General features: G+C 32.7%; 10 protein-coding genes, 1 long non-coding RNA gene and 3 pseudogenes across 11 annotated transcripts; 8 read left to right on the top strand and 6 right to left on the bottom strand.

The window, feature by feature from the left end:
* Window positions 1-962: 962 nt before the first annotated feature.
* Window positions 963-1,834, bottom strand: LOC100500182 (uncharacterized). The gene has a single exon (NM_001251165.2). The coding sequence runs from the start codon at window positions 1,722-1,724 to the stop codon at window positions 1,245-1,247; it is 480 nt and encodes a 159-aa protein (NP_001238094.1). The 5' UTR covers window positions 1,725-1,834; the 3' UTR covers window positions 963-1,244.
* A 3,308-nt stretch (window positions 1,835-5,142) lies between these two features.
* On the top strand, window positions 5,143-6,060 carry LOC100791255 (pectinesterase inhibitor 3). The gene has a single exon (XM_006588522.4). The coding sequence runs from the start codon at window positions 5,149-5,151 to the stop codon at window positions 5,698-5,700; it is 552 nt and encodes a 183-aa protein (XP_006588585.1). The 5' UTR covers window positions 5,143-5,148; the 3' UTR covers window positions 5,701-6,060.
* A 3,398-nt stretch (window positions 6,061-9,458) lies between these two features.
* Window positions 9,459-12,456, bottom strand: LOC100790729 (probable pectinesterase/pectinesterase inhibitor 41). The gene is made up of 2 exons (XM_003536833.4): window positions 11,256-12,456; window positions 9,459-10,416 (listed from the first exon to the last, which is right to left on the bottom strand). Exons 1-2 carry the CDS (start codon window positions 12,241-12,243, stop codon window positions 9,725-9,727), a joined length of 1,680 nt encoding a protein of 559 aa, XP_003536881.1. The 5' UTR covers window positions 12,244-12,456; the 3' UTR covers window positions 9,459-9,724.
* Window positions 12,457-15,346: 2,890 nt separating this feature from the next.
* On the bottom strand, window positions 15,347-17,187 carry LOC100790206 (probable pectinesterase/pectinesterase inhibitor 20; annotated as a pseudogene).
* Window positions 17,188-18,430: 1,243 nt separating this feature from the next.
* On the top strand, window positions 18,431-22,959 carry LOC100789666 (pectinesterase-like; annotated as a pseudogene).
* A 7,840-nt stretch (window positions 22,960-30,799) lies between these two features.
* Window positions 30,800-33,586, top strand: LOC100789144 (endoglucanase 17). The gene is made up of 8 exons (XM_003536830.5): window positions 30,800-31,127; window positions 31,212-31,418; window positions 31,562-31,762; window positions 31,862-31,954; window positions 32,054-32,215; window positions 32,330-32,441; window positions 32,547-32,710; window positions 33,020-33,586. Exons 1-8 carry the CDS (start codon window positions 30,882-30,884, stop codon window positions 33,350-33,352), a joined length of 1,518 nt encoding a protein of 505 aa, XP_003536878.1. The 5' UTR covers window positions 30,800-30,881; the 3' UTR covers window positions 33,353-33,586.
* A 378-nt stretch (window positions 33,587-33,964) lies between these two features.
* LOC102665079 (exopolygalacturonase clone GBGE184-like) lies at window positions 33,965-38,806 on the top strand (annotated as a pseudogene).
* A 161-nt stretch (window positions 38,807-38,967) lies between these two features.
* Window positions 38,968-42,076, top strand: LOC106794947 (uncharacterized). The gene is made up of 2 exons (XR_005886900.1): window positions 38,968-39,443; window positions 40,865-42,076. It is a non-coding gene; the product is annotated as an uncharacterized lncRNA (long non-coding RNA).
* A 1,291-nt stretch (window positions 42,077-43,367) lies between these two features.
* LOC100785053 (protein SEED AND ROOT HAIR PROTECTIVE PROTEIN) lies at window positions 43,368-44,236 on the bottom strand. Its single transcript, XM_003535994.5, has 2 exons — window positions 44,004-44,236; window positions 43,368-43,890 (listed from the first exon to the last, which is right to left on the bottom strand). The coding sequence occupies exons 1-2, from the start codon at window positions 44,179-44,181 to the stop codon at window positions 43,556-43,558; spliced, it is 513 nt and encodes a 170-aa protein (XP_003536042.1). The 5' UTR covers window positions 44,182-44,236; the 3' UTR covers window positions 43,368-43,555.
* Window positions 44,237-46,232: 1,996 nt separating this feature from the next.
* LOC100527907 (uncharacterized) lies at window positions 46,233-47,415 on the bottom strand. Its single transcript, NM_001248548.1, is given in 2 exon segments — window positions 46,233-46,701; window positions 47,087-47,415. Coding segments are annotated over 2 exon segments (615 nt in total). The 5' UTR covers window positions 47,367-47,415; the 3' UTR covers window positions 46,233-46,366.
* A 4,864-nt stretch (window positions 47,416-52,279) lies between these two features.
* Window positions 52,280-53,738, top strand: LOC100780763 (ethylene-responsive transcription factor RAP2-2-like). Its single transcript, NM_001254517.2, has 2 exons — window positions 52,280-52,605; window positions 52,687-53,738. The coding sequence occupies exons 1-2, from the start codon at window positions 52,434-52,436 to the stop codon at window positions 53,427-53,429; spliced, it is 915 nt and encodes a 304-aa protein (NP_001241446.1). The 5' UTR covers window positions 52,280-52,433; the 3' UTR covers window positions 53,430-53,738.
* A 2,304-nt stretch (window positions 53,739-56,042) lies between these two features.
* Window positions 56,043-57,899, top strand: LOC100499920 (uncharacterized). The gene is made up of 5 exons (NM_001251062.2): window positions 56,043-56,217; window positions 56,324-56,446; window positions 57,014-57,327; window positions 57,481-57,545; window positions 57,651-57,899. The coding sequence occupies exons 1-5, from the start codon at window positions 56,106-56,108 to the stop codon at window positions 57,673-57,675; spliced, it is 639 nt and encodes a 212-aa protein (NP_001237991.1). The 5' UTR covers window positions 56,043-56,105; the 3' UTR covers window positions 57,676-57,899.
* Window positions 57,900-59,976: 2,077 nt separating this feature from the next.
* On the top strand, window positions 59,977-61,741 carry LOC100499883 (uncharacterized). Its single transcript, NM_001250452.2, has 5 exons — window positions 59,977-60,113; window positions 60,271-60,393; window positions 61,004-61,317; window positions 61,468-61,532; window positions 61,613-61,741. Exons 1-5 carry the CDS (start codon window positions 60,002-60,004, stop codon window positions 61,635-61,637), a joined length of 639 nt encoding a protein of 212 aa, NP_001237381.1. The 5' UTR covers window positions 59,977-60,001; the 3' UTR covers window positions 61,638-61,741.
* Window positions 61,742-63,933: 2,192 nt separating this feature from the next.
* LOC100819617 (fumarate hydratase 1, mitochondrial) lies at window positions 63,934-69,508 on the bottom strand. Its single transcript, XM_003535975.5, has 17 exons — window positions 69,128-69,508; window positions 68,928-69,045; window positions 68,699-68,848; window positions 68,226-68,336; window positions 67,971-68,054; window positions 67,270-67,368; window positions 67,100-67,150; window positions 66,962-67,011; window positions 66,408-66,489; window positions 66,177-66,271; window positions 66,008-66,074; window positions 65,823-65,873; window positions 65,569-65,664; window positions 64,806-64,904; window positions 64,678-64,707; window positions 64,532-64,597; window positions 63,934-64,249 (listed from the first exon to the last, which is right to left on the bottom strand). The coding sequence occupies exons 1-17, from the start codon at window positions 69,466-69,468 to the stop codon at window positions 64,163-64,165; spliced, it is 1,677 nt and encodes a 558-aa protein (XP_003536023.2). The 5' UTR covers window positions 69,469-69,508; the 3' UTR covers window positions 63,934-64,162.
* Window positions 69,509-70,112: the final 604 nt, after the last annotated feature.

Below are 70,112 nucleotides of genomic sequence, written 5' to 3'. Positions count from 1 at the left end.
AAATTTTAAAAAAAAATATCTTAGAGTTTGTTTTAAGCCTTATTTATTATTGGACCAGTCCTCTGTTCATCTAACTCCCAACCCCATCAAACAGTCTATGCTACAACTACAAGTGGGACTCATACATAGATGCTACTGGCCGCAAAGTCCGCAGAAGCGATTCCAACTGAGAATAGGAGCTCGTCCTCATCGCGATTCGCGAGTGATTGTCACAAAGTCACAATGTTTAAAACAAAACGCATTATGATGACCTTAAAACTCGTAAGATTCTATCGCAACCGTGCAAGTATAAAAAAATCAAAATGTTTTGAATTGTCTAATTAAGGAAGAAGGCCCCAACAAGGAAGTCGTACTATTGAAGGACAAGCATCATATGCAGTTTTTTTTTTTTTTTTTTAAAGTATCATATGCAGTTACTTAAGAATTAAGATGTTGGTATTTTTTGCAGACTGATAGGATCGAGAAAATAATCAACAACAGAAAAAAAAAAAAAGAGGAAGGAGCCCAGAATTGGTTTTGGGTGAAAATTGATACCAATTTTCTCTGGGTGTTATCATCTATATATCCTCTCTGAAAAATCTCAAACTAAGATCTACCAAACTAATGTCGACTTTAGATCACCACACGACTCAATGCCCTCAAACGAAACGTAGATTGACAATTGCACTTCCGTCCGGTGTTTGATAATCGAACTATTGTTAGTCATACGATGCATCAACCACATTGATCCAAGTCTTAAAAATGTCAAAATGGGATAGAGTTCACAATCAAAACAAAGAACTACACTCTACATTGAACATGCCTTATAAACTAAAATTTTAAAGATATGAACTATTGTTTGATATCGATATTATGATATCATATACTATAGCAAATTATTGTATTATATCATTACTTCTAGAATAAAAAAAAAAAGAAGAAGACAAAAATAAAAATAGCGATATATCCAACGAAATGACGGATATGGGCAAGACAATAATAGTGTACTGCCAGAAACAAGTGACATTTGTTTGGATTCTCAGGCAAAACGGTACCACAAAGGGCGGAAACCCCTATGCTGAAAATCATTTGAGGGAGGGAAACAAACAATGCCCCGATAATAAAAAGTAGGACTAATTATTAACTTAAAAAGCATAAAAAAGAAAAAAGAAAAAAGAAGAAGATGATAGATACTAGATAGATCTACAGTTTGCAACCGAACCCAATAATCCGTTGGGCAATTGAATCACAAAAAAAAAGTGTAATTAAATTGAGGAAACGGAAACGTCACCGTTTAAGGGTAGTGTTTTGCAATCGAAACCACAACCACACTGGGGGCTCTCGAGGAAATTCTCGACGCCAAAATCAGCGGAAGCGATTCCGACAGAGAAGTAAATATCGTTCCCCTGACGAGAGACCTCGACGATGTTGAGCCAAAGGAGCAAGATTTTGACGGTGACACCTTTGAGATTATAGAGCCTGCCCTTGGAGATAACACCCGTGATGGTGGATTTGTACTTGAGCGTGTAGGACTCTATGTCGAAGCTGCACGCTCCTTGGAAATACACTGCGAACTCGCCGCTGTCTCTGTTGAGCGAATACCCTATGGCTCCCTTGGGAAGAAGACCCACCGGGAACCCGTACTCCATCAGAACATCGTACGCCGATAGCTTCTGCGGTTGGCTTAACGCGCATGATGCCGTCAAAGACACCATCAGGATCCATAGGAATCTAATTGAAGACATCACCGCCTCTCTCTTTCTCTCTCGCAGAGGATTTTGTCTTCTTTTTGGAAGTCAGATATATGCTATGCTAGATATACAAGACTAAGCTTTCATTAGGAAAATAAAAGTTCAAAGTAGAAAAATTAATAATTAAGAATTTTAATGCCAGACTGTCTTTAGAATTTTTTATTATTTCATTCATATGGTATCTGTCTTTTTAGTTTATAGTTTATTTTTTTTAAGGAAATTAATGATTAATTATTAAAATGTTAATTTTTGCTGAAATTTTTGTTTTGATCAAGAAGTTGAATCATTTGAGAGGGAGCTGACTCATTTCTTCTTCCGCCCCTCTACGGATATTTTTCTGGCAATTAGTTAATATTATTCCAAGAATGCGAGGAACTCGTGCGGTATGTGAGACAACTTTGTCTGTCAACTCGAGGACGCACTCATAACTTTTAAGACCCTTAACTAAGTCTTACCCCATTTCGGTAGTTTTTATATAAGAAAGGCAATTGTTTATATTTTCACATCCTATAAATTATTTTTCATCAAGGTCTATAAGAAAATATGCTATTGTTATTTTTAGAAGAATAATTGTATATCTTCTTATATTATTTTTTTTATCGATCTAAATTTGGAAAGCATTAAATACTTTTTTTTAATATAATTTTAACGTATTCCCTCTTTGTGCAATCTCAATATCTTTTGTTAATCTAAATGAAGACAATATTAAATACTTTTCATGTTTTCAAAATATTTTAATTTACAAACATTTTTATATCCAAATTTAAATATTTTATTTGTATTTAATAATCTTTTGGTCACTTCATAAAATCTGGATAATTATTTTTCAGATTTAACTACTCTAGAGAGAGTGAGATTTACATTTTATAGAATCACTTTTTTTAACAATTCAAGTTTTAATAATTTAATTATTGGTTATAAACTTGTAATTATGTATATTTTTTTATTGGATAATACATTAGTATCATTGGCGGACCTACATGCGAGTAAGAGTGTGCACTTACACTCCCTCATTTTTTAAAATTCATCAAATTTGTAAATAAAATCTTATATTTTTATATTCTATTTTATCTATATTTATATAAGGGAACCAATTGATTTTATTTTTATTAATTTATATTCACTGACTTAGGATCTTGGGTCCGTTACTAATTAGTACCGAGTATTAAGCTTCATTAACGATTACTTTTTGTCAAAAATTTGATGTAACAGATTTAATAGAATTTTTCTTTTCAATCCTATTTTTTATCTATAAGATTAAGATTTTTTAAAAAAAGATTTGAGTCTAATTTCACTCTATAATCATATATAAAGTGTATATTTATTTTAAGGGAATCAAATACCTATTTTTTCCCTTAAAAAAATGAGCTGTTGAAGATTCAACATAGATAAAATCATTGTACTATCATTTCAACATTCCCAATTATTTACAATATTGCAGGTGCGTGGGGGAGGAGAGACAGGGAAAAGAGAAATGGAACCATGATTTTATACTAAAACTTGGGCCGGACCTGTAACAAAATAAACTGCAATCTATATATAAACGGACCTTACCATTCTTCTTTTTTTTTTTTTTGCATTTTTAGAAATCCAATTTATAGTCTGTTGTTAAAGCCGAGCAGCCCCTTTGGTGAACGCTGGTTATACTTATATAGTGCTGTTCCCTTTTCGTTAATTTTAGAGGTTTGGTAATAAAATGAATTAATTTTGTGAAAAGTAAAATTAATTTGAAGAGAAGTGAAAAATGTCAATTTTTCCTATGGAAAAAAAATTAATTCTGAGTACAAGATCATAAAATATAGTTATATTCATACGTAAAAAAAATTATATATTATCTAAAGAAATTAACTATTCTCATCTTACTTAAAATATTATTTCTAAATACAAATTATTATTTTTAATCATAATTCTTTCAAAATCCATTCTTCCAACTTTAAATTGATTCTATTAAAGAAATTAACTATTCTCATCCAAGTTGCATTTTATGTTGTTGGAGGAAGGTTGTGATTTGCATGGGCTTTGTTGTTTCTTACAGAAAGCCATTCATCCAACTGATACAAGAATGTGGGCTGGTTGATGAATATTGTTCCAGACTTGATCATTTCTGTTGCGCCATATGGTCTGCAAGCTATAAATCGTTGAACCATGAAAACAGCAAAGTTGGATTTCGAGCCAAATAAAGATAAACGTAAGGCAGGCAAACGAGAAGAAATAAATGCATGATGGTAGTAAATAGTAAAGCTAAGTTGAAATTTCATCTTCCTCTTCATTTCCCTCCCATGCTATACACACCACTCAAAAAAATGTTCTAATTATATATTTATATTTATTCGTAAAAAGTCACTCTCTCTTCTCTCTCGCATTTTCAACCGTCTTCTGATACTGCACCGATTTGGTGCCCGAGGAAGTCGTTGGAGCTCGTTGGCATGATAGTGGAGTTAGAACGAGACCCGGTTTCGGACCCGGGTCGTGGACCCACGATATCACGGGTCGAGAATCGAGACTGTTGAATTATCGGATTCCTTCGTATTAAGAGAGATATTTTGAAGCCTTAGCGGTTGGTTTTTTTAGTGGCGTTTTTTTCTTGATTGATATATCCACTCTTCTTTTGCACTATAACAAAGGAAGAAATAATATGATTATGTTTATATTTTGTCAAAATGATTGTCATAAGAAGCAGTTGGATATATAAATTTTAGTATTTTGCCTATCATTAATAGACGAGCGTTTACTAATTTTACTAATGATGGGTTAAGTTTAGTGGAATTCTCTTCTTCTAATAAGTTTTTTCACCTCCTAAAATCTTATTTAAGAGAAAGGAGTCTAACTGTTTGTTTAATTTAAAAATGAGATTTTTGCATTTGCATGAATGATCATATATACAAATATGAAAATTCATGATTAGCATTTTCAATTCGAATACGGGTCATGCGGGCTCCATGAGTGGATGCCACTACCCGAGTGATAGCGATATCGCCACGGATGCACAGAATTTAGAAAACGACATGAAATTTCGCGTGTGTACGGAATTTGTTAGTTACATGGAATACGGATACTGTTACCTCTTGAAAAATTGAGGTACGGTTGTCTTCATATGTTTTTTTAAGAATGTTTGTGAATGCCAGAGTATTAAATGGACCCAACACAATCTAAACTCTAAAGCCCGTTACTACACCGCAGAATGTGCGTTTGTCTAGCCAAAAATAGAGAACCCATGAGCAACGAAAACAATTGAGTGTTGGTTATGCATCCCAAAATTAACATTCTGATTATAGCAATAAAGCGTTACACGAACACGTAAGCATAAGAAATTGAGGCCTTGCGCATCTCTGCCTCCGGCTCTTGTTCCCCACGGCAGCTTATAAGACAGAAAACAGAACATTGTAAATGTGAATCAGAAAACCAAAGCAAAACAAAAATGGAAAGCAAAAGAAACTTGTTGTGGGTGATGGGCATATGCATGTGGTTGGTTCTAGCACATCACCGAAGCGGTGCGGCGGAAGAAAAAATAGGCAAGGAGCTAATTAAGAGCATATGCAAAAACAGGGGAAACAATGAATTGTGCATGCAGGTGCTTTCCTCGGACCCAGACAGTGATCACGCGGACCTAGAGGAGCTGGCAATGATATCTCTGAAGGCTGCGGCGTCAAATGCGAGCAGCATTCTAAATGATTGTAAGAGAATGATCGACGACCAGAATTTGGAACCTAAGGTTCAACAGGGTTTGGCTGATTGCAAGGAGAATCTGTTGGACGCAGAGAGTCAAATTCAGGATGCTATTGCGTCCATATTGTCCAATGACAAGCTTGATGCTCAGGTATGGCTCAAGGCTGCATTGGCTGCTATTGATACATGTGACGATTCTATCCCCGGCGATGATGATATTCTCTCTAGAAAGAGTGTGGCGTTTCGCCAATTGTGCAACATTGCCGTCGCCATCAACAAGGCCATGTTGGCCACTCATACCTAAATTCTAACATGTTTCTATCTTTTTTCTTTTTTTCTTTTCTTCACAACTACGCAATTCCCAGGGATTTCATCAACAATGTGGTTTTCAGTTTTTTTAGTCAGGTGAGAGAGAATAAACTAGCATTTTGTTGAATTGGATTGAAACATTCATGCAAGTGATGCAACCACGAATATGTTGTTGTATTTGAATAATGAATGCACAGCTAGCAATGTGTTAGGGCAGAGTTTTCCTTTCCTTATTTTTAATTTCCAGAAGTTGTAAAATAGAAAATCTTATAAAGAAGTTGGTCAGAGGTTTATTTTGTTCAACCTTGCACCTTTGAAATTCTTGTAAAACTGAGTTGATAAAGTTTATTGAAACTATTAGCCTTTTCTAGTTTCCTCTTTTTAATTTCTTGAATTGCTTTTGCTTTTTTAGATTTAGTGTTAAACCAATTTTCATTATTATCTGAAGTAAATGTGATGAAATTATGATTAAACTAATTAACTGTGAATATATGTAAGTATTTTTATATATAGGTCCAAAAAACCGATCGATCTAATTGTCAAAATATTGACTGTAATTTTCTTTTCAATGGAAGATAGTGATCGAGTTTATAAATTTAGAGTATAATTGGATAAATAATTTAATCATTTATAAACTGTTTCTATAATTAAAAATAACTTAATGTTGTTGGAGGGGTTAATGCAAAATCTCCCTGAGATTAATTGTTGTTGGAGTAATTGGCTATGCAAGTTTGAGAAGTGATTATGGGAGTCATGATGGTGCCTATGAGCTGGACGCCTCACAAACGGGACGGCGTAGGAGGTATGTGTTGACTAAGGTCAAGGAAATGACGGCTTGTGAAAGGGATCTTATGAAGGAGACGCTGCCGTTTTGGGGAGGGAAGAGGGAGTTGCAGAAGGATGGGTCGAATAATGAGGGGAGGAGGAGAAAGGTTGATATTGTTGGGAGGGAATTACGTAACTTGTTTGCCATTGGGAGGACTTGGTTAGATTGCTCATGAGTATGTTTCATGGAAATTGAGTTCCATCACTTGCAATTTATAGAGGAAATTAATGGAGACATTTTTTAAGGATAAAACCTACCTACAAGTTAAGATACCGTCTGTAGTCTGTACTGTTCATCCATTTGGATTCAAGTTTACATAAAAAATCCACCTAATTTTTTAATGCAAACTTTTATCACCTAGATTATTGATTTTTAACCGAGAACAACACAAACAGTAATTCATTTACGTTTTACATGTTCGTAGTATTGAATTAAAGTTTTGAAAGTATTTTTTTATAAATTTTAATACACAATAACAAATTCTAATGCACTAAATGAATATAGTATCTTTTTTGCTTCTAAAATAAATAAATAAATAAAAACTTTTAAACTCTAATAACTTGAATCTAAACATGCAGTGTTGTTGGAATTATCGGATGCTATTTGAGTGAAATCGCAATGCAAAGTTGCAAACCAGACTAATCTTTGTAAAATGTAAATTGGGAAAAGGATTATCCTTCTCAAGTTCATTTGTACAGTTATGACATTTTTTTTTGAAGAGGTTGTACAATTATGATATTAAAAATGTTTTTTTATAATCCTAAATTGTTATTTAACTCTTAGTGAGAGAGATAAAAAAAATAAAAAATATATATGTATAATCAAGGAAACACCCAAAAAAAATTTAGGATACATGCCTCTCTCACAAATTTAGAATGAAGGAAAGGGGTTAACTTATTATTGACTCTGAACCAAATGGATCGAAATTATTAGCTTCTTTTTTTTTTTTTTTGTAAAAAATGAAAAAGAATTCTTTAAATTGTCATATTTTAATAATTCAATTGCATTTTTTTCCAAACACAAACATAACGTAATATTAAAAGAAATCATCTAATTAATCAAGATAAAGTAAGAATTATATATAGTAGTCCAAAGACAACAATTTAAAAAGAAGAATAGCATAAAGTGTAAGAATAAGAAGTTAAAAGTTAAATGACATAATATTAAACTGTTAGATAATATTCATTAGCTAAATATATAACAGACAAAGTATAACAAAGTATAAACGTAATATAATAGCTAAATAATAGATGTAGTATGTAATAGTACCTCTACCTAATATACAATAGGCAAAGTATAAACGCAATAATCTAATATAATTGTTTCAGGAGGCTAGAGCAGCTGTTTTGGTGTATGAGACGTGAAGGGGAAAGTTACCTGACTTCATTATCTCTCACATTAAAACTAAAAATAGTAAAAGTTAAGAGTTTCTTACGTGTAGCCTGAAGATTTACTTTTATTTTTATATAAAAGAAGTTTAAAATTTATATAAGTAATTAATGGAATGATTTACGGGCCAATGACAAGCAGATTTTTTTCAGATCGAGATACATGCGGACTTACTTATGCTTAATTACGAGTTAAAGAGTTTTAACTATCAGTTAATTTTTAACTTTCAGTTCATTTTTTAAAATATAACTTAAAAAGAACTTATTTTAGCAAGTAACATTAAAATGTTCGTTTAAACAAGTTAAAATAAACTATAGGAGTTGTAGCCTCTTTTTTTTGGGGATAAATCGTAGTCTATTTTTGTAAGCTAAACAACTCACCTATAATTTATTTAACAAAAGAACTTTTTGATTTCAATTGTGTGTAAAATTTGCTCAAATGACCAATGGATTGGACACACCCGTCATCTCTGATAAAAAAAAAACAAATAAAAAAGATAGTTGATCGAAGATTTAATAGATAATTTGTTTTCTTTTTATTTAATTTCATAGTGAGGGTAAATTGTTAATACTATTTTTTAAAATTATTTTATAGGTACTGAACTATTTGAAAAGTTCTACTTTTTAGTTTAAGGACCCAGTTAAAAGAAAACAAAAATTAGGGACTTATTTAAAAGTTTGCAAATAGTTCAGGAACTTACAAAGTAATTTAAGATGTTTTTTTTTTAATTTATAGAAAAAATAATTTTAATTTCTTAAGAAATGTCTTAAGGACAAATTGTTAACACTCTCCTTTGTTTTATAAAAATTATAGAAAAAATAATTTTAATTTCTTAGTATCATAGTTTTTAATACAAATTTTTGACACAATTTTTTTTATTGATTTGAGATTTATTTGTGATTCAATAATTAATATTGCTGTCAGTTTTTTGTTTAGTATATATGTCTTAGTCATAAGTCCTTGACTCAATAAATTTTAGCTAAATAGAAGAACATTTGGAATAGTATGTTAAGAATACGTTACTAGTAGTTGTAGTTGTCTTTTAAACAAACCTTACATATATCTATTTTTCATCTTTTTGCATATTATATATATATATATATATATATATATATGTATTTCCTATATATATATATATATATATATATATGTATTTCCTATGATACATTTCTCTTAAAAATTTAGAGTGTTCCTTTATTTTACTAGTCTTGTATAACTTTCTTTGAGCTAGGGTGGTGCTTAATCTCCGTGTGCTTGATATTGAATGAAGCGTTTTTTTTTTGTTGGGTGGCGGCGCCGTGGTTGCAACTGTGGTGTTTGGGCGTGACGGGTGGTGTTGGATGGTTGGGTGCGATGGTCATATAGAGATTTGTGAGAGAGGCAACTTTTTGAAAGGAAAAAAAAATAAGAAGGGAATATTAAGAATTTGGGGGTATACCAAACAAAAAATGGACAGCGTTGACTAATTGATCACTGTATGTTGTTGGGAGTGATTGATCGAGTCTTGTAATTTCTGGGCCAGCAAATTTTAGGGCCGAAACAAATCATATCATATGTAGTATTTTCAAGAATAAAAAGTTCATGTTGAAGCCATAATATTTTGGTTACAACTTACAAGCCATATTTAATATGTGATAGTATTTACTATATATTGAAACAATTTAGGTTTGGCGTTGCACTATTGCAAGGATTGGGTATAATTGCAGTGATCGCCTGCTTATTTTACCAATAAGAAAAAATAATATGACAGAGGAAATTACAAGTTAAAATAAGAACATAGTGACGAATGAGTGAGTTAATGCATCTATATCAAGTTACTGGCGTAAGGCACTCCGGTCTGGGGCAGCCAGTTATCTCCAAGCAAGAAATTAGCGACGGTAAAATTAGCAGCAACAGTGGCATTAATGACGTGGTAACCCGGCCACGTGACTCTATTGGCAGTGGTAGATCCAGGTCCAGTGTTGTTAAACTCTGCATAGTAAAGAGTGCTCAGAGCAAAATCACCGTCCCATTCGCGCCACCCAGCAGAATTGATGACAGTGTCCATAAAGCTCTGCATGTAAACTGTCCTGGAGTAATTTTTCCAAGGCCTTCCCAGATAAGTTTCAGCGGCATCGATGTTCGCTGCCAAATCATCGGCTGGTCGAATCGTGCAGTTGTGGATTGAAGTGCCGGTGTTTTGGTTAGGGTCGGTTCGGCCTTGTGCGGTGATGGAGTTGAATTGGCCACTCATTGGGAGACGAGGATAGAGGTTGCAGTTTTGGAACACAACCGCGGCGTTTCCGAATATGAAATCGACGGTTCCGTAGATGTCGCATTCTCTGTAGAATTGTCGCAGCGAATGAGTGTACAGTGTGTCTTGGTACCCTTCGAAGCTGCAGCTGTAAAACGTGGACAAGTCTGCGCCGTTGCGGAGTGCTACAGCTTGGTGCTTCTCTGCTCCGGCAGTGTTGCGGATGGTCATATTCACACCCACGAATCTCGCTCCAACCACCGCTGCAACATGCATGATATCATAACATCATACTAGTCAGTCATAAATTCATAATGGTCAATCATAATGTTTTTTTTCCAACTAAAAGATTGTTGATCATAATGTTTTTTCGTAAACTATAAGTTACTATATACATTTTTATAATTTATTTTCAATCTGTATTTTGTAAAAAGTGAAGCGAAAAAAGTTACAGCAACAGTAACGTTATTATGAAGCCACTTTTATTTATTACATTTTTAAATTTATTTTCAATACCAAAACACGAATGAAAATAGACATTCACTTTAACTTTTTAAGCTATAAAGAGTAAACAAATATATAGTTTTATATTCATAATATTAGCATTCAGCAGAGACAATATTATCATTTTTAAAATATAATAGTATTTATTTTAATTTTATTATTAAAAATAATGCAAGAATAATAGTTGTTGTTCAACAATCATTTTTTATACATCTTTTATTTTTTTATTTTTTATATCAAATCATGTTATTTATAATCTAAAATAACAATCATATTACCTATAAATGAAAATGTTTAATGGACATAACATGTTATCTAACACCTAAAATATCATAAAAATAGATATAATAGAGTTTATGAAATAATTGGAAAAAAAATAATTGATGGTGTATTTATTATTCGCTTTTCTACCTGTTAAAACTTAAAATTTTCCTTTTATCTTTTTCTATGTCTAAGGGTCTATTCATGTATTGGCTTTCATCTATAATTTTTCTTCTTTTTAACTTGTTTTTATATGATTTTTTGGTAAAGAGATGTACTAGTTCTACTAATAATACACCACTTTTTATGCTGATTATGGAGTAGTAGTAGTACGTACCAAATGTCGCTGACTTAAAGGTTGTCCAGCCATCAACAACACTGCGATTTCCAGTAATAATTGTCTTGTTGATGCCATCTCCCACCATCATCAGGTACGTCTTTTTCTTATCAATAGAAACATTTTCCTCGTAAACACCGGCGGTCACATAGATCAGGAAGTACCCCGCCGTGGATGAAGTCTTGTTCGGCGCCGCGGCCACGGCGTCGCTGATGGTGGTGAAGTTCCCGTTTCCATCTTTGCTCACCGTCACAATGTCTTTCACCTTAACCTCGTCACCCACCGTCGCCTGCAGGAGCTTTCTCCGACTCACCGACTCGTAGATCGCGCGCGTTCTGCTCGACATCTTGAGCGGCAAACGCCCGTTTCGAAACCCGCGATGTTTGGCGCTTGGCTGAAACGCGGTGACATTAGCATTTTCTGGGACCCACCCCTTTGTGAAGAGTGCCAGAGAGACACTGTATAGCTTAGTGTCGTTGGAGAGCGGAACGGAGAGTCCGTTCTTGAGGCGCCAAGCGGAGGCGGTGGCTTGAAGGCCTTCCAAGCATGTTTGTTGGTTTGTTAGAATGGCACTTAAAAGAGTTTGAATGTCATCAGCCTGTGAAGTGGGTAAAAATTTGGTTGTTCTGTTCACCGTTTCTAAGGAACTGGAGAGAAAGTCTATGTTGAGTTCGGCGAGGCTTTGGCAATCTTCGAGCGCGTGGATTGCGGGGGTGGAAAGAGAAGAACGGCGTTGGAGTTGGAGGTATCTGTTAACTAAGTTCAAGAAATTGGTGGCCTGTGAAAGGGACTTTCTTACCGAGAACCTGCCATATTCGTAAACGTTGCCGTTTTGGGGAGGTAGCACGGAGTTGCAATAAGAAGGGTCTGGAGTGGATTTGCATATGGTTCCGGGAGAAACGGAAGTGTTGGGAGTGATGTCAGCCAAAGCTAACAATGAGGGTAGGAAGATGAGGATGATGACAAAGGTTAACTTGTTGTTGGCCATTGGTACTGATTGATATATAGCAAGAGTTTATTACTATTAGATTGGAAGAGCTTATGAGTGTGATGGAAATTGGGTTTCATCACTTGCAATTTATAGTGGAAATGGAGAGGTTCTTTTAATTGAAAAATATTCTGTAATGCGTTTACGTTTTACATGTGTAGTAGTATATTGTTGGCGTAGTAGTGGCTGCTACGTGAAACTGCAATGCAAACCATGGACCAGTCTTTGCAAATTGTAATGAGAAAAGGATTATGCATTTGCACAATTATGAATATATTTGTGATATACCATTTCTATGTTTCCATCTTCACTCACTTATCTATTCTTTAATAAAAAAAACTTTTTCCTTTCTCAAGCGGAGTTGTCTTCAACCTAATCTCCCACAAATCCAATTAGTTTTTGCCAAATACAGAAGGAGTCTAGCATGTTATACAAAAATAATGTTGACTTTTATATGTGACATTTGACAAAGTCAATGGATGATTCGATGGAACGCACACTTTATAAATTAATCATCGGAAATTTACATTCTTTTTAACAATATTGAGTCGATTTGCTTATTTGTTAAAAAATATTTATTTTAATATAATAAATATATATATATATATATTTTTTTAGTATAGTTGTTTAAATTATTTCTACTTAAAAAAGTAGTTTTTTGTTTGTTTTAATAAATAAATCTTAGTTGTTTCTAAAAAAATACTTATATGAAAAATACTTATTTTAAAGTTATTTAAGTTTAAACAAACTCACTCAATATTTACGTTGGAGGAGAGAAAATAAAGTTAAAAAAAATGTTTTTAAAATTATTTTTTCTCTTTTTTCATATTGTTTCAATTAAATAAAAATTTATCATCATATATTTTTTTCCTTTCTATTTTCTTTTTTATCTAAACATATCATTATGTATGATCAAACAATTTAATTAAAAATTTATTCTGAAAATTCTTACTGAATGAATATTCATACCATAAGTTTGAACATAAAAAGTCATTATAATAAGTTTAATGGAACTCATTGTCCGGGGCAGAGCGCCAAAAGAAAATTAGGGGACGAAATATAATCTTTACAACAAAAATTTACACGAACTAATTTATATTATATAAGAAAAAATCCAAAATATATTAAAATCAATTTCGATGAATATCTTGTACAACTTAATATTTTTATTATATTATATTATTTGTATGGAATATTTATCAACTTTATCAATAATTAATATTTATTAAAAAATCTAACTAGTCATCTTTAATGGAATCTTTTCTTTCAATTACATTTAATTTGTTTTTTCAAAATTTATATAATGATGTTTAGATTCATAAATTCAAAGTTGGACTCATATATTTGATGCCAAAAATAGATTGGAGCCTAACAATGATAACAACAATGAAAAAATATATAAGAGAAATTAAAATATATATATATATATATATATATATATATATATATATATGTGAATAATAGTAATAAAAATGAATAATAGTTATTAGTATGTCTCAAAATTTAAGTTAATTATCAATTTCTTATAAAGTGTAAGTTTATCTCCTAGAAAAAAAATAATTATAAATAACATTTAATTTCTCAAATTAATTATAAATAACATTTAATTTCTCAAATCAATTGTAACCAATGCAAATATTTATAAATTTAAATTACAAGAATACATTAATTAAGGAAAAGATATGAACAAAGAAAATAAATTACTTCAAATATTTCATTTTAAAAAAGAAAAAAATGTAATTATTTGAATTATGAAAACTATAAAAAAATTAATATTTATAAAAAAATAAAATATTTGTCTAAAAAGAGAGGAAAATGTCATTATTTTTTAAATCAATACTATAACAAAGGAATAAAATATTTTATAAAAAATAAATAATTAATACTATTATTTATATAGTAAAAATATTCAAATAAAATAATTATTTTAATAATATATATATATATATATATATATATATATATATATATATATATTAAAAAACAAATTTCTGAAAAGATCAGGGGGCCAAGGTCCCCCTTGCTCAATACCTACGTCCGCCCCTGCTCATTGTGATTAATCATTTAAACATTATAGGATTCAAACATAAAATAGAAAAAGACGGAAGGCAGTCACAACGGACATAAAGCGTTTGGTAAAGACTTGCCTATCTTTTGGTAACAAGGCATTTGGAATTATGCACTTATAGTCAATGATGCCTAACTCGTTGCATGACTCATAACGTATATTTTGGTTTAACATTGAAATTAGGCAATTGTGTATTTGAGTTTAGATATATAAAATAATTATGATTCCGTTGAATCTAAAAAAATAGAAAATAGGAAGAAAAATCTGTTGGCATAAGAAGAAAAAAAAAGGAAAAACAAGGATGGCCAGATGGGTTGCGGTGCAAATGTAATTAGGGAAAGGAAAAATGTGATGAGAGAAGGAGAAGGGGGTCTAAGGAAATGGCTTAAGGGCAGTTAGGTATTTTCATACATTTTTAAAAAATGATAGGGGTTGAGAAGAGTAAACTAATAAAATTGGAGCTGATAATAGCAATTTCCTAATTCTAGATGAATAATCCTTAGCTCCAATGTGATTCTAGGCCCAATGTGAGTTCGATGTCCATTATAATTTGGGAGTGTGTAGTATTGAAAATATATAAATAGTACGTGAACATTAAATTACTCTTTGTATCTTTTAATATTGTTGTCATTACTAGAATTTTAGAATTTCTTGCCAATTTTATCGTGAATATTTTTTGCGAGTATTTTGAGCTAAATTTGTTACGTACCAATCTATTGAATGATTTATGTTTTCACTTCTATCTAAATTGACAGAGAATTTTGCTAGAAAGTTTTACTTTTTTATGAATTCTCTTGATATAAATCTATAGGTAATTTTTAAATATTTTTTAAAATTCACAAATATTTTTTTCACAGTTTTTCCTACAAATTCATATATTTATCTACATTCTCTCCAACTTAGTCACCAAGATCACCTTGTTAACAACTAAACCTATATTATAAAACACTCATATTCTTCTTGTTTCAATCACATACCAGAGTTCACATAACATTTCTACTTGTTTTTTTATAGATATTATCAACATTTGCATACTCACAACTCAACGACTTTAATAGTCACATTTTGTATGAAAGTGCTTGTGTTTTGATTTGGGTCAGTTCGACCCTGAGTTGTGATCGTGTTGAATTATCCACCGAGAGTCGATATTAGATGTTACAGTTTTGTAGAACAACAGCATTATCAAATATGTAGTCAACTGTGTCATATATATTACATTCTCGGTAAAACTGCCTCAGAGAATGTGTATATAACGTATCTTGATAACCTTCAAAGCTGCAACTGTAGAAGGTGGACATATCGATTCCACTTCTTTGTGCAATTGCTTGCTCCAGCAATGTTGCGGAATGTTATGTTAGCGTCTACAAACCCTTGAGCAACCACATCTACAAATCCACATGAAGCATAATTAGATGTAGGAACATTTAAAAATCAGGAAAAATTTAATAGAGATTCTAAAATCAATTTAATGTACAAGGACTAATAAGATTGTAACTTTTTATATTTAAAATTATACTTTATATTGAGTAAAATATGTTCTCAGTTTTCACATATTTCAAAATGTTGGTTTTAACACGTATATAAATTTAATACATTTTTAGTCTTGACATTTTAATTAAAAAGCTATATATTGTGATAAAAGACTAAAACCACATTGCTTTTAGTAGATGTAAGGACTAAAAACATTAAGTTTTTTTTAACAATTAAAATTAAATTTATTAAAAAAAATATTCTATCATGGTTTATACATATGTGATACAACTAAAAAAGGGTTAAGATGGAGTGAGCGGGACTCAAGCTTGTCCCTCTTGGCATGCATCAAATTTATCAAATGTTTGATCAAGGATGGATCCATTCATGGAAAAAATTAAATTTTAACAATAGTAGGATGGTCAAAAGTAGAACCGATTCTATTTAAATAGTTATGTAAAAAATGTATATGTGAGTGTACGTGTGTGCACATGTGCATTAAATTATCCCCACAACATGAAATTTTTAATCAGATTCATGATTGCGTTTGATACACCATAAGGACATCACATTAGTCCTAAATTATGTGAGTGTCCCTTAACGATAAAAATAAGGAAGTAGCCATTATCAACAACTGTGTTATTTGGTGCAACAACAATTGCACCGTTGATAGTGGTGAAGTTTCGACTTTCATCCTGACTAACAACCGCAAAGTCACTTACCACAACACTTAAATCTGTTTTTAGTAGATTCCTCCTGTGATGTCTAGCAGAATCATAAACAGCACGCACTCGGTTGGACATGATCACTGGTAAGTGGTCATTTTTTAAATTTAAATGCCTCCCATTTTGGGGCAATGGTGTCATGATTTTTATCTCAGGCACCCAACCCTTTATGAACAAAGCCAATGTGACATTGTGAAGCTTCAAGTCATCAGAGAAAGATGAGGACAACTCATTCTTCGCTCTTGCGTCTGAACTCTGTAACCCATTTAAACATGTTTGTTGGTTAGTCAAAACGGCACTGAGATAGGTTTCAAAATCTTTAGCTTCAGAAGTGTGAAGAAAACCACTAACTTGGTTAGCAGTGGCATAGATGTTTGATAAGTATTCTAGACTTTGTTCAACAACGAATTGCCAATCTTCAAGAGCACCAAGTGAGTATTGAGACAAAGACAAGCTACCTTGAAGATATGAGTCCACTAAGTTCAAGAACTTACGAGCTTGGGACAAGGACTTTCGAAAAGAAATACGACCATAGTCGAAGATGTTTCCATTTTGATTAGCAAGCATGGTTTTGCAATAAGTAGGGTCTAGGGTGGACTCACAAATAGTTTCGGGTGGAACAATGGAGGATAAACTGGTATATGCTATGGACAATGAGGCCAAGACCGAGAAGGAAAGCATTTAGGAAACAAACAACTTAAGGTCAAAGATATACTTGACAGTCATTGGTTTTTTTTTTTTATGAAGGATTTAGGGTTGTTGTTACTACGGATGAACAAATAAGGTGCATGACTAGTTTGTCTTATATAGCGGACGAAGATTTTGTGTTATTATAAGGATTAGTGGGAATGAACTATGGGAGCTTTGTCAGTTAGAAGTCAACATCCAAAAGGAATTTGTCTTGGTGTGTTTGAAGTTGTTGCCATGGCTACCACGAATGCAGTCCCAACCGGCCATTTTGAAATTTTTTATTAGGAGCTTAGGAGGAACATACATTAAGTTTACTATAAACGTCCATGTATGCAAATATTCCTTGGGATTATATTTATTCGTTTGAATTGATATTAAGGTTTGTTTTGGTACATGGTTTATTACCTTGTGACATATATTTAATTTAATTTTAGTTTGTCAACGCGGGATTGGTATCCAACAAAAAAACATGTATGTATATATTGCTGGTCATGCTTCTATTTCTTATATTAATAATATTTCTCTTGGATATTGTATTGGCTCAGGAGGCCCTGCCCCGCTATTGAGGAAATTAAGATATATTCAGAATATTATCAAGTCAGACGTAACACATAGTCACATAACTGAAATTGAAGATCAAATATTCATATATGCTTTGGGAGCAAAGCTTTTAGATTTTTATGTTACTTGATTTTACACATCAATTTCACATTTCAGGTTAATTTTGTATATATCTTTCTATAAAACTAGCCCTTCCAAAAGAACAAGAAATAAACTGCAAAAGGAATTACCATTTCAGCCAAACAGAATTAGCCTGAAGCAATATATTTAAAGCTTTCCTACCAGAAAGGCAGGTATGAAATAATTAAGAGAGTGGAAAAGGGAATTGAAGCTCCAGTACTTGATGCAGGAGCTAAAATGATTAAGGATCTCACGCATAACAACACGTTGCATACTCGAGAGTTCAATTAATCGAGGTGGCATATTTAACCTAGTCAGTATGAGGTCCATGTCACATTATGACTAAAGCTAGCTCATTTTTTTTTCAAAAAATAAAAATAAAAATAAAAAAATAAAAAATAAAATATATATATATATATATATATATATATATATATATATATATATATATATAGTTTCACAGTGTCAACGTGAAACACCCCACTCCATGTTACAATCCAACCACTCTATTTATCCACAGCACGTACCCTGCTAGCTAGTTACACATACACAGTAATCCTAACCCACCTCCTAAGTCCTATCACATCATGAACAACCTCACACTTGCATCCATTCTGACCGTGATTTCTTCTCTACTATTCTTTGGAACAACTCATTTAACCAACACCCAAACAACAAGAGTCCCAGATCAAAAACATAAACACCTCCATTTCCAAAAGCACATACAAGTAGTAGCCCAATCCACATGCGAAGGAACACTCTACCCAGACCTATGTGTCTTAACACTAGCCACATTCCCAGATCTCACAACAAAATCTGTCCCACAAGTGATATCCTCAGTGGTCAACCATACCATGTACGAGGTAAGATCAACGTCCTACAACTGCAGCGGCCTCAAAAAGATGCTCAAAAACCTCAACCCACTCGACCAGAGAGCCCTCGACGACTGTCTCAAACTGTTTGAAGACACCAGCGTCGAGCTCAAAGCCACCATCGACGATCTCTCCATCAAGAGCACCATAGGGTCTAAACTGCACCATGACTTGCAGACTCTGCTGAGTGGAGCAATGACCAACTTGTACACGTGCCTCGATGGCTTTGCGTACAGCAAAGGGCGCGTGGGGGACAGAATCGAGAAGAAGCTGCTTCAAATATCGCATCACGTGAGCAACTCGTTGGCCATGCTGAACAAAGTGCCTGGAGTTGAGAAATTAACAACTTCTTCGGAATCTGATGAGGTGTTTCCAGAATATGGAAAGATGCAAAAGGGGTTCCCTTCGTGGGTGTCCTCTAAAGACCGAAAGCTTCTTCAAGCTAAAGTGAATGAGACCAAGTTCAATCTTGTTGTTGCCAAAGATGGCACTGGCAACTTCACCACTATAGGGGAAGCACTGTCTGTGGCTCCCAACTCAAGCACAACTAGGTACATAACAAAATACTTTATTTCAGACCAATGTGATTGATTATAATTTACACTAGTATAAATGAATTACATAGTAAAAACGTAGTACCAATGGGATACAAATTAAGAGAAAAGAGAAAGGTGTTAGTAGAGTGTCAATTTTTTTTTAAAGATTTTTAATAATGCCATGTATTCAATTGGAAATGTATACACTATATACAGTGAGCTTTTTTTTTTTTTATGTATAAGTGAAAAGAATAAATATTAAGCATTAGTCAAAATAAAATACAGAAGTCATATGAGTTATTTAAAAATCACGTTAAGAAACTCATTCTCACATTATATCTATGTATAATTATATATGACTTAGATGTACTGTTTTCAATCTGATGTAAGAAACTCATTCTTACATTATACCTCTCCTATTTGATTGTAAGAAATATTTCTTCATTGGGTTGTAAAATTAAATGAGTGTAAGTGATAACAGGTTTGTGATACACGTAACGGCGGGGGCATACTTCGAGAATGTGGAAGTGATAAGGAAGAAGACGAATCTAATGTTTGTTGGAGACGGTATTGGAAAGACAGTAGTGAAAGGCAGTAGGAATGTTGAGGACGGGTGGACCATTTTTCAATCTGCTACTGTTGGTAAGTATTAAATTTAGAGTGCAGCAATGCATTCGGAAGGTCCCCTTAAAAATCGGTTCGTCAGCATTCATCGGGCAGAATATGGCTCTGATACCATATTAAATTTATAGTGTAGCAAAGACATTCGAAAAATTCCCTTAAAAACCGGTTTATAAGGGGTGGCCTACCGAACTATATAAGTACTTATCAAAATTTGCTAAACATCCAATGTAGGACTATTTTCAACAGTAAATATGTCTTTCTTCTTCCCACCTTCTGCTACTATTTTTAATTAGTTATGTTTTTTTCTTGGTTTGATATTCCAACTTTGAAAAATAAAAATAGGTATGATATATAGAATGGTCATAAGTGAGATTTGATTAGTAGCTCGGTCACTTAATAAAGTTTTATAAATGCTCTACTTTGAGGCTGGCGTTGTGATTGTTAAGTCAAAGACAGAGAAAAAAAATCATTAGAAAAAGTTAGAACAAGACAACGAAAATGGCAACTTGATGCACAGCCCACATGTTGGTTTAAAAATTATTAATAAACTAATTTTGCTAGGTGATTTTGTAGTTAAAATACATAAAGTAGATGTGGGAAGATCATTTTAAATGGTTTGGACAGACATGGACTACTTGGGTTTGTCAAGACATCGTGCAGTTCCTGCATTGCATTGAAAAATAGCGTTGTAGAGGTTGATGCATGTAATTATCTTTTGTTTTGTTTTGTGTGTGTACACTAGTAAAATCCTACCTCTTGTGAGAATAAGCACAACTTAGTTTTGAATGTTTGGAATAAAACCAAGGAAAGTTCAAAAGATAAAAGGCTTTGTCATTTTAAAATTTTTGAGGATTCTGCTTTCCGTGATTGAACATAATGCTGAAAAAAGATAGGTGATGAGTGCATGTATATATGTTTAAAGACTATTTTCAAAGGCATCACTGCAAATTTAAACTACCCCAGCTATCAATGACGTATGCATGAAATATAAATAGTGTCAAAGTGATGCTAGTATTATTGGTTACAATGCTGACTAGCTAGATTCCAAAATGCTTGTTTTTTTTTTGTGATCATTGCCCGTCGTCAACTATTCCTGTTATGGGAATAAATTTTGAAGACTCTAATTTTGTGTTTTCAGTGTTCTGTTTGGTTTTTCCAGTTATATTGCAATCCAGTAATATCAATTGGACTTCTCCATCAGACAACGGGTCTCAATCACAATGACATTAGCAAATATGTATTGTAAATAAATCAAATTTCTTATTTCTTGTTAAAGGTAGCAGTAATAAACCTAGATTTGGGATCTCCTGCCCGAAAGCATGTTTTCTTTATTAATATTTTCCGAGCTATGAGTGGTGACACCATTTTTTGGAAAGAAAATGACGTGAGTAATCTTGGTGAAAGATAGAAAAAGAACAGAGAAAAAAAACATAACCGGTGTGGTCTAATGAGAAGAAATAAAAATAGAATTGGAAACTCTTTTATAAGACAAAAAAAAAAAAAAATACATGCAGGCAGAGGTAGGACTATCTTTGGCCTTAGATACATGATAATTTTATTTATATTTTCGCGAAAAGTAGAGTTACCTCTATGGTTGGTCAAAGTAAAGGGTCCACATGCCTATCCACGCCCACCTAAAGATCTGCATAATTCTCATCACAACCAAACTACTTTTTCAGTGCCATTAGGTCCACTTTGCTTGTTTTTTCTTCTATGCTTCCCCTTTTACTTTTCTGCTTTTGCTCTTAACAAATAAAAATGCTTTAATTTCCTCTTTTGGGATAACATGGATAAAAGAAAGTGAATTTTATGATCTTTATTATTATTCATGTGACAAATAATGTGCAGTACAAAGTTAACAGACTTTTAGTTCTCTTTCTTCGTTTCAATGATACCTTTATGTTGAGTTTGTGTCTCCCAGCAAAGTTTGCTCTTTATTGTTCATTTATGAATAATGATCCAAAATCTAATCCTAACAGCGTTGACAATAATGGTATGTTGCAACTATTCAGTTGTAACTCAGTTGGCAACACATCTTAAGTTTATGAAAAAAAGATCTGTGTTCAATCCTTACAAGAAAAAGGATGAATAATTTTAAATGTAATTAAGTCTCGAACAGAATGATTATGATTGTTGTTAATAAAGGAAAATGGTATGTTGCAGCTGTTGTAGGAGCAGGATTCATAGCAAAGGGTATAACATTTGAGAAGTCAGCAGGACCCGACAAACACCAAGCTGTGGCACTGAGAAGTGGTGTGCTGACTTCTCAGCTTTCTACCAATGCAGTTTCGTTGGCTACCAGGACACTCTCTACGTCCATTCCCTGCGCCAATTCTACCGTGAACGTGACATTTATGGCACTGTAGACTTCATTTTCGGCAATGCAGCTGTGGTATTCCAAAACTGCAACTTATACGCACGCAAGCCAAACGAAAATCAGAAGAACTTGTTCATGGCACAAGGCAGAGAGGACCCTAACCAAAACACTGGCATATCCATCTTGAACTGCAAGATTGCAGCTGCTGCAGATTTGATCCCTGTGAAATCCTCGTTCAAGAGCTACCTAGGACGTCCTTGGAAAATGTACTCTATGACTGTTGTGTTAAAATCTTACGTGGATATAGACCCAGCAGGGTGGTTGGAATGGAATGAAACATTTGCATTGGATACGTTGTATTATGGGGAGTACATGAATAGGGGTCCATGTTCAAACACAAGTGGTAGGGTTACGTGGCCAGGTTATAGGGTCATTAACAGCTCCATTGAGGCAAGCCAATTCACAGTTGGACAGTTTATTCAAGACAATGATTGGTTGAACAACACTGGCATCCCATTCTTCTCTGGTTTGAGTTGAGAATATTTTTAGGTTGAGCTGAACCTAGGAGATCACGTGATTTGTAAGGTTACATTACATTACATTCCTGTGTATTACTTCATTGGAGTTCCTATAGTATAGGGCTATTGTGGCTATAGCAGTCACGTGATGACTATACCCAAAAATTAGTCTTGTGAGGGATTATATATTTTAGTGCTCTAATAAAAGCAACTAACCCCACCAGAGATATCCCCATTATATGCACTAATTAAATTTCTTTTTAGAAAAATGCATTATTGATATGCACTTGGAAATAAAATCTCCTTATTTTTCTTAAAGAATAATAATAATGTAAAAGTTATATGTTTCCTTGCAAGTATATATACATTGCATGTAACTTATGGGATATGAGATTCATTTATTAAATAAAAGAAGTTAAAAAATTAACACTCAGTTAGAACGAACGGTAAAGTATATATAAATTAAAATTAATACTAGTAATTAGGATACATGAAGCTTTTTTTCTCATTTATTAATTCAGACAATAAAATGATAAAAAAGAGATGTTGCTTGTAAAAATTGTTTAAGTAAAGATTGTTAATCTCATGCATAAATGTATCTAAAAAAATCTCGTACATGAAGAATTAAATATAATATCATGCATCCTTACCAAAAAAATATATAATATCATGCATGGCACAAATTTAAGTAAATATACAATTATTAAAAATAAATATTCCCCGTAGCTCATGAAATAACGAAGCTAAATTCAAATGATCATTTTCAACCAAACTGGGTTGTTAACATTTCCTTCATATCATATGTTCTTCAAATTGTAGATCTAGATATTAGGTCGTATACCACCAAGCACGAGTGCCCCGTTAGTGTGTCTAGTTGTAGAGCACAACCACGAGGTATGGAATGGGCCAGTGTATATTCCACTTGTGTATAGGCCCATGGGCTTTAATGCCAATAAAACTCCATAACTTTGAACTTCTGGTAGAGAAAATAAAGAAGGATGGAAAAGTTGTTATGCTGCATAATTTTACCAGTTTTGTTCGTTAGCTTCTTGACCAGCGTCTTGTTATTTGGTTGGAGGCCCGTTCCATTATCTATATTTTTTTCAGTACAAAAATATCCCTAAGTTAACATGATTGATTTCTTTCAAAATAGAAATATCATCAAAGTGGGTAATCCCTTTATCTATAATAAGAAAATTCCAATTCTTTGATCCTTCCAAGTTCTCTTCTTTGTTTTTTCAGTATATGATCATCTATGCTCTTTGTTTGATGCATTTTAATTCTATTATTAAGTCAGATTAAACATATACTTTACATTATTTTTTTTCTATGATATAAATATTAATTACAATTGGTGCTATTAGTCTTGTTTACCGGAAAAATCAATTTAATAAAATTTAAAATATATTATTTATATTAATTTTGCTAATAACTAAAAGATTAATGTGATACTAAGTATGTGTTTAAAGGTTTAGAGTGGATATTAAATTTATTTTTAAAGTTAAAAGGTATTTAAATTATAAAAAAATTTAACTTGAAAACAAAATTTATAGCAATATTCTTGATTATGTTTGTGTTGTCTGTTTCTATAAAGACTTATTTATTATTAAGATGGTAGACAAAATAAAATGTATAAAATATATATTTATAGCGTCTGTGATAAAAATTAAAGTCATGCTTGAATTCTGTTTTAAAAAAAAAATAGTTTCAAAAATGATCTCTGAAACCAGTTTTTAGAAAACAATAGATTTAATTGCACGCTTTTGTCTCTATAGTTTTACAATGTCATGAATTTTGCCCTATTTTTTTTTCAAAATTTGCTCTCAATTTATAAAACATCACAATTCTTTCCCCAAGTAGAAAAAATGTCACAATTAATGACAACATACCACAAAATTGTCTTAATTAATTGTGGTTGTTTAAAAGAAAAATCATCACAAAATGTCTTGATTATGGCAATTTTTTTTACGTAAAAGCAAAATTCACAATGTTGCAAAAATTTGGGGGCAAATTCCTGAGAGAAAGAAAAATTGAGAGACAAAATTTGTCATATGAAACTTTGAAAACAAGTTTATCTAGTATGCTAGAATTAGAAGCATATTTTATGGTGTTTACTAACTTAAAGTTTAAGTTTGACAAATAATTTATATAATATTAGTTATATCATTAACTAATATATAATCTCTAACACACCCTTTTCATTGAGAGGATTTTCAATTAATAGTAAAATTTGCAAGACATTTGTGAATCCAATAAGTCCAATAACAATTACCAAAGAAATAAATTCTCGTATCATTTTAAAATTTAAATTTAAGTCTAATTTAACTTTATGAAATCTAATGAGAATTATCTCCTACTTTATCTATTTTAATTTGGTCCTATTAATAACAATGCGAAATCTCGAACATGCTGGTGGCGAGATAAATTAAAACGACATATGACACCCTCCAATTCTGAAAAAGGATAGATTATTAGTGTACAAATCTCCATTTGTAAAGCATGTACTTGCAAATAATCTTTCCAGCTTTGCATGGTTAAAACCGTGCATGGGCTTTTTCTATAGTTCTACAACAACGAACCTAGCAATAGCCAAATATAAATACGAGAAATTAGAGGCTCACAGTCAACCATATATTTAAGTATTCATACTATGCTATCCTTAATATTCCATATCCAGGTCACGAAATTGGACTATTGGGTGGTTCTATTTTCCCAGTTCTACACCAATGAGAAAAAAGTGTGTCTATCATTTTTTGCTGCAGAGGGGATACGAAGAAAATGGGCATGAAATGCGTACTGTTGCATGTGGGAGGACAACAGAAGCACATGGTGATGTGTCATTATGTCAAATCTGTGCAATCGCTTTCTGACCATAGGGTTACCTAATTGATTTTATTTTTTTTTAACATAACAAATAACAACAACAAACGAGAGAGGGCAAAACGGGAAAAAAGTTCACTTCTCAGTTCTCCCAGCTAATTTTCTCGCCTTTACAACTTCATACATGCTTCATTCTTATTCTTTCTTTTAGTTTCATGAACTGATTGCCTTGCACGAATTGAATTTGGATTCTTCATGCATGTGATGATTCGTTATATAGGCGATTGAATTAAATGTTTGTACGTAATAAAATCTTAAGCTTGATTTTTAATTAAAAAAAGTTACAATTACTATTAATTTCACATTGTACCTTTTAATATAAAATACAATTTTCACTTTAAACATGTGAAGTACTTTTTTTCTAGTGGTTTGAATTACTAGTTAATGATACTAATACGTAAAATTATTATTGCGGCTTGTAAGGTTTCAGTGTAGTTTTTTTATTCTGGGGAGAGGGGCTAAGCCCCAAGGGAAACATTAAAATAAAAGGAATTAACATAAAATATATATGATCTTAAAAGTTCTGTATAAAACTGCTAAAAGGGTATAATGATGACCATTTTGTTTCTGTTTTAATACTACTACCACACTCTCTCTTTGTTTCTTCTCTCGGATCAAACTTCATATAATGTGCTGTTGCTAAGAAGCATTTGCTCTTGTGCTGCTCCTTCATCTTCCAGTCTAGACTATTGGTCCATCTACTGCTATAATGTGCAGCTTTAAATATATATCCCTTTGCTTTCTCAAAACCATCCTTAAGTAATAAAGAAGTAATTTAAGGAAAATATACATTGGTCCAACCAAATAATGCTGTATGGCATATGCGATACACATGCAGCACAACTTCAATCATTTTATGAGAGAATCATAGTGGAAAGTTATTCTTCTTCACATGCTGATAATACACCCTTTTTCGGCCGGGCAAAATATTTTTGATAGTATTATACTATTAATTATGATATATCTATTCTGTGCAGTAATTTGTTGTTTTTAATAATGTTTATCCGGCGTTTTCCTCTGCCTCGTTAAAAACTTAGAATGTCTCTGATATGAGATACTTAGATACCATTTGACAGAATTACAAAATAAAATGAGTCACTCAAGAATATACAAATACATTGCCTACATCTACAAGTAGATAATTTTATGATAGTTTCACAAACTAATTTTACACTTCGTATTCACTTATGATAGAATTACAAAATAAACCAAAAGTTGCCTAATTATGACTTACCATATTCACTTCAACTGATACTTTATAACATTCAACCAAGACAATTTCATTTTATTGAAAAGTATTGAAAACAACCAAAGAACGAGAAGTGCGCTTGAAACGCATAATGTAATTTAATATCCCCCCAATTATATGCCATGTTGAGTCTATCCAAATGGGATGAACATGTAGGGTCAGGTTGGTATGTAAGTGGGAACCGAACCAAATGCTGAAGTTCCTTTAGCTTATCCATTGAAGCTCAATGACCATGTATGGGCTTTCATCATGGACCATTAATTTCGGAAAAGTTTCAGATGGAGTGATCTTGGAAAGGTGAAGGGTAAATAAATTGTTTTTGAATTAAAGAAATTATATAATGTTTATTAAAAATAAAAAATAAAATGTTTTACAAGAATTTATAATTTTTTTTGTAAAAAATTAAATTTAAAATATATTTGCTTGAAATAAAAAAAATTATGTCATTCTCTGTGTCTTTTTTTAGTTTTTATATATTTTTCTCAAAAATCCTCCATCACAATTCACAATCACAACTTTACATAACTAATCAGCGAATTTGAAGGTCGGTGTCTTCTCCATGCTTGTGTTCTTGGCCTTTCCCTTACTTATCTTCCGAGTTTCAAGCATCGATAGGGCACATTTATTCATTTCACTGAACACTGTTGATCTCTCTCTGTTTTGAGTTATGGGCAACAACTTCTCTCAGCAATTATCAACGAGCTTGGGGCTCTCAGTTCAACTACATAATGCAAACAAGACACGCCCAAAGAATTAATGTCAACTTTAAAACCCAAGCCCAATAATGTTATTTCCTCAAGCTTCTTTACATTTTTTAAAAATATTTATAAAAACAATGAGTAAAAAGATATATTTAATATTTTTATTTAATAATTAAAAGGTTAGTGTATTGTGAATAGAAGATTTGTGATTATTTTGACAAACAAATTAAAATAAACAAAATTCTAAAACAAACACGCAATATGTCCATAATTTTCCACGCCTTTTCACTTAGCCAAAGTAGTGCGATGCAGGGCCGTGTTTAGGAACTCTAGGGCCTTAGTCAAATTTTTAAAGAAACATAATATTATATAAATTATTTCTCAAACTATTTTCTTAAAATTTTTTATGACTTTTTTTACAACTAAACTCATTTTTATATGCTTTTTATGTATATTGAGATTGAATTAATTTTTTAACTTTTCTTTTTTATTTTGAGTTTTAAAAACCAAGTTTCTACTTTTTATTTGATTTTTTTACTATTACTATAAAGTATAAGAATAAAATAAGAAGCATTACATAATATAAACAAAATAATTTTTTTAAAAAAATATGATATCAATTAAGGTATTAAAAAATATGAAAGAGATAGAGAAACAATGAGAATGTTGAATAAATTATTTTTAATTAAAGTAAATGATAAGTCATGTATCAATATCTCTAGTCCTTAATGTAAAAAAAATTATCTCTAACATTAATAACCATGCTCCTAATTAACAGTATAATTTCTTATAATAAGCTACAAATTCAATTTTCAATTATATATATGATTTTGATATTTAGCTTTTTCTCCTCTAATTATTAATTAAGACAAGTAGCAAACTTTTAGGCAATTTTCCAATCAGAGAATATTATTGTCCATTGCAATTTGAAAAATAGAAACGGATTCAAGTAAAAACTTACATAATAACAACTAAAATAAAGAAGCCTAAGACAATGACCTTAATTGCTTCGAACTATCCACGGCCTTGGTGCGATGACACTAGAAATTTTCAAAACGAATTTAAATTGTTAAATTAACTTCAAAATTGAAAATATGAATTCATTAACTAAAAAACCAAAAAATATCTTTTATTCAATTACGATTTTCATATCAAAATTGAACCAAACCATATCATTTATAATATTATTATATTTTTATAAAAGTGACCTTGAAAAGAAATGTCATTTCATTATAATTAAGGATTTAAGGATGTTTATTTTTTAAAAGTTGTTCAAGGAATATAATATCAAAATCTTACCTTTATACTGAATAAACAAACTCATCCTTATAAACAACTACTTTCATATATTTAAGTAATGTAAAAAGTAAACTAATTAATTATCAAAGAAGCTAAATATTTGAGGAAAATATAGGAAAAAAATAGTTTGACTAAAGAAAAAATATACAAAAGTGAAATTATGTAATTTTAAAAGTATTGACCTGTTAATGTAACATTTTAAATAAATATAGTAAAATAATAGTTAATTAAAAAAAGAATCACAATAATATAAATAAATCATAATTTTTTAAAAATTCAAATAAAATATTATTTGTTGAAAATTCAATCCGAATTCACACTTCAAGAAGGTTACCCGATATATCATCCTGTTATAAAAAAGTAAGAAACACGTTATAACACACATTTTCATGCACGTGAAAAATAAAAATAAAATATTTTTTTGATAAATATTAATTATTAATCTGTTAATTTTATTAATATGAGAAATTAAACACATAATCTTTTACTTATTTATTTTTTCTTAACCCTCAATCAATCTTATATCCCTTATGATAAATCAAACACACTAATAAGTAATTCATTATTTGGTTAAATACTATCTCAAAATTTGTGCACAACAAGTTAAATGATAAACCTAACATGCACCGAATCACCCAACTATTGGTGTGTCTGTATTCCTGTTTAAGTACATTTATCGTTAATCCAAAGGCGAGAGAGAACAGAAAGACGGAATGTTCTATTCACGTAAACATGCATAAAAAGATAACCCAAAAAATGTTGTTGGGTTTAATACATTTGTTTGATTATGAATAGTGTATTTGTATTAGTAATTTTATTAATTTTTGTCTGTGAAATTACTTTTGTACAAATAATATTTTTTTAAAAAAATTACAACAAAAAAGTAGACAGAGAATAGAAAATATATAATAAAATAGATGATATAATAATAAAACTCTTAAATATAAGATGAAAAATAATTTATAATTAATTGAAGATTTAATAACTTTTACACTAACATTCCACGTATATTAAACTTTTAAACAATAAGACTTGACTCAATTTGTTTTTGGTTTCATAGCTAAAGTTTTTTAAACTACCAAACAATTAAAAGTTATCATTAATAATACTTTTAATTATTATAAAAATTAATAAATTTATCATATATAATGATATGTGATTGAATAATATTATAAAATTATTTTACACTAAAACTGATTTACCTAAATGTTAAAGAATTTTTTAACTAGTAAAAAAAATATAAAAATTAACTCAAATGTATTTGCCAAATAAGTTGGGCCATTTAATAACATTCTCTCTTATTTTCTTCTTGTTTTTAAAAGAATAAGTTGGACCAAATATATTTCTTAAAAAACTTTAAGAAAGGAATATAAAAATAATGCATGGAGATTATATATTTTTAATAAATAATATGTGCATTTGATTGTATAAAGTTTTTCTATGTATTTTCATTCGGTCACAATTATTATATTTACTATCTTTGTTGATTTTATAACAATTACCTTAAAAATCTTATGAAAGATACTTTTTATAAGTTGACAATGTAAGTATGTAACTGATTTGAGTTTTTTAAAGTGTCATCGAAATATCAGTTGTTAATATTATCCTTTACCTTACATTTTTTAATTTTAAACTTGTATGATTGACTAATTAAATGTCTAAAAACTTTAGATTTTTCATAATTTCATAATGAAATATTAATAACATTATATAATTTCAATTACTAAAATATTAATAGTTAACTCTTCCAGTTCTAGTTTAACTTCCCCAAACCTTTGTAGACTCTAGCTATTATTAAAAAAATGAAAAAACAAAAGGCATAACAAAACGCTGTAGCAGGAGTAGGATGTGGACCTAATTATTGTTGTATTGTAACGAAGCTCAACGTTAGAGAGGCAGCTTTTGCTTTATAAAAACCAGAGATTGAACAACCAAAGAGCTCAGTGTGGCAGTTTGGTCGTTGAGTGAGTGAGTGAGGCTGGTTTCACTTTCACATTGCCTCTTCAAAATGACTTTCTCCTTTTCCTTCTTCACCATCACCACTCTGCTTTCTCTGTTCTCTCTAATTCTGCTTCATGCCAATGCCTTCCCAGTCCCCATGCATCGCCACCCTCGCTTTGCCACTCATAACTACAGAGATGCTCTCACTAAATCCATTCTCTTCTTTGAAGGCCAGAGGTCAGGGAAGCTCCCTCCTAACCAGAGAATGTCTTGGAGGAGAGACTCTGGCCTCTCTGATGGCTCAGCCATGCACGTATGCATATACCAACTCTCACATTACCATGTTTTCTGGTTTTTGTTTTTGGTTTGCTTATTTATGTGTGAATGTGCAATGCAGGTTGATTTAGTTGGAGGGTACTATGATGCTGGGGACAATGTAAAATTTGGTTTTCCCATGGCCTTCACCACCACCATGCTTTCATGGAGCGTTATTGAGTTTGGTGGGCTAATGAAAGGTGAGTTGCAGAATGCCAGAGAGGCCATTCGCTGGGGCACTGATTATCTTCTCAAAGCCACTGCACATCCAAACACCATTTATGTTCAGGTCAGTTAAGACAACAACACTCTTGCTAAAATCAACTTATACCCTTTTGAAAGTAACTATGGAAAAGTTTTTTTTTTCAAATATGGGGTAAGTCTTCTTTAGATTCTGATATTTGTTTGTTTGTTTGTTATTTGGCTTTGCAGGTGGGAGACGCTAAGAAGGACCATGCTTGTTGGGAGAGACCAGAGGACATGGACACACTAAGAAGCGTGTTTAAAATAGATGCAAACACACCTGGTTCAGAAGTTGCCGCGGAAACTGCTGCAGCTCTTGCAGCTGCTTCTCTTGTTTTTAGAAGAAGTGACCCCACATACTCCAAAGTTTTAGTGAGGAGAGCCATCAGGGTAAGTAAACCTTTGGTTCAATTTTTGCTAATTATTATTTTTAATAGACCAAACTGCTCCCAACTAAATCTTAAAAGAGTATTTTGTTTCTGAGTGTAGGTCTTCCAGTTTGCTGATAAGTACAGGGGATCCTACAGCAATGCCTTGAAACCTTATGTGTGCCCCTTCTATTGCTCTTACTCTGGTTATCAGGTAAAGTTTCAACTGTTCCATATGAGTGATGTTGTTCAGTTTAGTTGGATGAGACATAATCATTACTCAAATTCTTTTGATGAATAATTATTATGGTAGGATGAGCTGTTGTGGGGTGCTGCCTGGCTGCACAAGGCTACCAGGAATCCAATGTACCTAAACTACATCAAAGTTAATGGCCAGATCCTTGGGGCTGCAGAGTTTGACAACACCTTTGGGTGGGATAACAAGCATGCTGGAGCAAGAATACTTCTTTCCAAGGTACAAATTACTCATCCATCACATGTATTCTGCTGTATATATATTGCAAAACTAGATAGAAAGTAAAAACTAATAATGGTTTGAAATTTACATTTTTGTGTTCCATGGTTTTAGGAATTCCTGGTTCAAAGGGTACAATCCCTCCATGACTACAAGGGTCATGCGGACAATTTCGTCTGTTCTCTAATTCCTGGAACCTCTTTTTCTTCCACTCAATATACCCCAGGTGAAGTCCCTTTTCCTTCTTAATTCTTTTACTTATCCTCTCTCCCAGTGGAAACTGCGCGTGTGTGTGGTCCAGTTTTTGTAACGGTTACTTGCTTGTTACTAGGTGGGCTTCTTTTCAAGATGAGTGATAGCAACATGCAGTATGTCACATCCACCTCCTTCCTTCTGCTAACATATGCCAAATACTTGACCCAATCCCATATGCTTGTTAACTGTGGTGGAATCACAGTAACCCCAAGGAGACTCCGGACAATAGCTAAGAAACAGGTTACAAAATGTGTCTATTATATGTTGAATAAGTTTTAATCAATTAAAATACTTTCTATATGATTAGTTAAAAATTATTTAAAATAATTAATTTTGATAAGTTTTATTTCTTAATCAACATAACTAAATCAGGAGCAGAAAAGAGAAAATTATTAGATGAGAAATAAAACAAACAAAAAAAAAATTCTAACCAATTATGAAGAACTTCTTAAACAAAGAATGTAAAAGAGTGCCACCAGAAAAAGTGTTGTTAGATTTCCTATTCTTGTTAGTTGAACTTGATTTTTTTTTTAATTTTTGTAATTTTAGGTGGATTACTTGCTTGGAGACAACCCGTTGAAGATGTCGTACATGGTGGGGTATGGTCCACGGTACCCACGAAGGATACACCATAGGGGATCATCTCTACCGTCGATTGCTGTGCACCCGGGAAAGATCCAGTGTTCCGCAGGGTTCAGTGTGATGAATTCACAATCTCCCAACCCAAACATTCTAGTGGGGGCCATTGTTGGTGGACCGGATGAGCATGATAGGTTCCCAGATCAACGGTCAGATTATGAGCAATCAGAGCCAGCTACATACATTAACTCACCCCTTGTAGGAGCACTGGCCTATCTTGCACACTCATTCGGTCAACTCTAGGAACCAACCATATCGTGTATCCCATGTTTTATTTTACTAGTTTCGTTAGTTACTTACTTGTGTCTCCTAGAATTATGCACACACTCATTTGAGACCAGTACGGCAGTACCACACCACTAAGCCTTATAAACTTGCTTACAAGCTTAACTTTACTACTATGTGTAACTTCATATTGCCGCCATGCTTTTGTAAGTATTATGATTTCGGAAAGTGTTATATATGTATCTCCCGTGATGTAGATGTGTTTGATTTTGCATGTTATTTGGGTGTAAAAAATGGATTAAGTTTGGAATAGCTAGGGTATCGGTTCCTAAAATAATTTTCATATAATTATTTTATTTATTTTTACTTAGTTTTTCACTTGTACAAAAAGTACACAGTTATTTTATTTTTTTCGTTCTCATTTGTATTTATTCAAAGAGTACTCTATTCACCTTTTATTTCTATTATTCTAATCTCTCTGGTTCGTATTTTTTTTCCTGTTTCAATTCCATTCAAGATACTAAATATATAGTTGATGCAAGTTAAACGAAAGAAATAGAAAGAGCATCTTAAAATTTTTCCGAAGTGTGAAAGTGGAAAAAGAGTATTTGACCGTTGAAAGTGAGGACGATGGAGAAAGACGATTTTCGTTTGGGAGAGACACGTGAAGCAGGACAGAAAGAGCTGGTTTAAGTTAAGGGTCTACGACAAGTGTCAGGGATGTCAGAAGTAGGACTACAACTCTTTCTTGACAAGGAGGGAACTTCCCCCAAAACGTAACACATCGCTTCCAAAGCACTAATGGGACCCAAAAACATTCCTCTAATTCGTGTCTTCATATGTACAAATTAAACAAAGCTTGATTACCAGAAATATATCTTCTCTATCTCATCATCCTGGTTTATGTTTGAACTCTTGTTAGTGCTGCATGTTAGAGTTTCTAAGAAATTCTTGTTTTCATTTTGTCAATCTCTCAAATACCATATTTTTCGTGGTCCAACCAGACCAAATTAGCCTCTTTTTTTTTTTTTTTTTTGCTTAAATTTATATTAATTATTAGTCAGATACGTTGTTATTTTCACTCCCCCTATTACTAATACACTGTCCTTTCTATTTTATTTACCAAAGTACCATGTATTCTAGAAACTAATACACTCCCCTTTTACCAAAGCTAGAAACAATGAACTTTAACAAATGTGCTATCTAGTTCAATTCTCACACGGTGACTAAGCCTGCAATTCCCTTCCCATGTTATATACAAGTATACAATATTTCTCAGACCACAAATGTCTCGACTATGTGTATATATATACCCCAAAATATCAGTTAGATTCCATGCCACTTACTCAAATAATGTTATATTATTGTTGCACAAACATCCTCAAATTAATCATTAGATCCATCACGCATGAACCCTTGAAGTAGTTAGACACACACCTGGGCATACCATCCATTGGCTATATGAGTATTTGAAATTGGCCGCAAAACTTTTCAACCAAGACCAAGTATAATATAAGATATCATGCATGATCGAATCCCGGTTGAATACATCTTTATCTATGACCGAACCCTAAAACCCTTATTTAAAATAAGGGGGAGTGTATTATATGTTAATAAAACACATTGATCAAATTCATGTTCTCGTGTTTCGTCTATGAAGGTTTGAAAGCATAATGGTTTCTAGCAGTCCTCTCGCCTAAACCAACCCCTATGTGCAAAATCACTATTTGACAAAAGGGTAGCGTATTAGTTTCTGAAACACCGGGTACTTTGGAAGAAAAAAAATACAAAGGGGAGTGTATTAGGAACAAGGGAGAATAGAAATAGCAACTGCCAATTATTATATATTTTTACTAATTTTAAAAGGAAAAATAAAAAATAAAATAAATGTAAGGCCAAATATGTGTTAAAATTGAAAGAAAAAAAAATCATCTGTGAATTTAAGTTTTCAAATAGTGATTTAAAGGTCTCTCGTTCAAAACACAGCATTTTTAACATCTTAAAAAGATAGCTGCAGAAGTCTTGCTCATCCGCTTATGTATCATTGGCATCCCCTAGCATCTCGTCACAATCTGATTGGGAATGAACAAATTAATAAGAATATATCACCAAATCTAAGCCCTAGTTCCTTCTTTCTTCTATTCCGAATATTGCTGTCTTCAAGGATTTTCAGGATAAGCATTAAGATGATCTTCTGGTTAATTTTCTGTACTTACATGTCTTTATCTAAGTAATTAATTACTTAATTATCTTTATTTCCATATATATAATGAATTGAACCTAGCTAAGAGATCAGTTAGGCACTTTCTCTCCCTTTTGCAAAAGATTCATCAACACAAATACACTTGAATCCAAAGGTGAATAAACTATATATATATATATATATATATATTAATGTGACAGAACATATATTGCATAATTATACATTTATTACATATATTGTATACATTTTAAAAACCTGATTGCAAAAAGAGGGTTCAGAAGAAGCTATGCCGCAGTAAAAAAAAAAAAATAAGAAGCTATGCCAGTTATGCACGCTAATTATTTAAGCTTTTTGTTAACCAAACTGATAACTGTGTAGCTAAATGTAGAGGAAGGCAACACTAAATATAGAGAAAAGCTAAAACCAAATTAAAAACTTCCACTGTGTAATATCCAGATTAATTGGGGGATGGTCCCCAAAGATAGATTTCTCTTGTATAAAAATATTTCAAGTCACGTATGTTAACTCATCCAGAAACATAGAACATAGGTTTTAAACTGCAGTCCATGGCAATAACATAATATCAAGCCACAAGCTGCGATTAAAAACCTTAACATTCTGTGTTGTTGAGGTTGGAGCTGCTAATCACCACGGCTACGGGGAGGGCCCTTTTTCTCTTAGGCGTTGTTTTCCTCTCTTGCACCTTGATAGGTGCATCTTCGTGTGGCTTTGAGACTCGCCGTAGCCTCCTCCTTCCAGTTCCGAAAAACGGTCCTGCAATTTTTTATGTGACAAAATTTGGTGCTGTGGCAGATGACAAAACTGACAATATTGATGTGATTCTAATTTATTTCATTATCTTCCTAGATGCAACGAATGAATTAAATTCCTTCCAAACTATATACATAAATACCAACATATGCATGGACAAATGATAATCAAACTATTGAATGGAATAATTGAGGGAAATAGAAATTGTTACATATATATGAGCATAGAGTAAATGAATATTGAAACTCTCGAACAAGTCATAAAGTCAAGGAAGGCATGTTTAATTAATTAATGATTTTCTATGATTATGTATATATGCAGGCATTTAGGGCTGCATGGGGAGAAGCATGCAGAAACAGTACTACTCAAGCAAAGGTTTTGATCCCAGCGGGAACATTTCGTGCTGCACAAACTATGTTCGCGGGGCCATGTACCAGCCCAAAGCCTATAACCATTGAAGTTATAGGAACTGTTAAAGCTAGCACAGATCCATCTTAGTAGGTGAGTCCAGAATGGTTCAGCTTTCTAGACATTGACGGTCTTGTGTTGACTGGCAATGGAGTTTTTGGCGGCCAAGGAGCCGCCACTTGGCCATATAACGACTGCAAGAAGACCAAAGGCAATTGTGCTCCCCTCCCATCTGTAAGTACATTCTTTGCAATTCCATCTTAGTAAATACTAAATAGATCATTTAGAATAGTTTTTCTTTCATGACACACATAATTGCAAAGAGTATCTTTGGTCATTCACCTAGACTTATTTGGAAAGATGTTAATATACTCAAAGGTTTTATTTCTTATATATACACCAAGATAAAGAAACAATAGATAGAAATATTTTCTTTTTAATTATCATGTTAGAGTTATATGAAAACTAATTATTAAAATCTATTAAATTATCTAACTAACTGATTATCTTTGATGTGATATTTGATTCCTTTCAAATTATTTTTGTGATCCAAAAGACTTCAACCTAAAATTTGTTTAAAAAATTTGAATTCAATTTCCCTAAGAACAACTACTTGTAAAAAATAATAAAGTATCATTTAGTAAAAAATATAATTAGTTAAAAATATTAAAGATGGTATATTTAAGGAAAGGTGATTGCATGTACATTAATTTTACTCTTAATGCCCCAAAAAACTTTACGAGTGATACAAAAATTATTTTGAATAAACATGCTTTTGATAAAAATGAGTTGATATTTCAATGGCAAGTAGTGATAAGTTTAAAAGTATGCATGCAGTCTTTGAAATTCGAAAAGGTGAACAATTCCATCGTGACAGACATCTCTTCGTTGAACAGCATGCAGTTCCACTTCCACATTCATGGCTGCAGCAACATCTCAAAATAACAGCACCGGGAAACAGTCCGGACACAGACGGCATGCACATAAGCACAAGCGACAGGATCAAGGTTTTCAATTGCGTCATTGGAACAGGCGACAACCTGGGACTGCACCTCAGGCTTGTACTCTAACATACATTTCCATTGGATACAGCACCACCGACATTGCCATCACCAATATCACCTGCGCCCACAGTCATGGCGTCAGTATTGGAAGCCTTGGTAAGTGGCCAGAGGAACGCAGCGTGAACGGCATCAGCGTTACGAATTGCACGTTCCTGAACACGACCAACGGTGCCAGAATCAAAACGTGGATGGGGACAGTGCCGGCGGAAGCCAAAAACATTGCCTATGAAGGCCTCATTATGAAGGGTGTTCAGAATCCTATCGTTATTGACCAGAGTTATGGCTTCAAAAAGAAGAGTGGTAAGCAACTTATTCGACACAAAAAATATTACTTTTCACTTATTTCTCTTAATCAATGTAACATTATTTTATTTTCATTTATTATATTTTTCTCCTCTAAATCAAAATATACCCTAATTGACAAGCGGAGAGGGGAAGAGGGAATAGTAACCAAAGAATTCATTGGGGAAATGGATTTAAATTTGGCTTTAAAATGAAATTAAAGAATAAAACTAATTTACATTATCTTTAGAACTGAAATTAAAATGAATTTAAAGAATAAAATGATGGACAAATTAAGCTAACATGTCATTCTAGCTTGTAAAACTTCAGGAACAAAAAAATCTTGTCTAGCTTTGTAAAGAAAAAAAAATAATAATGTGATATATTTGAAATAATGATTTAGCATGAACTTTTTTTTATGTATAAGAGTTTTTAATTCTGAGTGAAACTCATGTACCCTTGTTGTTATCTAACTATATATGATGTATACACATGCACGTACGCGTTCAGCCATCAAGTTCGGTGTGGAAGATAAGCAATATTCATTTCCGTAAGATACAAGGAACTACAGTCTCAAACGTTGCAGTGTCTCTGCAATGTAGCACAAGCAACCCCTGCGAGGGAGTTGAGATAGCCGATGTAGATTTGGCTTATGCTGGCCGTCCTCACAATACAAGTTTTGTATCCTCTTGCTCCAATGCTAAAACTATTTTTGGAGGGATACTCAACCCACCAGCTTGCTAATTAAATTTTTGGGGGAACGAGCGTTAACGCTCTTTGGGCCGGGGTTAATTGCAGCCTGTTTAATATTTATACACATGCCTGGGGATGATAAAAAAAATTAGTTTTTAAAAAATACCTATAATTATAACTAGTTTTATATAACTAATTATATAAAAGTAAGAATAAAATTATAACCAACACTATTAAAAAAAAAATCAGGATGGCCAATCAATGACAGTTATTTAAAAACTGTCATAAATAAACTCATGATGACATTTTTGTAATTAAGTGGTGTCGTTAATAATGATTTTCAAAAAAAAAAAAAGTAACATTAGTTGGTTGACGATGGTTTATCATAAATCGACTTAGAACCAGGTTGGTCAACAAAGGTTTTACGAAGAAACCGTCGTCATTTTCACGAAGTAAACTTTTAAAGGAGTTTAGTTTTCGTCTGTGCTCTCACGCCCAATCTTTGCTCCCCGGCCTCAAACAGTTTACTGTCGCACTGAAGACTGTCTCCGTTGAGTGTCGCGTCGTCATGGTTTCTCCGTTGCATCACTGCGCCGCACGACGATGATCGTCATCTTGTGTCGCCGTCAACGAACGAGCAGTGAACCGTCAATCTCGCTTTCGCCTCTGTCACGCCGCGACCTCGAAGGTATGAACCCAACTTTTTCGCAAACTAAAATGCTTTCGTTTTAGCACTATATACTCTATGTTTATGTTATTTTGACAGATTACAGTTCCAGTTGGGAAATATACAATCATGCACCGTAGGTGCTTGTGTTTATTGTTGAATGATGCTTTGTTTGTCTTTGAAGTATGAACGAACACGTTTCATTTTTATATTCTTCATTGGTCTAATTCCAGTGTCCAAAACTTACCTACTTTGGTCTTCAATTCTATAATAAGGAGAAATATGTATAGGATGTCTGAAACTTACATATGCTGAATTCAAACACTACCACCATTGTCAGAACAACCCACATTCCCGCAACGCCGATTCCATCATAGAGAGGCCTCGAGTAGTATACGACCCCACTGTAGGTGCTTGTGTTTATTATTGAATGATGTTTTCTGCTCCAGCATTTCATCCAGGTGTTGCATTGCAAGAACTAGTTCAGAATTTGCATCTTGTGTCTTATTTAACTGTAATTGGAGATTCGCATTCAGCTCCTTCTCATACTTCAATTGTTGTCTAATTTTTTCAACAAGAGTACAAAGATCCCCACTATCCAATTGAGGTTTGTTAATCACTTTGGCCTCTTCCATTCGTTTGTGAAAATATCTGAGATTGTTACATTCAAGCTTGAGTGCGTCTCTTTCCTCTTTCAAGCTAATGATTTGCTTTCAGAGCTCCTGTCCTCTTTTGCTTTCCTTTACAATTTGCTTCCTAAGAGTCTCTAGTTCCAAGTGTGACACATCTGCCTGCTTGGCCAATGCAGCAAGTTCAACCTTCAGTCTTTCAATTTCCATATCAGATGTTTGCTGGGATCTTTTCCCCTAAAGCACACATCCTGACAACAATTAGTTGAACCGTCAGTACTTAAACTGTGTTGTCAGCGACCTAACCAGTTCCAGTGTGATCTGTAATGAATATGATATAATGATGAATTATCTGAAACCCGGAAAGAAGTAGCTGGAAGAGTAACAATAACACCTTGGTTGGGAATTACGTTATCCTTTGATTTGGAGGCTCTAGCTTCTTCCTTTGTGAGTGTGTTTTGTTGATACCTCTTCTTGAGTGTGGTGTGCCAATGGTTCTTTATTTTGTTATCTGTTCTTCCTAGTAACTCAGCCACAATGGTACACCATATGCAAATGAAGGATTAATGAATAATCATATTAACTTTTCAGTATTACAATGTTCAAATTATTGACCCATTTCATATGGGAATTTATAAGACTGTTTGAATTGATATAGTAAAGTGATAATATCTAAGTTTATACCTATTACCAAGTTCATGCATCGTACCTTAAACTGGTCAAAATTTGTGTTTGTTCTTGGCTTTAACATAACATTATTACAAGTATATGGGGCCATGGGTAGTCGATAGTGACATTATATATCTCTTCCAGGAACAAAGCGGGTGACTTGTGTCCTCCTTCTGCAAATCAAGACGTGACGAAAATATACTAACATAAACAGACCTAGCTAGTCCGAGAAAATGAAAGCAATTTTTCATTTTGGTTTGACAGGGAAACTAAAATATTTTGAAAATATATGTTATTATATAAAATTGGTAATCATATAGTTTAGAAGAGAAAATAGCTTACAAGCATGAATAATATAGATTTCTATTCAGGGGAGATCAAATTTATATGCAAATAATATAGTTTTATGTCCAGGGAACATCAAATTCTATCTGTCTTTTCTTCTTTATTTTAATACTTTGAGAGCTATTTTTAGTATTCAACACTATTTCTTGTTCTTTCTTATGGAAGCACGTTGTTGTCACTTCACTAAAAGAATTAAAGCTACTTTTTCTTTCTTCAATGGTAATTTCCTTTGCAGAATTTTTCTCAGGCCAAATCAATACTCAACGGGGGATTAATTATTCAATTCAATAATTTTTCATTAAAATAAGTAATAGTATTTGGTTAGAAGTAAATTATGTTTTAATTTTTATAATTTCATTCATTTTCTGGATTAAAAAAATTTTGACATCGATCCTTTGCCGTTTGAATAGTCTCGAGAAGAGTCAATTCAAAGGAAAAAACTGAATGTCATTTTGGTGGAGAAAAAAAAGAGAGAAAAATATAGAAGTGATATTTTATTTATTTATTTAAAAGCCAAATAAAACTTTTTTTGCATCATGAAAAACATAATGTGTGTGGTGCAGATAAATCTGAAAGGCTTACAAACATCTATGCTGCAGGATATTACCTACACCTATGTTAACAAAATAATTAAATAGTCCTCCACCTTTGACCCCACTAGTATATGTAATTGACCACTCAAAATACAATATACACTAGAACCTCCACCCTTAAGACCATCATATTACACGTTGTCAATTCTTTTGAATCAAACCAGCATAAAACTACAGAGACTAGCATGCCTATCTCTGCTTAACCCAATTCACCATTTAAAAATACTTCAATTAATCAGTTCCCCTGCACCATAGTTGTTATGATCTTATCTTATGAGAATATGTTGTTTACTTGTAGCTGTAGGGACTTCTTTATTACCTCAGGAATGGAGTACTTATGGGGTATTTGATCCTTTCAAAACTATTTGACATGTTGTATTCTAATATCATGTATCCTTTAAATAAAGTTTGGTAATAATTTTTTCTGTAGATTGCATATGCTAAATTCATATACTTAATTAAAATCTAATCTATGTCTCATAAGGAAAGAATATAATTAAATGGGTACTTAATTTTATTATGTTTTATGTTTATTTTTTTGAAAAAAAATAATTAAATACATGATGATATTTAAATAATCACATCGATTTTAATGTAAAATCGTATTAAAAAATTATCCTAGAAAAATACTTTTTTATGACAGTTCTGAAGTGACTTAGAATGATATTTTTCTAGGACGAATTTTAGTTCAGAACTGTGTTAAAAGAATATCATCTTAAAATATTTATTTGTTTGAAAATCGTCTTAAAATAATAATTTTTCTAAAACAGTTTAACTTTTCATGACATTGACTTTAAAGATGATTCAAAATTGTCTTTAAATATGTCTTAAAATCGTGATTGAATATGTTTTTTCTTCGGTAGTGTAATTTTATAGTTATTGATATTTCAAATAACTTATTTTTATTTAAAAATTAGTTATAGTTATAAAAAAAATATAACTAGTTTTATAGAAATGAATATTTCAAATAATTGATTTTTATTCATTCATAACTAATTATATATCCATATTTTAAAAATTACTTATAATCTAATTATTTATTAGATATAATTATAATTATGTAAATACTCAAAGAGCACTCCTAATCATGTACATGAGATATTAATGTGTAACACTATCTGGATTAATCAGGACCCATTTTTTTTTTTTACGTTTATGTTATTATTTGCCACTTTGCCAGCATAGGATGACTAGCTATTTCATGTTAAGTGTATATTATTTGCCATTTTTTTTTACGTTTATGTTAAGTGCATAGGATGACCGTGTCAACTTTAATATAAATTTTGTCTAATTTGAGGTGGGAGGCTTGAGCCTTGATGGCCCAACAATGCAATTATAATATGAATTTTCTATTCATAACGTAAATTTGATGAATGATGACCCCACTTTAAAAAAAACAAGAAGTTTGAACAATTTCAATTATTGCAAACATGATTATCAAACTCTCGAGTTAATTCGTTAACTCTTACGAGTTTACGAGTCTCCTTGTCCTCTATGAGTTGACTTTGGAGTAAACTCTTTTTTTAGTATAATAACATCAAACCCTCGATGAGAATGATTTACCACTACTATAACCCCTACAAGTTATTGTCTACTAGTGATGTATTATTACTAGACTTTATTATTTAAATATTCTGAACTTTATGATTTACTGTTTTACTTTATAAAACTCTCACAAGTGCGTAAACTCTCGAGTTTGATAACCTTGATTGCAAGACAAGTCAATTTAATTTTGGGAGATTGTTGGTTTCATATACAAGATAAACCAAAAGATTTGAATACCAATACACTCTTTTTGATACTTCTTTTTCGTCCATGAAATTTCATACTAATCTTGCAACTTGATCAACTCCCCCTTAAAGAGTCATGATAAGGTTTTATATGGAAAAAAAAAAAATTAATATCCATCAGAGATTGGTGTCGGTGATGCGGTGAATTGAAAAGGCCCCACGGTGTATAATTTCATCTTCTTGTCATGGAGGAAGCGATGAAAACGAAGCACAGCACCACTAATCCCTTTGTTAACATCTGTGGGATAACTGCAATTGTTCAAAGGAGAGGCGTCAAGAAAAGCCCTACACTCCTTGAGCACCCCTTTTCCTTCGACCTCTTGTGGACTCAAAGTTGCAAGGAAGTAGCCTTTCGAGTCGGTTGCCTCACTTAAGAAAGAAAACGGTGTCGTTTCAAACCCATATTCATCAACAGCCTCGCATGCTATCCTTGTCAAGGCCCCTATAAACATATATGTAACAAGTAACATATTCAATAATGCATATATTGTTAGTTTAGCATGTTTATATAGCATAGCACACTATATTAATTTAGTTTTAAAATTAATTAATTACCTTCAAGTGGGGTGAGTTTAGAGGCAGATTTGCAATAGACAATGCCTTGAATGCCTATAGTTTTTGATAGAAGTTTTTCTTCTTCGGGACCGTAGTCACCGCCTCTGCCGGGGACCAACAGTGATGCGATAAGCATAAAAACCAGAAAGCAGGTACTATGGAAATAGGCCATTTTCATATGTCCTTCTATTGTTGAAAACAGATTAAGTTTACAAAATAAAGAGAAGAGAACAGATGACCTTATATATAGCATGCAACTTTAGGTTTTTTGCATCTTTCTTTTAATTAATTCCTTCATTTTTTTATTCCTTTCTTAAGTATTTGCCTATCACGTTAGCCATCACGTATCGAGTTTTTTCATGTGCTGTGCTGTGATATAATATATTTATATAGCATGTAGGCATATGTCGGGAATTTTCAACGTTTTGTCCCAATTAATATAGGAAGTAGGATGTGACTTGGATGCACGACCTAAAATGCATGTATAAAACATGCATATATTATTGGATTACATTATTATTAGTCCACGGACAACTTAATTAATATCTACATGGGTTATAGAGTGATGAAGAATGTTTTTTTTTTCTCTCCCTATTTTGCATTTTAAACAATACCGCTGTATTTTTCCCTTTTTTTAATCTATAACATTGCTAGCTAATTCTATCTTACATTTAGAAAGTGGAAAGAAATACCAAAGGTTTAATTAAGAATGTGTCATTTTTCGCCCTATATTTCATTTCAAACAACAATGTTATATTTTTCCTTTTTCATTAATTACTTAACTTACTTGTGTTGAACCCACGTCAGTATTTTTTATTTTATTTTGCACATATAAAATTGTTCTTGTGATTATTAATTTCAAGAAGGGCTAACAATATTCATTAAAATATTTTTATGTCATATAATGAATGTGAGGAAAACATTATAATATTGGATAAGTATTTGCTAACGTGTGTCTATATATATATATATGAGTGTCTTAACAAGCTATTATATTACTTATGTATTCTAACCTTTAAGATAATCTTATAGTTATATTTTACTAACATACTTATACTTAAAAAATAAGTGTATGTGTTAATTCTAATGTTTTCATAATTGAATTGGTCACTGAAGCGATGAAAATCCTGGTTCAAGAGTCAATGATTTAATCGAGATTGAATTAATTTTAATAAAATATTTTTAAAAAATAATACAATATCCTAATAATATTGAATAAAAAATATATAAAGTGCATAAATTGACAATAATAAAAAATAAATTTAACTTAAAAATGTCATAAGTTATAATATTTTTTTTAAAAGAAAAACAAAACGATGTCATTTTGAAATTTTAAAAAAACGATTTTAAGCAAAACCGGTTAAACCAATGAGTTTACCGGTTTTTTACTAGTTCAATGATTTTTAGCCGATTTTATTATATATTGATTTTTAAGAAACATTGAACTGGATACGTGATTGGTTTTCAGTCGAACTGGCCGATCCAATCCGGTTCACAAAACATTGATTAATTCTAATAGTGAACGAGACTTGTCCTTCCTTACAAAACTATTGATTCATAAAAAATATTTTTTTTTCTTTCTAAATGGATGAAAATGAAGGAAAGTTTTCAACTACGGCAAAAGAAAAATCATTTGAAGTCTTGTAGCATGTTTGGAACGAAGCCAAATATCACATGTAAATAAAACAATGTTTTTAGGACCAATCAAGATAAAACATGGAAGCTGTAGAAGCGTTGGGTCTCGTTTCTCAAGAAGATACGAGACAGGTTCAATGTCATTTGCAACCCCTTGTTGTTTGAAGAAATCCTCTATTTCTATCTATGATTCTTCAAAAATAACAAAAATAATAATGATAAATCAATGTTTCACTAAAGTTTCGGATAACAGTAGTTGATTGTTTTTAACTTCTTTCTCAGAGAAAGACATCCAAAAATTCTTAATCAGGGTCCTTATGAATCAGATCATCTATAAAATATATAAAAAATAATTTCTAAATATATATATTCATTATCTTTTTCTGTAAATGAGATCTCAATCTTACTTGCAATTGTATTAGATGTCTTAGAGTTTGAATTCCTAACAGGGGCTAAATAATGGGAAAACAGATAACTAAACAAGACAGAGAACCTTATTTTGGTTTAGGAACCAATATCATAACATATTAAAACTTAACATAAATCTCTTAAAGGGCAAGGAGGCTTAATCAATTCCCCCTACCAATGAATTACATATGAAACCAACACTTAACAAAACATCAGACAAAAAAAAAAAACACAAAAATAGAAATTGAATATAAAAAAAAATGATGATTTCCACTTTGCAGCCATTTCAACGGACGTCATATAGAAGGTGGCTTCATTAATTAATAACCGTTAGGGAGTGGTTTAGCAGGTTGGGAGGTGCAGAAGAAAGGTCCCACAGTGTACAACTTCATCTTATTCTCAAGGAGGCGATAAGAAGAAAGACGAGCACCACTGATCCCGTAGTTGACATCGGTGGGAACTTTACATGTCTCCAATGGAGAACTCTCCAAGTATGCCTTGCACTCAGTGATCTTCAATTTCGATCCAAGCTCCCCAAGTGACAATGTAGCAAAGAAATAGCCTTTACTATCTGTCACATGACTCAACACTGATATAGGACCTGTCTCGTACCCAAGCTCATTCTCCCATCCACATGTAACTCTTGCAACCGCTCCTGCACCCCTCACACATAGTAAATACAATTAAATAACAAATATGCATCCCAAAAAAGTCCAAAACTTACATAAATAAATTAATTAGTTAGTTTCTTTTCTTTCTTTCTTTTTTTTTCCCGTCTAGTGTACCATATAAGTGGGTATTTTTTTTTCCAATATTATTTATTTCATAACTAAAATCTACAAGATTCAAATTTTATATCACTTAATTATTAGTTAAATGATATAAGTCATTACCACTTGTGTTAGTCATATGTGCCAATCATTATTGGTATTTAGTAATTAATTTCAATTTCAAGAAATGAAAATAAACATTTATTGACAACGTAGATTAGAAATGTTGTAAATAAAACATAGTCGGAGTTGCATCTAAGAAAAAATTACCTTGAATTGGGAAATAATTGGAACCCGATTTACATAAAACAACACCTTGGACACCAATGATTGTGGGAAGCAGATGTAGTTCATCGTTTCCTTTTGGTTTGGGCACTGCATAGTAATCTGGTATTCTGGGGTGTGGTTTGTCAACTTTGTAATCTGTTTTGGGTTTGGGGTTCTCAAGCTTTGGTGTTGGACCATATCCATAATAGTCAGTTGCGGAGACAATGGCTAGCATTGCTAAAAGAACCATTGAGGTCGCCAAGGTGGATCGAAGGAAAGCCATTGATAAATTTCTTAGTAATAGTATATAGAAATGCTTCGAAGTAGTGATGAGGTACCAATTCCATGAATCCCTTGGGTATTTATAGATAGAGCTAGCCTAATGATTTTCTAACGAGCTCAAGCATATGCATTAAGGAAATTGTAAGAATATATTAATGATTGGATTCAGCAAGATAGTTGGTAGCACGTTAAGGACTTAGAAGCCACAAAGTTCATGGTCAATAACATGTCCTGTGTGGCCTAGAACGTGATTTTCACATCTATAGATACTGTACAGGGCATCGGATTTCATTTGCAGAGTGTTTCCTTACATGAAAAGTTTAAATACCAAAATATATGACTGCGTCACCTATTTAATGGAGAACACGTTGCTCCGAAAATATATATATACACTTAAAAATATGAAATTTCCTACAAAATTACAAGTTAATTAGCACGATTGGGATTTTGCATACCGCATTGGATTGCATATGGATAATTCTTAGGCAAGCATGTTTTGAAAAAACGTAGGACCGATCATCGACTTCTTATTTGCCGAATACAATGTATCTGTTTAAAAGTCATGCAATAGTGCCATTTGAACGTAGAGTACAAGTACAAAGCACGAAATTTTTTCAGAAACTAATGTCATAAGCAGCGTGATACAATTTCAATGACTAAATTGTACCATTTACTTATCTTTGTCTCTACTTAATATGAAATTATGATAGAGTCATTTATTTGAATCTTAACTTGATTTGATCAATACCCAGTAGTTAGAGGGGGATATATATGGGGTCCAGGTCCCATGGATCAAGCAAGTTAGGAAAAGTTAATAAAATGTTGGTTCACAATGTGAGCTTATTTGGTCCATTTAAGACTTATTTGAGTTTTTTTTTTTAGTTATAGGAACTAATATAACATGGAGATACAATATTCAGGGAGTAAATTGATGATTTAGTTAACAAAGATAATTCATTTCAACTTATTCATGTTAATCCTTAGGTAGAAGTGACAAAGGGACAATACGAAACTAGGTCTGGCGGACCAAGGTGTGAAAATAGGTGAAGTTGGGCAATTCGAAAGAAGGGAGAGCGCCCCCTATGGTGTTGGTCTTGAGCGATCGCGGAGTGCGGTGACGTCGTGACTATTTGCAGAGGAATCGACTCGGATCTGGAAGACAAAACTCAGATCTCGCACGCCATTTTCGCCTCGGATTTGGATGAAGCTCAGACGCAGAGGTGGTTGCAGATCTGGGCTGAGGGAGTGGTGGGAAGGTTGGTTTCTTGTTTGCTTCACCGTGCACTTTTTTCATATGAGGATTATCAATATTTAGATAGGTATCAGCCACTTCATAATCATTGTCAAATGGTTTATCTTCTCGAAAAGCATTTTGAGATGTCAATGAAGCTGACTAGTACAATTTCACCACATTCTGATAACTTTTCATGCAATGTTCATTGGGTGATCCCACCAAACTACGCGCATAAACAAAGAAGGAGAGTAGATATAACAAGTCCCATTGTTTATGAACTAGAATTTTATGGGCACATCCTAAATTGGCAAAAAAAAAATCATGAATTTCAAGAGCCTAACCTTATTTATGAGTTGTTCGTACAAAACTCATCTTGTTCTATGAAGTACGGACACCTCAGTTTCTTGTTGTGTCTGGTGTCCGACACCGACACAACATCCGTATTACGTTTTATATTTTGGACATTACAGATATTCATGTGTCCGTGTTGTGTCTGGTGTCCGTGTCAATATCGGTGTTTCATAGATCTTGTCACCTTTATGATCCAAATATGGTGCTTCTTAATTCTTATATACAAGATTTTGGTGAAAGTTACTCTTAGTCTCATATGCTTATAGCCATGCAAACAAAGTCAAATTTCTTACACGCTCAAAGGCGCCAATAGTTCAAAAATTGTGAGATCCTGTGTGTTAAAGCTTTAGGAAATATTCTAAAGAAAAATGATTGCAACACATACTTTTTACATATTCTTTTAAGTGTATATTTTTATCACAAATTTAGGGATGTTTAGTTTGATTGTTTTCTGTTTTCATTTTCACTGAAAATAAAAAATGGTGATGAAAATGTATTTGGTTGGATTTCTGAAAACATTTTCAATGAAAATAAAAATAGGAAACAATCAGAAAATGAAAATAATAAAATATCATTTTCAGTGTTTTCAGTTGAAAACAGAAACCTCATTTCGGGTAAAATGAAATTGCGGTGGCAATGAATGTAATTTTAAGCAAATTTAAAAATACAAAAAGACAAAAAGTCAATATATCATATATTTTCAGTATTTTTATTTCATGAAAAAAAATAAAAAATCAAAACAAACATGTTTTCAGAATTTTAATCTTTTGAAAATGAAAACAGTTTTCAGAAAATAAAAATAAAAAATAAAAATGTAAACCAAACACACCCTTATATATCTCAATTCTTATTTAATAAATCATACTCATAATTTCATATTTTTTATAAATATTATTCAATAATAAAAAAATATGTTATAATGAGTTAAACATTATAATGACATTTGTTAAAAAATAGTATATTTGATATGACTTCACTTCTCATTTATATATATATATATATATTGTCAGACGGTTATCATGTGTCAACGTACACTTTTTTTGTTTTTTTAATTAATTTTATTTTTGTTTTAAAATAAATAAATAATTTATTCTACTAGTATTTTTTTTCTCTTTTTCTTTTACTAAAAGAACCGTGCATTGCACGTGTTCCAATTTCTAATGCCTAAAAGATGGTTGCTTTGTGGGTTGGGTTCTGGCCCAGCTTTGTTGCTTAGTACTTCGGACCATAATCTTGGATTGGGTTTACAACACATGTAAAGCCTTTTACGTTAATAATTAATATTAATATATCATATAGTGTTGCCAGTTTAAAAGTTATCAAAGATTGATATTAATATATTAAGTGAACAAATTATTTAATATAGTAATAGGATAATTTCGTATTTGATATTACTAAAATTTTACAATGACAGGATAAAATATATACTCGTGATGTTCCCAATCCATGCAATTTTATTAAAGAAAAAAAATGCAATCTTTTAAATTCAAAGTCAAAATGCTCTTTGATGTCTTCTTTATTGTTGGTGTACCAACATGTGTTCTTGTTTAATAATAGTAATTAAATTTTGATGACACGATAAATTATAAACTTACGATGTTGCGAACTCCATGCAATGTTGCTAAAAGAGCAAAAGAAAAAGAATGCAGTCTAACTATATGTTTATTAGCAACCTTCTCATTCAAAGTCCAAAAAACTCTTTGACGTCTTTTTCATTAAAACCACCAACATGTGGATTTTGCCCACGAGTTGGCCTTACGATGTGCTTGTTGTTTTTCATCACATCTAGACTTCTACTAGTACTACAGCTTATGGTGACTTTATTAAATTGTTCTTCCCTCAAATATATCATGTAGTACATGAGCTATTCACCACAGTCCATTACATCTTGCTTCTTTTTTTTTTTTTTCAATCATTTGGTCAGCTTGTTGAGTTTGACTAATTCCTTTTAATTTGACCCTGTGACTTTCCTTGTTATTCATTAATTAATCCTCCTCTTCGTTGTTTTTAGTAAAAATTAAGGGGGTTGTTAGTGAAAAATAGTCACAGATTTTGCTTCCTTGTAATACTTTTGATGAAATAAAGTGATGTTTACCACTCTAATGCAATTAATGGAGAGTTTGCTTATTTTAATTTATGATACTGTGATAAAAGAATGAAGGTTAAAACCATTGAGAATATGAGAAAAGAGCTTCACGATGGTGCCATCTAAATTTTCGGTAATGCGATGTTTGTAGTTTCTCTTGTTGCTCATATAATCTCTTTACAAAATGACATCACTTAAGTTTATTGGTTTAATGAGAGATTGCAAGGTGTACAAAAGAAGAGGCACCTGGTTTCTCACCAGAGAAAAAAAATGAGAAGAATATTATAAATAATATTAAAATGAGAACAATATAATACGGAGTATTAAATAAAATCTAAATCTAAAAACTATTTATAAAAAATATTAAAAATAGAAATAAAACAAACAGAAATCCTTTTTAATATATAATAAAATTGACAATATGATATATTTATTATTTTAAAAGATTCACTCTATTAATAACGATTCCTAGGATGATAATATAACTATACAAAAATAATATTTCTTATGAAATTATACATGTAATAAATTCTATAATTCTATAATTACAATATATATTATTCCACGATCACCATTGTTATATTAGGGGGGAAAAGTAGAAACCAAAAATGCCTATTGGCTATCACCATTACTATGTTTATATGATAATAGTAACACTATTGAGAATAAAAAAAGATTATTTTAATTAATCTAAATTATATTGACAAAACGATAATTATGAAATAAGTATAAACATTATAACTAATCATTATATTTTTTTCTTAAATTTAAAAAAAAATATTTATTAAAAGTTAAATAATCCAAACATGCAACTTTTTTTATATTTTCAATTACAAAAATAATACACTTTATTTATATATTTTATAACAAATACATCTTGAACAAATGATTTTTTTTTTCAAAGTTAGGATAAGGATTCTATAGACCTTGAGGTGTTGTTTTTTTGAATAGACCTTGAGTTGAATTAAGACAAATGTATTAAAAATGCCGCTTGTACACAGTGGCAAGTGGTCTTAATAAAATGTGGCTTAAATCCTAAAAGTCCGTAGAGCCTAGACTTTATATTTTCTATTGAGGGCTGCTTGCCAACCACGCAAGCCAGAGTTAAAGTAAAAACAAAAGCGAATTGTGGCTCGCGCAGCGTAGGAGGGTAGGAAGGAAGGAAGGTTCCCCATGTATCTGTCACGCACTCTTTCCTCAATTTTTCCAACTACATAAGCCACTCCACCTGTTCTTTTTTCTCACGTCCTATCACTCTCAGACTTGTGTTACAAACAAAAACCCTTCTTCAAAACCTTTTCTCTAAAATTTCTCACAACCCATTTCTACTCTCTACTCATTCCACACCCAACTCACAAAAAACCCATTCTTTCTTTTGCTCACTCATTTTCTTAATCATGTGTGGCGGTGCCATCATAGCCGACTTCATTCCCCGCCGTGGAGGCCGCCGCCTCACGGCCTCCGAGCTCTGGCCTAACTCCTTCGGCAAAGACGGTGACTTTGACTTCGATTACTCCCACATCGCCGATCAACAACGTTCCACTCTCAAAATGTCCCCACCTCCCAAAGGTTTTGTCTTGTTCACTCGCTCATTTCCTATAAGCATGTTAAGTTTTTTTTTTTTTTCTAACGGGATTTTTGTCGAAACAGCTAGCGAGCAAGTGGAGAATAAGCCGGTGAAGAGGCAGAGGAAGAATCTCTACAGAGGGATTCGGCAACGTCCGTGGGGAAAATGGGCCGCGGAGATTCGCGATCCAAGAAAAGGGGTTCGTGTCTGGTTGGGCACCTTCAACACTGCAGAAGAAGCCGCAAGAGCCTATGATCGTGAAGCTCGAAAAATCCGCGGCAAAAAGGCCAAGGTGAATTTCCCCAACGAGGACGACGAATATTCCATTCAAGCACGTCATCCGATTCCACCCCTTCCTTTCACACCACAAACACAAAACCCTCCCCTGTACCAGCAACAGTACCGTTGCGATCTCAACATTGCCCCTAAAAATCTCAACTTTGAGTTCGGGTACGACCTGAACCACGCGGGGGCATTTCCGTCCCACGTGGACGCCGTCAACGCTGACTCGGTGGTTGTCTCCGGCGATGAAAATTCAGGGTTAGCGTCGGGTTCAGAGGGTGCTTATTCGACAACGGAGTTTATGGGATCCAGTCAAAACGGGAACGGGTATCTGGGTGTTACCGCAATGGAGAAGAATGAGAAAGAGACAGAGGTTATTGAAGCTCAAGAAGAAAAGAACAAAGTGCAGGAGCTTTCTGAGGAGCTGATGGCGTACGAGAATTACATGAAGTTTTATCAGATTCCGTACTATGATGGACAATCCACGGCTCCACCGAATAATGTTCAGGAAAGCTTGGTCGGGGATCTCTGGAGTTTTGATTAACGAGGAATATATCAAAGGATGTTCTTTTCATGCATGTGTTTGTTTCTTCGTCAATGCTGTGAAAGCTTCTGCTGACTAATATCTTTGCGTTTTAGCAGGGATGGACAAAAATGTAAATTGGGTGCTTCGGTAGAAATGGTCTCATGATTTTCCGACTTTTTTTTTTTTTTTTACCAATTTATTTAATATTAATTTATTTGTTTCTAGAACTTAGGGCTATCATCTGGTTTTGTTGAATTGTAATTTTTCTTTTGGTGGTATGTCGAACTGTAATTTTACTAGATATATTCAACCGTGTTTGAATTCCAATTTTTCTTTCGATGAATTTTATCTATTTATTCATTACACTTGTTGATTATGTTATGTCGTCTCCGCCCCTAATTGGCAGATCCAACAGTCAAGAATATCATGACTCGGGCAAGCATTACTGCGTGAGGTCGTAATATGGGAAATTATATTCAAAGTACTTTTGTTGTTAAAAGAGTAGTCATATTTGGACATCCTAATATTTTTTATATCTCTCATTTATTTTGGTTTCTCTCTTTTTATTATATCAAATATATATTATATTTATCATTTTTTTTTCTCTAAGTATTAAATATTAATGTACAGAATGTCCATGAAACATTTTCCTTTTTGTTATGCGCCGGAAAAGAACATGCGGACATGCAATTATCTTTTGACAAAATTCGCAAATGTTTAAACAATTATCTTGACAAAATTTGCAAATGTTGAAATTTAAAATATTTTGTTTGAATTAAGATCAAAGAGAAGAATTGATAATTTGTTTGGTGTTGTAACTTTTTATTAAAGAAGTTTTTCTTTGGATGAACAAGTGGGTGGGTCAAAGACATTCTCTTTTAATAAAAAAATGTTAACCATTTTAGTTCGAGAATACGTTGGGGGGATCTTGTCGTGAAAAACGTAATAATCCTTTGGATGATTGAGGCGATGAGACGCCAAAGCAGTTAATAGACGCATATGGTTAGAATAAAAAGAATCCAGTGGCGCAGCGCAGCTGGTTTTGGGAAGTTGCAAGTTTCAACTACGTTTCTTTCTTTTTTCTGAAAGCAAATAAACAAAACAAAACAAAACAACAGATGCTGCAGCCGGTGGGCGCCTATGGATTTGGGTTTAAAACCTTGTACTCCTGCTTCTGCTTATTTCTACTGTAGTATCGATTACTCAGCGTACCGGGTTACCTAAGCTTCTATCTCTTGTAGAAAACCCGTGTTTGTTTTGTTTATTATATATATTAAGAAAACGCATAAAAAACCTATATTAAAATAATGTGTTAAAGCGTGTTATTAACAGTCTTCTTTAAACCATTTTTTCCTTTTTCCGTTTTCTTTCTTTTCAGCTTACACATAATTATATGTTTTGTTTCTTAATTTTGTTCTCCTTTATTTCATATTTTTAATTACAATCATGGGTTATTTCATATGTTTCAACTTGATCGTTTTTTATTATTTAGATGAGAAAATAATAAGCGAAGCGGGGAATGGGGATATGATATCCGTCCCCGCCCTTCTCCAGTGCCATGCTAAGAGAAAGTTATAATTTTAGTAGTTTTCAAACTTTATAACTTAAGCAACCACTTTAATTAATGTGGCCCTTCATATAAGTGTAACTTCACAATTTAGCTCGATCCGATGAAACATGTGTCATTATCAAGCTCAAGCAAGGCTAGCTTGGTCAGATTCAATCAAGTTGCCTTTTCACCAATAAAAAATCAGGTTGCCTGCTTCATTTTGTAATTTTGTTAACAAAGAAACTAACAGAGCTTTTCACATCGAGAATAACCACATTATTTTTCATTCATTTCTTAAATGAAATAAATAAAAAAATAGTTCAATTATGGCACAAGCTTCATTGGATTGGATTTAAAAAATTGCATTTCATTCAAGTTCAAAATTTAAGGCAAAACCCTATATTGTACCAGATGAATTCAGACTAGCTAGACAGACTCAAGCCATTTTGTTTTCTCTATATCGTATGCTGCTTGACTTAGCTATTGCACAATTAATGGCTTGCCCAGTTAAAATAATATTTGAAAATAAAACTTGTTTGAGTGGATTATAAGTGTAAACTCGTAATATCAATTATGTAAAAATAATAATTTTCAATCAATTATTAACTTTAACTGTCCAAGTTAATAGGAGAAACCAAATGTACAAACGAAAATCTGTTGAAGGACTAAGACTTATCCAACTATTAATTAACTTTTAACTTCAGCAATCTAATTTAACCGGAGATCAAACGAATTATCTTTTAGGGACTAAGAATTATCAAACGTTTTTTAGGACTAAAAACATAAATCATGATAAAATTAGGGACAATTTTGGGATTGGGGGAGTTGCTATTTACTCGCTCCCGTCTTACATATACACCACCCCCTTTCTTTTTCTATTTTTATTTTTTTCCCTCAAAGTATTCTCAACATTGTTTATTTTTGTTTATGGTGTGTTGTGGGCTTAGGTTCAACTTTCATCATATAAAATGTAAAAAAGAAGAAGGCCCTAAGCAGGTACAATATGTGGGCTTCCACATTAACAACAGAAGGCCCAACGGAGACCTCGAAACCCTAAGTTGAATCTTTGTGTCTGCTATAGCACTGGAAAGTTGTAGCCGTAGGTAGCAGTTGCACACGGCGCAAAGGGGAACAAGAAGAAGAAGATGGTGTCCTTGAAGCTTCAGAAGCGGCTCGCCGCTAGCGTCCTAAAGTGTGGCAGAGGCAAGGTCTGGCTCGATCCAAATGAAGTCAATGAAATCTCCATGGCCAATTCTCGTACCCTCTCGTTCTCTCCTTGTTTTTTTTTCCCTATAATTTTGTTCACATAGATACTGTTGTTAAGTTATGTTTGATACATGCTCTGATCCTTGTGTCTTTTTAGGACAAAACATAAGAAAGTTGGTTAAGGATGGGTTTATTATCAGGAAGCCAACTAAGATTCACTCTCGCTCTCGTGCTCGTCGAATGAAGGAGGCCAAGAGGAAGGGACGTCACTCTGGCTATGGTTCGTATTTTTATTTTATATTTAGTTATATCCTCAACATTAATTTTTTTTCATTTCTGATGATTTCTAATTCATGAGTTGGACACTTCATGTTGGTAAATATTACCTGACAATTTGAAAGCTAGTTCTTATTTATAAACTGTGGTATACGCACAACCTTCCACTGAGTTGCATTCTAATTAGAAAGATGAATGTCGTAATTCTTCAAAATAGTTCAGCGGATGTAATTTATAGATTAGGTGATATAGTTGTCGTTTTACAATTATAATAATCCCAAAAAATGTTACACCAGATTGTCACCTGGTTCCAAGTTGTTGGGATTCGGTAAGGAAATTCTGAAAACGAGATTTTGTTATCTTCATTAGTTTCATTGTAAATTGATAAAAACAGGGAAGTGAAATAAAGTGGCCTTTTTGGTAATTATTAGTGTAAAGATATCAATTGAAAAAAAAAAATGTAAATCCAACATCTTAATGTGCATAAACATTGCTATTGCTGGTTGGGCTGCACTTGGAAGGCATTCTATTTTGAACCTTTGATTATAATTGTTTGCCTAAATACAATTAGGTAAGCGTAAGGGTACAAGGGAGGCAAGGCTTCCCACCAAAATCCTTTGGATGAGGAGGATGCGTGTCCTCAGGCGCTTGCTTCGCAAGTACAGGGAATCAAAGAAGATTGACAAGCACATGTACCACGATATGTACATGAAGGTGAAAGGTAATGTTTTCAAGAACAAGAGAGTCTTGATGGAGAGCATACACAAGTCCAAGGCTGAGAAGGCAAGAGAAAAGACCTTGTCTGACCAGTTTGAGGCTAAGCGTGCCAAGAACAAGGCTAGCAGGGAGAGGAAAAATGCTCGTAGGGAGGAGCGCTTGGCCCAAGTGAGTTCTCTACTGTTTTGAGAATCTATTTGTGTGAAACTATGTTGAATTTATATTTTCTGAGTATTGCACCTGGCAATTTAATGCACTAAGGATTGTTGTCACCAGATTTGGTGATGAGTAATTTAAAAGTCTTTTTCCTTCAATGTCTAGGGTCCAGGAGAGAGGCCACCAGCAGCACAAACTGCTACACCTGCAACAGCATCCCAGCCTCCTCGGTGAGTATTATGTTTATGCTTTTTGTTTCTGCTTCTGAAGTATTGCTTCCTGCAATGCTATGTTTGTTGTGATGATGTGATCTAAGTGAAGCCTTTTTTATGCAGAGCATCGAAGAAATCCAAGAAGTGAGTCGCATATACAGAGATTTGGTGGATGGGCAGGTCTTTATCTATGCGGGCATCTTCAGTTGCTCTGCTCAAGTATTTTTTGTCACATTTCTTTATGTTGGTTATATAGACTTAGTTACTCCGACCTATGTTTGTCATTTATATAGCCAACATAGAACTTTATCGGATGTTTTTTTATGATTTGCATTAATGATAAAATTTTCCACAGTATTGTTAATGGTAAAATAAGACTTTATTGCCCTTTGTTGTTGTTGTTCTACTTTTTTGCTATGATGATTCATGATTTTGATGAAATACTTGATGAAACAATTCAACAAGAATATTAGCCGGATTGGTTGCAACTACAGAATTGCTATTGTCATTGAGATAGTTAGAGGTCTGGCAAAAAATAGCAACTTTGTGCAACCTCTCATGTTCCAATTTTGCACAATTCATCCAAATTGGTTTTGTATAAACATTAAGTAAATGGTTTGGACTCGTAAAATTCTTATGAGTCTTGAAAAAGAATTGTTCTATATGACCTGGTTACCAATTTCGTTGACAATTCGCAAATTGAAATGAGGGCACTCATCAGTCGAGTTGGAGATGATCATCGTTGTAAACTAACATTCAAGCTTAAACTTCAGAAAAGAGCTCTGTATCTGTATCAAGACAAACTCAAGGTTCGAGTTTTAAATTAATAGCTGGGAAAGGAGAGGATAACCAATGATTTTAGTTTCGACCCTCCCAACAAAGCATACCCTTGACTAATTGCTACTTACAAAATTGTAAAATAACTTACCACAAAAGTTATGCACATAAGATATTACGGCTATGTTCAGATTAAAGTTAGAAATGTATTTTTTATAAATTCTAATGCATATTTTCGAATTCCAAAACACAAATGAAGAAGGAAGGATGCTTTGGCACTAAAAGTACTTTTGAGCCTCTAACTATTATCCAAATATGAACTACATTAGCAACCAACATTTTTTTCATAAAGAATCCATATTTTGTTCCCATTATTAAGCGAGAAGCCTTAAAGCATTTAATAAAAAAAAATATCCGTAATTTTTCGTGAAAAAGCAATTGTAAAAACAATTGTCAATATTTGGATAGAATTCAATGAGCGATGCCCAATAATATATTATAGGTTCATAAAGCCTGTGCAACATAGTGTGTGTTTGTTTCTGCATCCGCTACGTGCGTTAAAGTGTTAAAATTGTGTCAAAACATTGAAATAACAGAAAATTTAAGAATTGTGCTTCAGTCTGACTCATGTTCAATTGATCAAAACGTGCAACCAAACATACGCCTAATAGAACATCATCTTTAATTTTTCATGTACTCGAATATTGAAATTTCTCCAGACATTGAACACCGATCATCATTTTATAGCGATTAAAGCAAGCTCAACTCAAACATAATCCTTCAGTTGTTTAAATAATGATATAATTCAGACATTTTTTTTACAAACCAAACTTAAACTTTAAGTACTTGTTCAACTTTTTCATCTAAAAAAAACTTAGTTCAACTTAAAATGTGCTTGATGTTAAATAGGTAGCTCAAGAACCTATCTTGATGCAAGATGTTTATTTGAGCTAACATTCATTAGATTTAGTTTATGACATGGTAAGATTTGTGCGCGTAGGCAAGGTATTTTAATTTGACCTTTTATTGGATTTGGAACTTCTTGATGATCCGTGAAAATAAATAAATAAAGCGCAACCAAGGTTGTACCTATTAATTTATTTGATTTGTGTTTATTTTGAAACTAAGGATGAATCTAAAGTATAAGGAATAAAGCTCTCCCTCCATCATTTCTTTTAAAAATTTATTCATAAGATTTCATAGAAAAATTATAATTTTACAATTTATTAATATAATTATATATCTAAAATTTTGTTTATTTTTGTCCCTCCCGTGAAGGTTTTCTGAATTTATTCTTAATTAAACCCATACGTATCTATGAGATATTTTTTTAATGAGAAGATCTACTTGATTCAGCAACAGAAAATTTTTAAAAAAATATTATTTCAAAGGATAAATTTATAAAATTTACTATCTTATTTTTGTAACTACAAAAGTTTATCTGAAAAATATGAGCGCTCTAAAGGAGTAGTATTTGAGAATGGACCGCGTGAAATATTGTCAAACCCAATATTGTCGTATAATTGTCAACAAGGCCCAGAAAATGGTCAAATTAAAATACCTTGCGCTGCAAGCACAGAAAAAAAAAAAAAAAAAAGCAAAACCTAGGGTTTCTGACAGATGCGAGTGGTATATATCGTGCCTCCTATTCCACAGGAGAGAGAGAGAGAGAGAGAGAGAGAGAGAGAGAGAGATAGATGGTGTCTCTGAAACTTCAGAAGCGGCTTGCCGCTAGCGTTCTCAAGTGTGGTAGAGGCAAAGTTTGGCTTGACCCTAATGAGGTCAATGAAATCTCCATGGCTAATTCTCGTACGCACTCTCAATCTATCTCTCTTTCACTTATCATTAGCTTCTTTTCACCGAATTCACTTAATTCTACGCCATTTTTCACTTATTGGAATATTATGCTGTTTGATTTATATTGTTGACGAATTGGTTTCATAGTATGGTGTGATTCGTTTTGCAGGACAAAACATAAGGAAATTGGTTAAGGATGGTTTCATTATCAGGAAGCCAACTAAGATTCATTCCCGTTCCCGTGCTCGCAGAATGAAGGAGGCCAAGAGGAAGGGACGTCACTCTGGTTATGGTATGTAACTTTTTCTAACATTAAGTGTGTTTTTGCTAATTGCAAATGAACCTGTGGTCATCAAACATTTAAAACCTTGTAGGATTAAACTGAGTTGCATTTCAATTGGAAAGATCAATGTAATAGATGTGCCATGCTATTAGTTTAGGCTGAACAAGCTTTTCTAGACTAGTGGAGACTAAAAATGGGCATGGAAATGAAAGAGTAAATGATCAATTTAGTTCCTGTAATTGTGATTTGTTGTCACTTTAGTCCTAGAATTAACTAAATTCAAACAGTCCCTGAAACTGTGATCCGTCACCCAAAAGTTATATGCAACGGAACATGTGACTTAAATGAACATATAACATGTTAACACATGTCCAGGGACCAAATTGGCAGTTAGTGGTAGGGACTTGTATGAAATGATTTACAGTTTTAGAGACCTTTATTATAAAAAATAAAAAAGATCTAAGAACTAAAGTGACAATGAATTCCAAATTTAGGAACTAAATTGACAATTTGTTCAAAAATGAAATATTGCTATCTGGGCATCATGCCATGAATTTCTATATGGTCCTAGGCACTAGCAAAAAGCATTAACAGTTTTTGCCTAAATAAAAATTAATAGGTAAGCGTAAGGGTACAAGAGAGGCTAGGCTCCCCACCAAAATCCTTTGGATGAGGAGGATGCGTGTCCTCAGACGATTGCTCCGCAAGTACAGGGAAGCAAAGAAGATTGACAAGCATATGTACCATGATATGTACATGAAGGTAAAGGGTAATGTCTTCAAGAACAAGAGAGTCTTGATGGAGAGCATACACAAGTCCAAGGCTGAAAAGGCAAGAGAAAAGACCTTGTCTGACCAGTTTGAGGCAAAGCGTGCCAAGAACAAGGCTAGCAGGGAGAGGAAAAATGCTAGGAGAGAAGAGCGTTTGGCTCAAGTGAGTTTTCTAATGTTGAGAGTCTATCTGTTCATCTATATATAGATGAATTTGTGTTTTCTTAGTTGCTCTGCTTGTCAATTTACATCACTAAGAATTGTTGATAAAGTTGTATGGAGGAATTTGAACCATTTTCTCTTAAATGTGTAGGGCCCTGGAGAGAAGCCATCAGCAGCCCCAAGTGCTCCATCTGCAATAGCATCCCTGCCAGCCCAGTGAGTATTGTGGTTCATGCCTTTAGCTTCTTTTATTTGTTGTCCATATTGCAGTCTAAATGAAAATCTGCTTTGTGCAGAGCATCAAAGAAATCAAAGAAGTGACATTTTGGGAGATTGGAAGGAAGGGCATTGAATCTTCTATTTGGCTGGCATCCTGAGTTACATGGCTAGTGTTTTTTTTGACAGATTGTCTGTTTTTCTTAGACCGTGTTAGTTTTATTCAAAATTTAAGTTGTATATCTGCAATTTGTATTATGTTTATTTGTTTATGCTATTTTTTCATGAAGATGGGGTTGCACCTGGCTTCGATATACTTGCCTGTTAATTATGAAAGTTTCCTGACTCAATAAGCATTCTTGCGTACCTTATACTAATTTCACGATGAAATTATACCATATTCAATTATAATGAGCTTTTGTCAGGTTGACGAAGACGATGTAGGGATGTTTGGATCACTTTGTATGCTTTCATGAGCAACTTCAGTAAGTTATACTAATTATCAGGAAAGATTTTAAAAACTCATACGGTATGTCCCTGTATACATTCCCTCCCTCCTTAAAAATGGAACTGAGTTGTGTCTTAGAAATAAAATCCTCGTTTAGCTGTTCATTAATGTCATTAGGGTGGTTTTTTTTATTGAACCTGGGACGAGTGTTTTGGTCACAATTGTGGGGTGGGGTACTGCATTTGCTTTACAACTTGTGGCATCCATAGGGTTGCTGAGATCAAGGTCAAATTATACTTTTAATTGGTTATTGAAGTATTCGCAACAGGAGGAAATTGATTATGAAAACGTGGATATTGATGACGATAATGGAGATTTTAATGAAAATAATGGCGATTTAAGTCCATCAAGTGATTGGGGTGATAATGTAAAAGTCGTAGAGGGTGATAATGATGAACTCAAGATGCCATATAATAGGCATGATAGGAACTTGGTGATTTAAATGATTGCTTACAAACAAGATATTGGATAAGGGATAGTAGATAAGTTTAATAATAATAATAATCTTCCTTTTTATATTAATAATGAAATTTAATCTTCAACAAAATAAGATAAAATAAATGCACATATTAAATACATAAAACAAATCTTTGTCATAGCTTTTTTTTAAATTTGTTGGGTAAATATATATTTTAAAATTATAAACAATTTGTTTATTTAATTAGAAGCAACTATCAAAAGAACGAACAGGATTTGGATTGGATCTCATTGGAGTTGCCTATCCCTGACTTAGCTTCTCTCCTCGTGGCTGATGACATAGGAGTTCAGTTTTTGCGGGTTTAGTTTCTTGTTTTCTTTCCCCTTGTTTCCAAGAAATTTAAGGACCAACATCGTAAAACCTTCTTTATACGTAATTCACTTCCAAATCCAAATTTAATTTTTAAATGATTTTCAATTTTTTTTAATAAATATTATTGGGAGTGCAACTCTTTCTACCATTAGTACCCTATCATTTTTGACACATTCACGTTGCGGGTCCCAATTTTACATTCTCCTTTAATATATATATATATATATATATATATGTTTTTTTATGTAATGGTCTGTATAAGTAAAGGGAAAACATATAAATCTGAACTTTAAGATTTTGTGTTGTCAGGTTTTTTATGTGGTGATTCGTGAGATTAAATTTGATGGAAAAAAAATAATATGATCAAAAGAAAAAGTTCTACAAAATATGTTCTTTTGATGAAAATTAATTAGTTATAAAGTTAGAATATAGTCTACATTAATGCCATGTTATATTTTTTATATAAATTATAATTAGCTCATGAATAAATTAAAATTAACATTTCAGAAAAAAGCCAAATATTTTTAAATTCTCCAAAAAGTTTTTTTTTTAACTCGTGCACAAGCAAATTTTAATTTATTAAAAATATTTTTTTTTTCTTATTTTCTTTCTCAATATGAAAAAATTGTCTAAATCGAGCATAAACGTGATTCTATACAATTGTTGATATGTAATTAATAATCTCATAAAGTTATTAAAATGTCTAATAGTGGTTAATTGGGAGTTTCAGTCACTGAGTAGATTTAAGCCATTTATATCAATTACAATAGACTCCATTCAAAATTTATAGGGAAAAGCCAAAAAAGCACATTTTATTAATAATCTATCCTTTTACAAAATATTATTAGAAAAACACATTAGATGAACCTGAAATAAAAATGACAGCGAACCTAAAATTTATTTAACTGTATTTTCTATAAAAAAAAGATATATTTAATAGTAAAATTATTAGACACCCGTTTTAGATCTCCTTCACTAGTTCACTTCTTTTTCACAGACACAAATTCATCGCCTAAGCAAGACAGAACACTATGTAAAAACTAATAACTCTATTATGACAAATTTACAATCCAGAAATCATTGAAAATATAATGCAAGGACAATGAATAAAAAATTTCCCTTTATTTGGCTCAGTAAATTTCTGCAATACATTGTCTCGTTACAAATTTGGAAGAACTCTTCCCTCGCGAATATCAACTGAGGAAGCCAAATTATTGTTCATTGGGTTGCCATTTCTCAAACCAATCAACGGGTGTAGCTAAAAAAATACTACCTCAAATGTAGCCGATATGATGAAACAAGGAATTATTAGAACAAAACATTGCGAGTTAGTCAATCAGACGGTCCAAGCATTTTCTCAGGTACCACAAGCTTGTCAAAATCTTCAGAGCTGAGCACTCCGAGTTTCAATGCAGCTTCCTAAACAATCATTTCAATTTCGATATTTAGCCAAGATTTTTTGAACATCCACGAAAAACATAAATTATTAAGAAGGGATCAATTCATTCATATAAAAATCACAACTATTAATGGAAGAAAGAGAATACAAGAGTTGAAATGCTTCTGCAAGGATATACTTACATAAAGAACTTAATTTGTTAAGAATTAATGCATGTCAAACATGATTTTTTATTTAATATTCAGAAAGAGGTCAAAATAAGCAAGACAAACGGAAAAACAAGTATAACATGGCATCATCACCTTAAGAGTACACCCCTCTTTGTGGGCTGTCTTGGCAACTGCTGCTGCCTTGTCATAACCAATTTTCTGGAACAGACAAATTAAATTCAGTTTTTAAAAAAATGTGAAAATTAGCAAGTTACAAAAGTAGACAAGAGGACACTTACTGGGTTTAAGGATGTGACGAGCATCAGTGACTGCAAGGTGAATTAAAAGTGAAACACAGTGATTAGCGGAGGGACTTAAACCTATTTGGCATCATTTGAGATTTGTTTCAAATAAGTCAACAACTCACCTCATGCAGTAATTTTGAAATTCTTTCCCTATTAGCTTGAATGCCTCTCACACAATTCTTTTCAAAGGAAGCAGATGAATCTCCAAGCAGTCTCAGCGACTATCAGAATAAAGATAAAGATTAAGCATTTCCTTACATCTTTCAGGTAATGCAGTAGGAAATATGATTTCATATTGCAAAGTTTTGGAATAACATAAAAGCCAACGTGCTGTCCTTATATTGCACACACCTCAGCCTTTTATCTTAATTTTTTCTGGGGCATCACCATATACCACGTCATCGCAACAGACACATAAGCAGCGTAGAAAAAATAAACAAATCATAAAACATAATGGTATCTAAAGTATCTTCCATCCTCATTCCTATTTTACTGACATAGCAAAGAGCATCTAACTTTCGAGCCAAGTCCACCTGACTTGTATCATAATTTTCTGATGCCAAACTGACAAAGGAACAATAAAGAAATTAACTTCAGCTCCCATATACCAAGCTTAGTGCTGCTTGAACAATCTTGGTTTCTATGCACCATGTGTGCTTTGAACCAGTTCAATAGTCCAGGCAAAAGTATACAGAAAAGAAATCAGTTTCCTTATGATAATATTATTCTAATTTCTAAGAGCCAAAGTAATCTATAACCAAGATTTTATCTGTTCTAATTTCATATAAGAAAATTGAACCAGACTAAACGGCTAGTCAGTAGTTCCCCTTTATGTACTTGATAATTAAGAAATAACATAACACCACAAAAGTATATAAAACATACATGCAGGAGACAACTGGCAATCATTGGCTTGAACACATTAAGCTCAAAATGACCATTTGATCCACCCACTGTAACTGCAACATGGTTTCCAATGACCTGAAATAAATGAATCATGACACCAATTCAGAAATTTCCAGTCACCATAAAATTCAAATTGTGATTTTATTACAAGTCATAGAAACTGTTTGCCAATCAGTATTCCATAAGTCATAACATTAAAGTATTTTAATAAAATGAGGTGAATTGATGTCTACCTGGGCACACACCATTGTCAAAGCCTCACACTGGGTAGGGTTAACCTTCCCCTGAAACAGAATACAGTTGTGCTTAGAGTCAAATTCCAATTGTAACAAAAATAAAACAATGAACTATAGCAAGTAAAAAAGAAAACAACTGGTTTGTGTAACAAATTTAAATTCAGTCAGCATGAGGATCTTACAGGCATGATACTACTTCCTGGTTCGTTTTCAGGAAGAATGAGTTCACCAAGACCGCAGCGTGGACCACTATAATAGGATAGTATAAAAGAAAACCAATGAATATAAATAATTTTTTATTGAACATTAGAAAGCAATTCGTCAATCGGTGTCATATAATTAGCAACCTACCTTCCTAACAACCGTATATCATTAGCAATCTTCATCAAAGAAGCCGCAATAGTGTTAAGTGCTCCACTAGTTTCAACAAAAGCATCATGGGCAGCCTGCAAAAGGAGAATATTAACACACTGCAAGCCAATGTTTTGCTGCATGTGAAGCAAGTTCAATGAATGAAGCTGGTGTAATGAAATAACACATGACACATTAAATATAAGGTGGGAAAAAGTTATAGCAACAAACCAAGGCCTCAAACTTATTTTCTGCCGTAACAAAAGGCAGATTTGTTTCCTCAGCTACTGCTGCTGCTATCTTGGCATCAAACCTGAATTTCATCCAGGAAATTATCATTGTTTATCCAAATTTATTTCTTTAGAAGTTAAACCACATATTTTCTTCAGCATAATAAACCACTACAAGCTTGTGGTATTTATTTTCATAATAAAACAAACTCATATCCGTAAGGTCTCTAGCGGATATAGAAAATATCTAATATCTAATTTTCAACAATTGCATAATAAATTAAACTCAATGGTTGAAAATGTGAATGCACGTCAGTCCAGGCAATGCCCATTCCTTTTTGGTACTGAATGATGGTAAGAAAAAAGACCATGCTGTGATGAAAATCTCATATCATATGTAATAATATGCCAAGCAGAATGAAAAGAAAAACTGGTATCAAATCCATTTTGGTAGACATCAAATAGCAATTTACAAAAAAAAAAAAACACTGAAATGTTACAAAAATAAAAATAAAATATAAGAACCCCCACATAACTATCAGAAAGCATACATACCCCTTCTTTGTATTCAATCCAGTCCCTACAGCTGTACCACCCTGGGCAAGCTGTTCAAGTAAAATCTCTGCTTTAGTCAGAACTCCAAAAGTAAATAGTGAAGAACAAGCAGTTAGCTTTAGTACTTGAATGTCTAACCTGATACAGGTGCGGCAAAGTGCCAATTACTCGATCAATACCGTACTTCACCTGCAGATAAAGGAAAAAGTAATGATAAACCACTCCCCATGAACTGCCAGGATTTTACAATGCAACACCAATGATAGAGAAAATACAAAACAGCAAAAGCCAAACATAAGCAAGCTTACTTGTGTAGTATACCCACTAAACTCTTGCCCAAGAGTCAAAGGTGTTGCATCTTGAGTATGAGTGCGTCCAATCTTGACAATATCTTTGAATTCAATTGACTGTTATATTTTAAAAAGAAGAGGCAAAAAATAAATTAAAACTGATAAAACAAAAACAATGATGAAAACCAATTAAAGAAAATTAGTTACAAAGTCAAATGCTTTCAGTTTATAAAATTCCATTTCTGAGGCTCCATATTTTATCAAAGTTAAAAGATTCCTAACATGTTCACTGTCATAATAACTTCATTAGATAATTCCAAATGCAAATTGCATACTGGGTAGCCCAAAAAGAAAATTGAGATAAAGAGCCAGAGAAAGCCACAAACTTAGAATAGAACTAGAAAATTTTATCAAGCTATAATATAACCAAGGAAGCCCTGTGTTGACAGTATTAGTACTGGTAAAATGACCAGAATCCCAGAAGGCCAGAACCATAAGATAATCATATAAAGACTTCAGAATATATCAATTCACCAGAATTCTTACATTTATATCACAGATTTCGATGTAGCACGATAAAAACATATCAAGTCTAATGCAAATCACATGGAATCCGCTCTAACCAGAATGACACAACTCACAAAATGGCAAGAGGGGGACTGCAATATATCCAACATATTATAAATTATAACTAGTGTAAAAGTATGAACTTGTCAAACCTTTGAGTTTAGTGTACCGTGTAAGGTTTTCAAGCTGGGAATTAGTCTTGAGTTTATTTCCATTGTGGCTGCAATGTGCATTACCTGGAAAGAAGTAAACAATTACAGATTAAAAAGAAATCAATACTTTAAACAAGACCAGAACAGTGGGTAAACAAAGTATAAGAAACAGTTTATCAGGAATTGCACCACACAGATAGCAAGACAATTCAACAAAAAAAAAATTGGAAATATATATAATTACAAGAGGCTTACGGTTGGGAATGTATCATTAGAAGACTGCGATCTATTGACATGGTCATTTGGGTGCACGAACTTCCCACCGCGCTTATGGCCAAGAATCTCTGCTGCTCGGTTTGCAATAACCTGAAAAGCTCAGGAAAAAAAAAACTTTCTGTTTTTACAATTGGCCACTGTAGTGTGATTGAACAAAGGAGTTATTATTATCAGTAACTCAGTATCCACACAGTCTGAACAATAACAAAAATTGTGAACCTATTACTTCAGAAATATTCTTTTGAAAAAACAAAATGAATTCTTAAATCTAAAATACAATCATAAACTATCTATCTAATGCACAATGAATATTTATAATCATAAGTACACTAATCTAAGATTCTTAAATGTGATTGTGAGCTATAGTATTATTGTATGCAGAACATCAACGTTAGGTGCAGCTCAAAAAATATTAGTAGGAATAAGGAAGCACTAATTAACTAGTAACTAACCTCGTTAGCATTCATGTTACTTTGAGTGCCACTGCCAGTTTGCCATACAACGAGAGGAAAATGTTCGTTTAGTTTTCCCTCGGCTACTTCTTGTGCCGCTTGCATTATTGCTTCTCCCACGATGGGATCAAGACCATACTCCATGTTCACCTGCATCAAAACAACAATTGATAATTTTTGAAAGAGGATAGTGCAAGTAGAAGAAGTGAAGATATATATGAATGTTGACCTTAGCAGCGCATTTCTTCAAGACGCCAAAAGCGCGAATGATGGGTTCGGGCATGCGTTCGCGGGGCCCACCGATGTCGAAGTTCTGCAACGATCTTTGAGTTTGTGCTCCCCATAATCTATAACAGTAGTGCAGAAACACAACACAATCAGATACTAAGAAATAGTCAAGAAAAGAGTGGGAAAGGAGAAGGAACAAACTTGTCGGAGGGAACTTGAATGGGTCCAAAGGTATCTCTTTCTTCCCTGAAGGAAGAGGAGAAGGATCTGGAAGAGGAAGCAAAACGCAGGGCGAGGAGCGTCGTTGAGTTGGATCCAGCTGATAAACGACGCGAGAGCACGTAGAACGCCATGGCGAAGGAAGGAAGGAGCCACCGGAGAATAACACTAGTCTGACCAATCACCAATACAATACTGCCAAAGTATGTACCCAATAAGGACACGCGATTGCGCAGTCTTCTTCCAAGTTGGAGCCGAACTATGACTTTTGTTCGTGTCCATGAAAAGCATTTAAATGGGCCACAACTATGACTTTTTTTCATTGCTAGTTGGATTTGGTTACCTTTTTGGTGTAAGGCCCAATAGAACTGAAATAAACAATCAAGCCATTTTTAGTGGTGGCAATACCACAAACGAATGGTGGGTGGACAAGTAAAAAACGTTGTTACTGAGGAAACATTGGATTGAACCTAGGAAGTTGCTTCACCTATTGAGTATTGATTTGGAAAAGGAATTGTTTATACCAAATTGAAAAACGAAGTGACTCAGTCAAATCTACAAATCTTACACCAGGTTTAATTACCAGTCAATAAAACAAGAATCTTGCTCCAATTAACTTGTTTTAATCTAAATTCCATCCGTTTTATTCATGATTTGTAATTGTAACAATTCAAAATTTAATACTGCATAGTTTTTATATGTATAATAAACACTTTTTATTGATTACTTTTGAGTAAATAGTGTATTTATTGATCATGTAAATAATTTTTATATCATCATTCAATTATAAATTACTATGTACAAACTTAAATATAAGCCAAAATGATTATGTTAATTAAGAAAGTTAATTAATATCATTTAATTCTACTAATCATATTTAAAAAATAAACTTTTTTTAAAGTACACTTCATTGAAAAATTGATATAAAGGATAAAAATAAGTCATTCGAATTAGAATCACAATTGAT

Source organism: Glycine max, chromosome 10, assembly GCF_000004515.6.
Source record: "Glycine max cultivar Williams 82 chromosome 10, Glycine_max_v4.0, whole genome shotgun sequence".
NCBI lineage: Eukaryota > Viridiplantae > Streptophyta > Magnoliopsida > Fabales > Fabaceae > Glycine > Glycine max.
This window is presented reverse-complemented; position numbering and strand designations above follow the sequence as displayed.

Bases quoted from the DNA above. Each gene is read 5' to 3' on its own strand.
- LOC100500182 (NM_001251165.2), bottom strand. From the start codon at position 1,724: ATGTCTTCAATTAGATTCCTATGGATCCTGATGGTGTCTTTGACGGCA.
- LOC100791255 (XM_006588522.4), top strand. From the start codon at position 5,149: ATGGAAAGCAAAAGAAACTTGTTGTGGGTGATGGGCATATGCATGTGG.
- LOC100790729 (XM_003536833.4), bottom strand. From the start codon at position 12,243: ATGGCCAACAACAAGTTAACCTTTGTCATCATCCTCATCTTCCTACCC. The intron at 10,417-11,255 runs GTACGTACTACT...TGCATGTTGCAG, and splicing joins CTTTAAGTCAGCGACATTTG to CGGTGGTTGGAGCGAGATTC.
- LOC100789144 (XM_003536830.5), top strand. From the start codon at position 30,882: ATGACTTTCTCCTTTTCCTTCTTCACCATCACCACTCTGCTTTCTCTG. The intron at 31,419-31,561 runs GTCAGTTAAGAC...TTGGCTTTGCAG, and splicing joins CAAACACCATTTATGTTCAG to GTGGGAGACGCTAAGAAGGA. The intron at 31,763-31,861 runs GTAAGTAAACCT...TTCTGAGTGTAG, and splicing joins TAGTGAGGAGAGCCATCAGG to GTCTTCCAGTTTGCTGATAA.
- LOC100785053 (XM_003535994.5), bottom strand. From the start codon at position 44,181: ATGAAAATGGCCTATTTCCATAGTACCTGCTTTCTGGTTTTTATGCTT. The intron at 43,891-44,003 runs GTAATTAATTAA...ATATGTTTATAG, and splicing joins TAAACTCACCCCACTTGAAG to GGGCCTTGACAAGGATAGCA.
- LOC100780763 (NM_001254517.2), top strand. From the start codon at position 52,434: ATGTGTGGCGGTGCCATCATAGCCGACTTCATTCCCCGCCGTGGAGGC. The intron at 52,606-52,686 runs GTTTTGTCTTGT...TTGTCGAAACAG, and splicing joins AATGTCCCCACCTCCCAAAG to CTAGCGAGCAAGTGGAGAAT.
- LOC100499920 (NM_001251062.2), top strand. From the start codon at position 56,106: ATGGTGTCCTTGAAGCTTCAGAAGCGGCTCGCCGCTAGCGTCCTAAAG. The intron at 56,447-57,013 runs GTTCGTATTTTT...AAATACAATTAG, and splicing joins GGGACGTCACTCTGGCTATG to GTAAGCGTAAGGGTACAAGG. The intron at 57,546-57,650 runs GTGAGTATTATG...TTTTTTATGCAG, and splicing joins ACAGCATCCCAGCCTCCTCG to AGCATCGAAGAAATCCAAGA.
- LOC100499883 (NM_001250452.2), top strand. From the start codon at position 60,002: ATGGTGTCTCTGAAACTTCAGAAGCGGCTTGCCGCTAGCGTTCTCAAG. The intron at 60,114-60,270 runs GTACGCACTCTC...TTCGTTTTGCAG, and splicing joins AATCTCCATGGCTAATTCTC to GACAAAACATAAGGAAATTG. The intron at 61,318-61,467 runs GTGAGTTTTCTA...TTAAATGTGTAG, and splicing joins GAGAAGAGCGTTTGGCTCAA to GGCCCTGGAGAGAAGCCATC.
- LOC100819617 (XM_003535975.5), bottom strand. From the start codon at position 69,468: ATGAAAAAAAGTCATAGTTGTGGCCCATTTAAATGCTTTTCATGGACA. The intron at 65,874-66,007 runs GTAAGATCCTCA...ATTCTGTTTCAG, and splicing joins CAGGAAGTAGTATCATGCCT to GGGAAGGTTAACCCTACCCA. The intron at 64,598-64,677 runs GTAAGTGTCCTC...TGTCTGTTCCAG, and splicing joins TCGTCACATCCTTAAACCCA to AAAATTGGTTATGACAAGGC.